Raw genomic sequence first — 66,093 nt, 5'->3', positions numbered from 1 at the left:
GATCTTCTTATGGATTTTATATAGTCATATTTAGAACTATATTTGCACGTAGTTTTCATAACAAACTCTTAATATAAGTAGTCCCTCTTTGTTGACAAATAAGACATCTCTTTGAAAAGAAATTTTAATTGTCATTCATTTTGCTTCAATTTCGTGCAGTTAATTAAACCTATCCTAGCAATGAAACCAAAAATATTTTCATGGCCCAAAGTGTTCTATGTTTCTCTAGAGGTTGGCTTTACTAAAGAATGTTGTCGCATGTTATGAAGATGATGATGACGATGACTGTGTATCAATGTTGTTGTCATCTATATATTCTTTTGATACAGATTTTTCGATCTTACATTTTCCATAATCATAAGCATCATTCTGTTCTTTAATTCTCTTTAACACTTCAACAAGTTTTTCCAGATGATTCTTCAGGCATAGCTTTCTCTTATCTCTGAAATTGAAACATATCGAAGGAAAACTTTCCATAGTCTCGTGTTTACACATTTCATTTAGCACCTGTAATATGCAGAATCCTGTATTTGCTTCACTGGAATTTGTACAAGTATAATGATGATAAATCATCATTGTCTTTATGTTGTAAGAGGAAAGCGGGTTGTCATTTGACTTTAAATGTTGTTTCAGTTCCTCCCCATCCCCATGTCCATTTATGAGGTATTTTAGTAATCGGTACACAGTAACATGCGTCGCTGACAACTTATTTCTCATAAAACTTACTTCAGTTTCAGTAAATGTTACGCTACCTTCGCTTATTAATAAAAATGAACCTGTCGACAAAATTTCTTCCCTGAATGGTTCAAGGTTGCAGAACTTATTGGCATGCTCTACAACACAACAGCTTAAATAACAAGTTGCATGCACTTATCAATGTCATGTAGAACTTAATGTGGATTAAAGTTTTTGAAATGCTTAAATACGGTAAATGATAAGCCTATTAAACTTCATTTACGCTAGGATTTACCACTTGAAATTGACAACATTGTATTTGTCATTAGATATTTATGAACACCCCACAGCGTTCTTAAGTTTCCGTTTTAGAAATAAGTGGTAAGATTTATTACACACACCTTTTATGAGAACGTCTGTGTAAACAGAAATTGTCATAAATTACCGGTATTTCACAAGTGTATCTTTTTCGATTTGCAATATGGTAAATCAGTAGGAACAAGGTTGCTTACTTACTTTGCTTCCGCCATTGTTAAGCGAAATATTTAAGGTAGCCGACCCGGAATGACAGTAGACAAATTATGTTTCCTGCGTGCGCGTTTTTGAATTTTTCCCGTTTCTGCGGAACGTCATTGCTCATTGAGCTTCATTTATGTCCAAGGTATGCCGAATCGCTTATCACATCGAAACCGCCGAATTTACCTTAAATAACAAGAGCTGTCAGAGGAGACAGCGCGCTCGACTATTTTAATGCTGTATTATGATATATGTCATATCCGAGGACGCTGAAAATGTCACCCGAGTGTCTAATCACTATGTAAATGAAGATATTGGACTAGAACTTAAGTATGTGTCAAAAGTAAAAAATAATAACAGAGATAAAGAGTCTGTGTCAAGTGTATTAAGTAATAACAGAGATAGAAGGTCCATTATGCTGGCACGCCACCAATATGCTATGAATTATGTCCACGTTATCATGGAAAATTACTATAAGAGTAATGCACAATCTGTCATATCATGTGAAAAATAATGTTGTAATGTTGAATAAGTAATTTAAGTTCAAATCTATTCATAATCATAGATATAGAAACAGTGATTTACAAATTGAACTTAAATTCTAAGTAAACAGAAGACATAACTCATAACATATTGTTATGGGCCTTTGGTCATATGGTTGAGTGATGATGTGGAAACCTCGTATAATGTATAAGTTTGAATTAAATCCTTTCAATTATAACAGAGATATCGTAAAAATGATACCTTAAATTATAAGTAAAAATTGGGCATTATTATTTAAAAGAAAAACTGGTGCAAGAGAAACGATAATATGGAAAACTATTTTAAGTTTGAATCAAATACATTCAGTAATAACGAGTGAAAGCGCACTAAAACTTCAGCCTGAAATTCTAGTTATAAAGGGGGGATGATTCATGAAAAATTGGTACTAGAGTAAGGATCCTTGTGCCATATGGTGATGGTGGTGATGGTGAATTACGATTTAAACTTTAAAACAAATCCATCAAGTAATTACAGAAATAAAGAGAAAGTGCGTCAAAACTGTAACAAATGTGTGGACGCGGAAGGACGCCGACGCCAGGTATTGTAGGAGACAGCTCTTCTTACTTTGTATAGTCGAGCTATCATTCATATTTTAGCCTTACAAGTTACTCAGTTAGTAAAGAGTAATCATAAACTAGGGTGACATAAATTTTCTCGGCATATGCATATCTAAAGTTTATAGCCGGATATAAAATTATGATAAAATTACTACAAAAAATGTATATATAATCTAGGCTAAGTCTGTTATATGAAATTTACATGCAGCCCCAGACCTGAGTCATAAGAGAAACGTTTCTGTTTATCTTTATATCAATAGGAAGGTGCCCTTTTTGAGATTCGAACAGATGACAAACATAACGAAATAAAGCAAAGTAAACAGGTTAGTTGTTAACAGTTGGAAGGTATATGCCGCAAAAACTGAGCCTTTAAAACAATACGTTTGCGATTTGACTTGGCGTGTAAAAGACTGACTCTATCCGCTTTATTTTACAGTGTCCATAAAAGTTTAAAAAAATCATTATAAATGTCTTAAGGTATTTGGATAGAAGCCTTTTAAATCTTAAAGACAGTTTATACCGGTGATTCACATTTCCTTGTGTAAGATTTTGCCCTTGGAAAAATGAAAACTTATCTTCTAAAGTTGTGCAAACAATTACCTGAATTTGTTTGTATTTATGCTAACTGAGTAATTTTTCGAAGTTTTATAACAATCAGTTAACAAATTAAGCCAGTGTCAGTGATATTTTCATATAAAATAAAGAATATTATTATTATATTATAGCGTTACTATAGCGTGTTATGTGTTGCAATATTATATCTTCTATAATTATTGTCTATCAAAAATTTATTCGATGCAACGATAATAAATGTGTGTAAAACATAAATATTCATTTTATCTGCTCAAAAAAATGTGTTCAAAAGAATTCTGGGTAAATTGCTATTTTGCGGACATCCCTATACTGAGGTCATGCGGCCAAATTTTATTACCCCGATGATAAAACAATTACATGTATTTTATGCTTATCACTGATTTTATCTGTAAACAAAACAACATTAGAGGGTATAGATCATCGATAACAGAAGTATACCAAACAAGAGCTTCGCCTAGCGGGGCAATATACGCCCGAAAGGTTTTTTAGAGAAGGAGGGAGCAGCAAAATTTGAAGAACACACTATCTAAAGAATTTTTGGCGGGGCATGTGAGGGATTGGGGGTTCGGGGGAGGATGTGTGTATGCGGTGCTGGTGACAGGAAAAGTTTACTAAAGAGCAAGAACCTAAACAAAAAAAATATGCGCAGTTTTGACCTACAGAGCCGTTACAAGTGCTCTGCACATCATCTCATCTTCCTATATGCCAAGTCTAAAGTCAATACCTTTGAAAAATAGCAATTTACACAGAATTCTTTCGGACAAATATTTTAAGCTTATGGAGTAAATATTTACGTTTTACTCAAAATAATTATTGTTGCATCGAACAAAATCTTGTAGGATTGAACAAAAAAATTAAATATTTTGTAATATACAATAAATATTTTTGTTTAATTAAACACATATTGCTATTTTGCAGTAAAGATTTTGTAGGATCGAATAAATAATTTGAAAACATTGTTTACATATTTTGTAGAATTGCAGATTTTTTTAAATTTTTTTTACAATAAACATTTCAAAAGATAGAAAAAAGCATGTGCAAACATGAAAAATGGTTCAGTTTTGCTATAAATATTTTATGACATTGAATACGTATATAAAGACAATGTTGACTTACAACTATTGAAACGTTCATTAAAATACACATTGTTAAAGAAAATATATTCGAAAATATGTGATCAAAATTGTAAGGTTAACATTTTCAAATTCATACAAAAGTAAAGCGCACATTTTTTGCTGAACGTACTGAGTATATTCTGGAGTTTCGAAAGTTTGTGGTTTTATAAGATTCTACATAGATAAAGATGACCTTATTACATGCCGACAATGATGCAGATAGCAATCCATATTATCCTGTAAGGACCGAAATATATATATCAAACAGTGACTTTGCCTTGAGTGAAATAATTCTTCGTTGTGCTGATGAATATCATTTTACAGCTTTGGTTGTTCTCTCGTGATATAATTTCCTCGCATCTAAGCTCCAAACAATGATTTTGGTCAACAGCAAACTCATCATGTTCGTAAAATCGTACTAGTAGAGTGAGTTCTTGGCAGATTTGCCTTTAATTTAGATCAACTAACTCTTTCCGAAGTCAGTTGTTTCTTCTTTCGGGTTTCTCACTACCTTAAATTAAATCTGATCTACGATATCCATCAAGAACTTCGGTAGCCCCCGGTAAGAATTTTAAATCACCGTCAATAGTCACCTGATAACGATAATTTTAAGGGCGTTGTCATATTCACAGCCTTAAACATACAGATCCCTTAAACTATATATCCATAAAAATGAAATTTTCGAACGTTTTAGATTTGTGTGATAAATATAACTTTACCGTTTGAAGGAAAAAAATACTGGATGAATTTTTAAAAAGGATATTTAGAAAAATTAGGTTGGTATGTTACACTTTTTAAAGTAAAATTACTTTTTCCCCAACTTAAAGAATTTTTAATTTAGGATGTGTTATCATACAAGCAAAAATCATTTTTCTTTTTTACTTCATTTACACTTGAAGGTCTCCATTTAAGGGTTTTTAATTTATTTTTTATGATTTATGCATTAAGATGATATTAAAAAAATCTAGAACGACTGCGACTAGGCTGACATAATATCTGAATTCTTGAAGAATTTTCAATCATTTTTTGAATACCGAATTCCAAGTGTTTAGGCGTTTGGAATAAACCTTTTGAGATATATTCCGTATCTTTGCAAAAATATTTGCTCATTCCGACATTTCTTTAATTTTTCTTTATTTATTTCAGATAGTTTATTTTCATCTCATCATATGAACAGCACAATATAGTTCTCTTATAAAAGTACTTTTACCATTCTTATATGTATGTCACAGAAGTTAATTTTTATAAAAAAGTCAAATATCCCATAACGGTGTTCCGTTTGGACAATCGTGACTTTTTATTTAATATTTAACCGCGATGCACGATGGTACGATGACGAAACGCGATGGCGCTATGGCACGATGATGAAACAACGATGGTACGATGGTGAAAACGCGATGGCACGATGATGAAATCGCGACGGTGCGATGATGAAATGTCGATGTAATTTCGCGTTTTCACCATCGTACCATAGCGTTTTCATCATAGTACCATCGCGTTTTTACTATCGTGCCATCGCGTTTTCATCATCGTACCATCGCATTTTCACCATCGTACCATCGCGTTATCACCATCGTACCATAGCATTTTCACAATCGTACCATCGCCTTCCGGTGGTCATGCGCAGTGGTACAGTATATGTGTCAGTAAAATACAGGCTTGATATAATCTCATTTTCACATTGCACTATGTACCTTTTACATCATAACAAGAATAAGCTGAGTTTGAATAATACCATGTGACTATTACACCAAGCTTTTTATTTACTTTCATGCATACATAAAATACAAAGGACGTGGCCTTGAAGATTTTACAGTTTTAATGTACTGAGCACTGAACATTTTGTAAAACATATTGCAAAACATCAGAATCTAAATGGTAAATTTCTTCTCACAGAATACATAGACATACATTCATCAAAAATACAAGTGCACAGGACTACACATTTCTAATCGGAAGGCGATGGTACTATGGTGAAAACGCGATGGTACGATAGTGAAACCATGATGGTACGATGTTGATAAGCGATGGCACGATGGTGAAAACGCGATGATACGATCGAGAAAACGCGATGGTACGATGGTGAAACCACGATGGTACGATGATGAAAACGCGATGGCACGATGCTACGATGGTGAAAACGCGATGGTACGATGATGAAAACGCGATATTACATCGACATTTCACCGTCGTACCATCGCACCACCGCGATATCATCATCGTGCCATCGCGTTTTCACCATCGTACCATCGTTGTTTCATCATCGTGCCATCGCACCATCGCGTTTTCGTCATCGTACCATCGTGCATCGCGGTTTAGTATTAAATAAAAAGTCACGATTGTCCAAACGGAACACCGTTATAAATAATACAATTTGCTGAAATATGACTTCATTGAAATGATTCAGCATGCAACAATGATCTACGAGTTCGAATTGTTTACTTGAAAAATAAATTCAATAAAAGCACCATGAAAATTTGTCCACTCACCAGGAACGATACATTATTAACTCCTGACGTTTCGAGTTCATAACAGTCTGCCATTAAAAAAAACTGCTGTTGTTCTAAAACAATTTCAACTTTGAATTGACCGTTGAGCATTGTCTCAGTTTACTGCTTTTTACTTTTTCATAGTAAATCCCAAAACAAAATAGTTTAGTAAAAGTAAAATGTTGCAAAAAATTAAGTCATTTCCTACTTCTAAGATCAATCGAACTTAAAAAAATAAGACCAAATTGGATCGGAAAACATTCTGCGGTAATATTTAATTATTCGGGGATTTCAAATAAATTCAACAGAATTCAACAGAACCGTCAAACCCTTGCCAAAAACAATTATAAACACTATAAACAACAGAGAACACCGTTTTTCAGAATACCAAACATTTTATTTCCAGTCCATGGGTCGTATATTTTACCTGTGGATAAATGGCACCTGAAAACAAAGACTTTTAGCTCTTCACACATTTTTACAGATACCATTGTAATAATGATCAGTTTTACTCAGGTGTCATTCATATGTCTTTAAACCTTATTCAAATAAACATTCATTTACGTAATGCAATAAAACTTAAATTAAATTAATTCAAGAGGTAAGCTTAAATTTAGATTAAATTCTGTACTGTACTTTAGATGGGCAGAATTATCGGTGATTTTCAGGTTTATCTTTATCTTGCGCAACGCCACATAAATCCATTGAAAAAAATGACAGTTGAATAGAGTGCTTTTTAATCATATTTTATTGCTAATCTAGAACATGCAATGCATAGTACATACATATTTATAACACATTAAAACAAACAAACATATGATGAAGACGATTTAGGTAAAAAGTAAATGGGTTGGGCCACAGGTTTTACCAACATTAATGACGGCCCTCCCCTGAGATAAGTAATGTAACAAAATGATCAGAGTTGTGTTCAAGATAACAACATACTAAGCAAGTGTTTTACAAATTTTCATATTTACTTTTGGAAAAAAAGAAGAAGAAGAAGAAACAACAAAGATAAGCTTTGAACTGAAATATCAAATTAAATTTAAAAAAGAGAGAAAAAAATGTATGTTCTGTTCGCTCTCCATGCCCTCGATGCAACAATGTATATACAACAATATATTATATAGAGTGCTTGTAAATAGATTCGAAAACCACGCCTTATTTTGTTCTCGTAATTAAACGCTTAACTTGGTCATTCCGCTTATCTTAGTTTTAAGGTCTTAGAAGTACAACAAAATATCAAAATATCCAAAAGCAAGGAGCAAAGTCATAAAATCCAAGACATCCTGAAAAAAAATGTTTAAATACAATTTTACTGCGTGTCTGACGCAGAAGGGTGTAGCAAACTCTCTGAATCCCATTTTGCTTACTTACTATATATGATTATTAAGTAAAATAGACTGAGCAATCAGCGCCTGCATGCAAATCGGTGTTACAGCATGTTGCATTTAAAGGCGTACGCAAGCGTCTATACATATGAAATGGGCGAAATTTTCCAAATAATAGAATTTCTACAGACTTTGGATATTGAAGGACAATCATCTAAGAAACAAATATATGCAATAAAAGTCATAGGTCAACAGAATTGAAGAAAAGTTATCTGCCATTGAAAATGAACTGCCGTTTTGAAGGACAGATAACTCTTTTTCAGTACTGGTTGCCTATGACTTTTATTGCTTAGATGAGTTTGATGTTGATGTTTACGCAAAGTGTAATCTGGAATTTTACAGTCTTACGTGGATTTAATAATTTAACGTGTTCAAGCAGTTTTTATTTGGCAGTTTGAGCATACGTAAACTATTTCTTCAGTTTTGCCAAAATTAATAATATGTTTCTAGTATGCATACCCTACTATCAATCCCGATGTTTCGTGAATGTGACACACATGGTATTAATACATTTGAATAGTTACGTAAATATTAATAAGCTGTCGGAAGTAAGTATGAAATAGTATATACATTGCAGCTATGGAAATTCGTATGCTAAAACTGTTGTGTGTTCTGTCGATTATGTGGTCCACTTCAAATCTTGGAACACTGACTTCTACAGTTGCAAGCAGCTCTGAAACAACAGAATCGGAAACATCAGGTCAAACTTCCGCACCTGAAACACCGGCTTCTACAGTTGCAAGCAGCTCTGAAACAACTGAATCGGCAACATCAGGTCAAACTTCAACCACTGAAACACTGACTTCTACAGGTCCAAGCAGCTCTGAAACAACTGAATCGGCAACATCAGGTCAAACTTCATCCACTGAAACACTGACTTCTACAGGTCCAAGCAGCTCTGAAACAACTGAATCGGCAACATCAGGTCAAACTTCAACCACTGAAACACTGACTTCTACAGTTGCAAGCAGCTCTGAAACAACTGAATCGGCAACATCAGGTCAAACTTCAGCCACCGAAACACCGACTTCTACAGTTGCAAGCAGCTCTGAAACAACAGAATCGGAAACATCAGGTCAAACTTCCGCACCTGAAACACTGTCTTCTACAGTTGCAAGCAGCTCTGAAACAACTGAATCGGCAACATCAGGTCAAACTTCAGACACCACTGAAACATCGACTTCTACAGTTGCAAGCAGCTCTGAAACAACAGAATTGGCAACATCAGGTCAAACTTCAGCCACTGAAACACCGACTTTTTTAGTTGCAAGCAGCTCTGAAACAACTGAATCGGCAACATCAGGTCAAACTCCAGCCACCACCGAAACACCGACTTCTACAGTTGCAAGCAGCTCTGAAACAACAGAATCGGAAACATCAGGTCAAACTTCAGCCACTGAAACACCGACTTCTACAGTTGCAAGCAGCTCTGAAACAACAGAATCGGCAACATCAGGTCAAACTTCAGCCACCGAAACACCGGCTTCTACAGTTGCAAGCAGCTCTGAAGCAACAGAATCGACAACATCAGGTCAAACTTCAACCAACGAAACTCTGACTTCTACAGTTACAAGCAGCTCTGAAACAACAGAATCGGCAACATCAGGTCAAACTTCAGCCACTGAAACACTGTCTTCTACAGTTGCAAGAAGCTTTAAAACAACAGAATCGGCAACATCAGGTCAAACTACAGCCACTGAAACATTGTCTTCTACAGTTGCAAGCAGCTTTAAAACAACAGAATCGGCAACATCAGGTCAAACTACAGCCACTGAAACACTGTCTTCTACAGTTGCAAGCAGCTTTAAAACAACAGAATTGGCAACATCAGGTCAAACTTCAGCCATTGAAACACTGACTTTTACAGTGCAAGCAGCTCTGAAGCAACAGAATCGGCAACATCAGGTCAAACTTCAACATCAAGGTCTTCAAATGTGCTACTTACATGATTGTTATCTAAATTCCACATGAAACATGCAATGTCATCGTCCGAGTGTTTTGAACGCTAGTGTTTCGAAATGCTCGAATAATTGCTCATGTGAAACTGCATTCTTGATGTTAATTTTACGAGCCTTGAACATTTTCCTTTTCCTTCGCATTGCGTTCATTTTACGGCACTACTCACGGTAATATGCATTCTTTGACCGATTCACACACGTCATGTATTCAAGTTTAAGTCTTTGCAATTCACTCAATTTATCATTACTCTGTGCATTAAAAAATTGTTCAATGCCGTCTTGTATATACGATGTTTTTCAACACAGTCTTCGTTAAACCGAACTTTTCTATCATTGTTTTTATCAGTAAATGTGTCATTTGTGCCTTTAATATTTTTCTTGCAATATCTATCGGCATTATCGGTTATAACTTTGCTAAGCGACTGCACTTTCTCATCCACGCTCATATCACTGCGATCTAACAAGATGTTCAAATTGTCTATTTCTCACGACATATCGCTTCTTGTCTCCCTTTTTTCGACGTTGCGCATTTACAACTGGAAAGATACAGGTGTATGGTTGGAGAGTTCTGTATATGCATGGACCATAAATTGTTTTATATAAGTAAAGATGGAATATTTAGTAAGCACAAGGTCAATTACGCTTTCACCGTTATGCGTCAAACATGTATAACTGCCATTGTCTTCTGGCATACCTGATCGAGCGTCCATTAACTATACATATGTTCCCGGCTTTACAAAGCTCTATTAATAAATCACCGAATCGATTGCTATTTAAATCCATTGATTGACGCCTAGGCGGTATGTCATTTAAGACATCACTCATGTCTAAATTTGTTAAGCACTAGAGTTTTCCGGTGCTATATACGTACATCCTATGTACCAGTCTGTATCTGTAAGGTGGATGATTCATGAAATATTGGTGCGAGAGTTTGGATCCGTGTGCCATATGATGTTGGTGATGATGGTGAATAACTATTTAAAGCTTAAAACAAGTCCATCAAGTAGTTACAGAGATAAAGAGAAAGTGCATCAAGGTGCGGACGCGGAAGGACGTAGACGCCGACGCCAGTTATTGTAGTACAGCTCTTCTTACTATGTATAGTCGAACTAAAAATTATCGTTCATATTGTGTCAACCTTGCAGTTATTCAGATTGTAAAGAATAATGATAAGCTAAGGTGAATTAAATTTTCTCTGCATATGCATATTTAAAGTTTATAGCCGGATATAAAATGATGATAAAAGTACTTGACATAATCTGGGCTAGCCTGTAATAAACATTATGAAATTTACATGCAGCCCTAGACCTGTGTGATAAGAAAAACGTTCCTGTTTATCTTATTATTTATAGGGAGGTGCTCTTTTTGAGATTCGAACAGATGACAAACATCAAAAAATAAAGAAAGTAAACAGGTTAGTTGCTAACAGCTGGAAGGTATATGCCGCAAAACTTGAACCTTTAAAACAATACGTTTTCGATTTTTAAGTTGTGCAAACAATTACATGCATTTGTTTGCAGTTATGCTAAACCAGTAATTGTTGGAAGCTTTATAACAATCAATTAACAAATTAAGCCAGTGTTGATTTTTTTTTATAAAAATAAACGAATGTCATTTCCTTATATTTCAAGATAAGTCAGTGCAAAAAGTTGTTACAAGAAATGTACATTAAACAGTTACAATTATTTTATTGCTTCAACAAAATAATGCAACTTTTAAAGTAATTTTGTATAAAGTATGTCTTACAATGTTTATAGGCCCTCTTTAAGACCAGGAAACGAAACAGTTTAACCGTGTTTGACAAAATGATTAACGCGACTTGCCTACAGATTTAGTACTCCAAAAATGTAAACGATATTTATCATCAAAATTATGACCAGATTTGTGTCCTGTACTTTTGATTAACCGGGTGTAATGGCGTAAAGTCATGTATTCAGATAACTTAGAATAAAAAAGGGGACCCGGCATACGGAAAGGAAAATTGTCTTATGTATGAATGTCATCCCATCTTACATTTATAAAAATGGCAATATAGATTGCCTATTATAGACTATAAAATTGTAAAAAAATGCAACATGAAAATAAATATGACAGATAATGTTGATTTACAACTGTAGAGACGTTCGTTAAAATCCACATTGTAAAAGAAAATTTATTTGAAAATATATGATCAAAATTGTAAGGTCAACATTTTTCAAATTCGTACAAAAGTAAAGCGCACATCCTTTGCTAAACTTTCTAAGTATATTCTTAAGTTTCGAAAACTCGTGGTTTTATAAAATTCTACTTACATAAAGAAAACCTTACTACATGCATGCAACACAATGATTATCTGTACGTCACACTGACTATGTCATTGCGTAAAACACAGCGAGCTTGAAACCATGACCACGCAAAACTGCCAAATATTTAGTGGATGACAATGATGCAGATAATAATTATCCTATATCTTATAAGAACCAAAATAACATATACCATACGGTGGCTTTGTCTTGAGTGAAATCATTCTTTTGTCGTTCAGATGCATACCATTTAACTACTTTGGTTGCGCTCTCGTGATATAACTCGCAACTAAGCTCCAAACAATGATTTTGGTCAGCAGTGAACTTAATACTGTTAGGAATATATCATTTCTTAAGTAAAATCGTACTAGTAGAGTGAGTTCTTGGTAGATTTGCCTCTAACTATTCTTTAGATCAAATAACTCTATTCTAAAATCATTTTATCTTCTTTCGGGTTTCTCACTATCTTAAATTAAATCTGATTTACGATATCTTCATCGAAGTACTGCGGTAGCACCCGATAATAATTTTTTATCTGACACCCTCAATAGCCACCTGATTACGGTAACGTGAAGGGCGTTGTCATATTCACAGCCTTAATCAACCGATCCCTTAAACTATATATCCATAAATGAACTGAAATTTTCGAACGTTTTAGACTTACCTGGAAAAAACTTACCGTTTGAAGGAAAACGTACTGGATAAATATGTAGATTGGATATTTTGTTAAGTTAGGTAGGTATGTTTCACATTTTTTAAAGTAAAAGAAAAAGTATATTTCCCCCCTTTTTAGAATTTTGAATTTATGATTATCATACTTGGTACTTGTGTCGTGTAATTTATATAAAAAAAAACATTATTAACGACTGCTTATATCTGTGAAAGGTTTTCAATATATTTATAATTTACGCATTAAGATAATTTAAAACATAAAACAAATATAAAGGACAGGTGACTAGGGTATTATTATGCATGAATAGCGGTTGTCTTTTCAAATTTGTGATTTTCCGAATTCTGTGTATGTAGTTGTTGGTAAATAAAGATCTGAATAAAACTCACGAGGTTTATTCCATAACTATACAATAATAATCCGCTCTTCCTACGGCATTTTTTCAAATCAAATCAAATAGTTTATTTTCGTCTTATCATATGTACAACAAAATACATATATTCTTAAATATAAAACTACATATGACATTGTAGTATCATATCTAAATAAATATGTAAAATTGTACACGTAGTACTAAGATTTTTTCATATACTCCTGGTGTCGAAGGCAAAAATAGTGTTTGAGCTGGCCGTCCATCCGCATGTGCATCGATTCATTTGTCACAATATCTTATGTATATATATTAATCTTTATTTGAGTCTCTTCTATGTACATAGATATGTTACATTCAGAATACTTAAAATCTAATGCACATAACCATTCTAATAAAAGAATTATAAGAGACTAAAATCATTATTCATTTACAGGTATCATAACACTCCTAGTAAGATACTTAAGCTCTGTAAATGTTGCTAAACTATTACTATAATTAAAATCATAAAGTGCCTTTTAAACAATTTACATGAAGAAATCAACACCCGCTTTGATAATGTCAAAGTGTACCAAAGTCTTTGCATCATCTATAGAACAAAAATAATTTTACAAAGAAGCTCAATGACATGTACATTCAGAACATTATTTACAAAGATAAAAAACAGGTTTTGGTACATAAACGTATCAATGCCGGATTAGTAAACAGTGTTATAAGTTTGTCTTAGATAGCAATTTAAAGTTATCATAAACAACAGAGGCCTTTTTTAATAAGGGAAACCTATGGTAGCTGATTTCTGCCATCTTGCTCTGGCGTGTTGGCGCGTTTGCAGGGCGCCAGGACGCCAGGACGACAATTATACGCGCCAAGACGACAAACAAGGCATTTGTCGTTCTAGCGGGGACGCCAACACGCTAAATTGGGAAGTTGTCGTTCTGGCGTTCTGGCGTCTTGGCGCGTTTGCAGGGCGCCAACGCGCCAACACGCCAAGACGACAAGTGAACGCGCCAAAACGACAAATATTGATTTTGTCGTCTTGGCACGTATAATTGTCGTCCTAGCTTGTTGGCGTCTTGGCGCCCTGCAAACGCGCCAAGACGCCAGAACGCCAGGACGACAACTTCCCAATTTAGCATGTTGGCGCCCCCGCCAGAACGACAAATGCCTTGTTTGTCGTCTTGGCGTGTATAATTGTCGTCCTGGCGTCCTGGCGTTCTGGCGCCCTGCAAACGCGCCAACACGCCAGAACGAGATGGCAGAAATCAGCCACCATAGAAACCTAATATCATCATACAAGGAACAGTCTAGAATGACATGGCTTTCATCCTAATCTACCTGTACATCACAAAATAGACAAGTGCGGTTTTCAACACCTAGATTCATATATCTTCCAGTTTCAATCATAAGCGGCGCAACACCAAATCGAAATTTACTAAAAGCTGACCTGTGATCAAAAGGCAATATCAATTTACAGTAAATTTCAGTGTCAAAATCCAGTTTAAAAAGTTGGTATGTTCGAAGCTTGTTGCGACCTCTACCAGATCTACTTTTAAGGTATTAGAACCCTTATAGTAATGTTTAAACAAGAGGGCCAAGATGGCCCTAGGTCGCTCACCTGATAAACACACCATAACAGTGTAAACATGTTTGACATAGTGATTTCATGGAAACAAATATTCTGACCAATTTTCATTAAGATTGGATCAAAAATGTGGTCTCTTAGGTGTAAACAAGCATTTTCTTCAATTTGACCTAGTGACCTAGTTTTTGAGTTAAGATGGCCTACATTCAAATTTGATCTAGATTTGATCAAGGAAATCATTTTGACTAAATTTCATCAACTTCGATTAAAAAATACAGCCTCTATCGCATATAAAACGTTTTTCTTTGATATATCCTAGCAACCTAGTTTTTGACCCCTGATGACCCATACTCAAACTTGACCTTTATTTCATCAAGGCTAGCATTCTGACCAAATTTCATGACGATCAATTGAAAAATACAGTCTCTATTGCATATACAAAGATTTTTCTTTGAATTGACCTAGTGACCTAGTTTTTGACCATAGATGACCCATATTCTAACTTGACCTAGATTTCGTCAAGGCAATCATTCTGACTAAATTTTATGAGAATCCAGTGTAAAATGCAGCCCCTATTGCATACACAAGGTTTTTCTTTAATTTGACCGAGTGATCTAGTTTTTTATCCCATATGACCCATTTTACATGACTCCATCTAGAATTCATATAGACAAACATTCTGATTAAATTTCATGAAGATCCGGTGTAAAATGCAGCCCCTATTGCATAGATAAGGTTTTTATTTGATTTGACCTAGTGACCTAGTTTTTAATCCCCGATGACCAGATTTTATCAAAGGCAATCATTCTGACCAAAATTCATGAAGATAAGTTGAAAAATACAGCCTCTATCGCATACACAAGCTAAATGTTGACGGACGACAGACGACAGACGACGGACGCCGGACATCGAGCGATCAGAAAAACTCACCTGAGCAATGCTCAGGTGAGCTAAAAATGGCATTTGCTTGGTATATTCTTACAGTTGACCGAACTTTGCACTGACTTGCAAATTTTTAAAAACTTTTACCGTGCCGTTTTTTATAAATTTTGTATTATTAATGGTATTTCCCGAAGCTCAAGTAGAGACACATTTCAAAGTGACGGCCTTTATCCAAAACGTTTGAAGAAAATTCATTATGCCATAATTTTTTATAAAAAGAAACATCAAACTATTGGTAAACAATTATAAAACTTAAAATAAAACTCAATATCATTTTTTTTCTAGGGTGCCTCAAGTAAACGGATTTAATAAGACAGAATTCTAACTCCAACATTGAAAAATTAAGGTCGAATCCTGCGGGTCTGTTTTGAATTTTGCTCACTTCATTTAAAAATAGCCTTGGGGTAGAAGTAAAACCTACCTACATTTCTTCCACAATATGTAATCTAAAGAATGAAGGTAAAATAGAGAACTTTTACCGTACGTAACTCAGTATTTTTAAAGATGTCTAACTCTACCCTTTCTGTTTCAGAGGTAAATTCACTTTGAATAGCAAGAAATCGCTTATCAAATGATTTTTTCCACTTAAAATAAATCCAATAAATCAATAATAAGTCTTGAAAGAAGTAAAAACGTACTGGAAAAAAGGAAAATAAGGGGGAAAAATGGTCCGTATGGGGCTTGAACCAAATAGCTGTTCCATAATTAATAACTGGCCAAACAATCGAGTCATACAATTTAGTAAACACATCATATGGAACCCCACCAATTAACTTATATCTTGCACTAAGAGGATCCAGTGCACGGTTGGCACTCTGAGCAACATGTTTAGCTGTAATATTATAATCAAGGTGTTCATGTATCAATATTCCTAGGTATGTATATCTATCAGCATACTGTAAATTTTAAAAGCACATTTAAATTCATATTCAAATCTAGGAGTTGAGACAGGGCGAAAATGTATAATATTACTCTTAGCTACATTGATATGCATGTCATTAAGCAAACACCAATCATTCAAAGCTGTTAACACTTTTTGGAGATCTTTTTTATTCTCAGCTAATAAGACTAAGTCATCAACGTACAAAAGAATGCAAATACACTCGTCATTAATTTGAATGCCAATGCCTAATGATTTAGGATATAACGCCAGATCATTGATATACAAATTAAATAAAATGGGAGTCAAATTACAACCCTGTCATAATCCACATTTAATATTGAACCACTCTGTTTTAAAAGAATTAACCCTTACACATGATGCATCAGATGAATAGAGCGATTTTATAGCCGAAAACATTTTTCCTGTTATACCAGTTTCAGCATTTTTTTCCAGAGTTTGTCTCTGTTAATAGAATCGTATGCCTTACGAAAGTCTTTCTTTCCTGTTTCCATTATATTTTGTAAAGCCGAAATATGATCTAAAGTACCTCGTTTTTTTCCTAAAACCGTTCTGTTCATCTGTGATTATATTGTTACTTTCAGTCCATGACTTAAGGCGATTATTTAAAATACTATAATATAGCTTGTACATGACTGGTGCAAGAGATATTTCTCTGTAAGATAAGGTATCTCGAGGATCTGCTGACGATGACTTTGGTATTGGGTTAATAATACATTTACCCCATATAGTTGGTACCGTACCTGAACAAAAACACACATTAAATAGGAAATGCAAAAATAATACTGATACATCATTTTATCATTAATACCACTTGCTTTACCATTTTTTGCACTCATCTACCACTTCCTTAATTTCAAAAATACTGGTATTTTCATTAAACGGCAGATAAGCCACATTCATATTAGCAGACAATCCAGTATTTGGGTTACTGTTACCATTACCAAACAATTAAGCAAAATCATTTTTCCACTTATTAAGAACATCAACTAAACAAGTTGATGTAGAAACATCTTCTAATATTACTTCCATCGGAATTTCCTTTTTCTTAGTGAGATCAACTCGATTCTTCTCAAAGTATTTCCAGAAATTTGTATGGTCTACATTACATTGTAGTCGTTTTTGTCGAAGAGTTTACGTTACTGTACAAATTCTATTTTTAAAATTTTACTATTTTTTATCTCTACAATTCAGCCAATTTCATAATTAAGCTGTATCAGCATCGTTTTGTGACCTCATATTTCGTTCTAACTTATTGATAATATCATTTACATCTTAAATAACGTTACCCTCAAATAAAAATGAATCTGGGATATTACTTAGTACTAATATCAAATTTGTCATAACTGTTTACATGTTCACCATTTTCAAATGTCGTGGTATTTACTGAATTACAATTAATTTTCCATGTAAGAAACGAGTGATCAGGTATACTAGTAGGTACAAGGGCACTTAGTTTTAAAGAGTTAGGAATAAGATCAGAGACAAGAACCCCAGAAAACTCTGAAACCTTGGACAAATCATCTTGACAAACTAACCAGTAATCTACAACCGATCGACCTTTCACAGAGACTGATGTAAATTCATTCTTAATACATTTTCGGCCATTGAGCATACACATATTGATGTTAATTAAAAAAAAACATAAAAAGTTCTCCATAAAATTGGTATTAAAAACTATCACTTGTCGAGGTGGAATCGATTCCACATGTAATAATCTTCAAGCTCACCATATCTACTATTAAAATCTCTGGAAATGAATACCATACCTTGATTCTGATACTTATAAATATCTACTAACAGATTATCATAAAAATTGGTGACATCAAAGTACCTAGACGAATCTTCTGGTCGTAAATAATAAACACATGGTACAAGAACATTTCATCACATTTATGTGTCATTTTTAAACCAAAAAGAAAGCTGACTACAAACATCTTTTTTTTTTACAAAAAAAAATCCGATTCCAGCCGAACCACTACTTCGGGCATTTCTATGTATGTCTTTACGATTAAAACCATACCATTGATAACCATCAAGTTGTAAAATATTATCATTTAAAAAGAATGTGTCTCACCAACAATTAAAATATCACAACCGCTACCTAAAACACAGGAGTAATGTAATCAACTCAACCTACAATAACCTAGTAGTAACGAAACTTGACAAAAACCAATAACATGGAGTTGACACGCGTGTATCGTCGGGACTTTCATCTCCGATATGCCCAATATATTTTTGTTGAAGACGGAAGGGGATGTTAGACTCATTTTTGGACTTTAAAATATTGGTAGTACATGACTACATTAGAACATGTATAATAGGGTTATTATAACAGTAGCTTGATCTGGGATGCTGTATTCCGCTCGAGTGGACTTTTGCCAGTGAGATCGGATCTCACGAGAAGCGCAAGAGCCAAGTGTGATCGGACCTTGCAAAATCTACGAGAGCCGAATACAAAATCCGCGATCTAGCTACTGTTATAATGACCCTTTTATAATATACCTTTACCTTCTTGTTTGTTGTTTTGTTAGTGAACGAAATCTTTAATGTTTATCGATATGAGAATGGAACTAAGTGAAGTTTTATGTGTGCTATTTATAGAATCGTGTCAGGTCATGCACATAAATGAAAGCAGTCCGGCAGCATACAATACGGAAGGTACAATACGGAGTTTAAAAGTTAAAATACGGATTTTTTTTCTGCCTGTTCATATTTAATTGTGAAATGCAAGCCGATTATTAGTCCCCTATTGGTTGAAAACAAGTATTGAGGACTATAGGAACGCGCTTTTCCGTCAGTCCGTCATTCCGTCCGTCTATCCGTCCGTCCGCAATTTCGTGTCCGGTCCATAACTCTGTCATCCATGAAGGGATTTTATTACTACTTGGCACAAATGTTTCCCATGATGAGACAACGTGTCATGCGCAAAACCAGGACCCCTAGCTTAAAGGTCAAGGTCGCAGTTGGAGGTCAAAGGTAAACAGGGCTTTTATCCTGTCCGGTCCATAACTCTCCCATCCATGAAGGGATTTTAATATTGTTTGGCACAAATGTACCTCTTAATAAGACAATGTGTCATGCACAACTTTCAGACCCCTAACTTAAAAGTCAAGGTCACACTTAGCAGTCAAATGTTATCATGGCATGAACAGGGTCTGTTTCGGATCCGGTCCATAACTCTGTCATTCATTAGCGGTTTTAATATCACTTGACACAAATATCCCTAATGATGAGATGACATGTCATGCACAAAAGCCGGACCCCTGGCTCGAAGGTCAAAGTCACAATTGGGGGTCAAAGGTCAACAGGGTTTTTTTCCTATCCGGTCCATAACTCTGCCATCCATGAAGGGATTTTAATATTACTTGGCACAAATGTTCCCTATGATAAGACGACGTGTCATGTGCAAAACCCGGATCCCTAGCTAAAGGGTCAAGGTCACAATTGGAGGTCAAACATTAATAGAATATTTTTTCCAGTCCGGTCCAGAACGTAGGCATAAATGTTCCCCATGATGAAATGACGTGTCATGCACAACACCCAGAACCCTAGCTTAAAGGTCAAGGTCATACTTGGAAATCAAAGGTCAGTAGGATTGTTTTCCTGTCCGGTCTATAACTTTGTCATGCAAGACAGGATTTAAATATCAGTTGGTACAAATATTCCCCTGGATGAGACAACTTGTTATGCGCAAAACCCGGGCCCTAGATCTAAGGTCAAGGTCACACTAAGAGGCCAAATGTCAGATACACAAATGACTTTGTCCGGAGCATTTCTTCTTCATGCATGGGAGGATTTTGATGTAACTTGGCACAAATGTTTATCACCATGAGACGGCTTATCATGCGCAAGAACCAGGTCTCTAGGTCTTAGGTCAAGGTCATACTTTGAGGCCAAAGGTTAAATTTAAGATTAACTTTGTCAGGAGCAATTGGTTTTCATGCTTAGAGGGATTTTGATGTAACTTGGTAGAAATGTTCACCACCATGAGGCACCTTTGATTTTAGAATTACGTCCCTTTGTTATTACTATAAATAGATTATAATGTTAATTTTTTATTACTGGCCGTAGGGAAAACCCGAAACTACTTTTTGTGGTACAACATGCATATTACATCGAAGTTTTAGGTGTATTTTGATTTATCTCTGCCTGATGAAGAGTTTTGTGTGGACTTACAATAGACTTTTTTCAGGATAAATTTTCCTTTGTTGTTACTATAATACTATGAATAACTTGTTTGATAACTTTTTTTATAATTGGCCAAAAAATTCTATATGAAAACAACTCAAGGTTTTCATACATGCAAATTTTAATCTAAGTGTTTAGTTATAACATATTGTATATATAGTACAAAGTCAATATTGTGTTACATCATTGACAGATATCAGTTCATTATGTTATACTGCAGTAGAAACAATTAGTTGCCTAATAGTAGGGGACTTTATATTGTATGGCAATACTTCATTCACTTGTTTATAGAATTTATATAGGTATATAATAAACTCAGTTTCTACAGTATCCATCCAATACATTGTCGACTTTCGTGTCCGATTATCATTTCGGGAGTTATTGCAATATTCATTATTATGTAAAGCAATTCAGGGGCATATGTTATATAAAGTCCTGTTCGTCTTGTTCTCCTTATTTTTTAAGCATTAAAACATAACGTAATTAAATTGATCAGGGAAGCATTAAGATCATGATAAATTTCATTTATAAAAAGACCATTAAAATCTTCATACTTTGTGCACATACGTGGATAAATTTTGCACTCAAATTATAAAGGTACGAATTTTCTATTTGTGGGAATAGAGAGTGATAGTATCAATTTTACAAATTAAAAGTCATTTCCTATATATCTCTATAGTAGCAAAATCAATCTGATCGAGAAATCGATAACGCCGATAGCGTATTTTCAAGGGAGACAATTTCATCGATAAGCCAGCAGTTTGGCTATGAAAGCTGACAGTGGTTCTTTTCTATTTGTTCATATTGTTCTGACATTATTACTACTACATCTAGAATCTCTTTTTGAAGTAGAAATTGTAACACAACTTGAATTGCAATTTTCACTGTTTGCCTTGTTCTCGGTGCTTCCAAGGGATCTACTTTCCAGATTTTATTTACTTCACAACAGCGGGTGTTAAGTGTTGTGTGGCGGCCGTAAAAGGTCGCCCCGACTTCACCTTAGTGTTGTTTTATTTTCTGGTCCTTCGGGATCATCGATTTCAATTCATTTAAATTCAAAGACTGAATATTGCTTAAGCCGGTGATAGGGGGCGTGGGCAGTACTGCTCATGAACAGACTCAATCAAACCGAGCCTGCAATTTTCACTGTTTGCCTTGTTATCGGTGCTTCCGAGGGATCTACTTTCCAGATTTTATTCACTTCACAACAGCGGGTGTTCAGTGCTGTGTGGCGGCCGAACAAAGTGGCCCCGACTTTATTTCAGTGTTGTTATATTTTCTGGTCCTTCGGGATCATCGATTTCAATTCATTTAGATTGAAGATTGAATACTGCTTAAGCCGGGGCTAGGGGGCGTGGGCAGTGTTGCATTTTCCATTACTGCTCATGAACAGACTCAATCAAACCAAATCTGCAATTTCCAGTTTGCACTGTTCTCGGTCAATTAGCTGATAAACTGTAGGATAGCCCAGGAGAAATCCTCACTGATTTTTAAATATAAAATTATTTTATTGACATAGTTATATAAGTATTTAAATATAATGCGTTCCATTACCTTTCCAATACAGCTAATGAGTGACACAGGTCTGTAGTTAGAAGGAGTTTATTTAAAAAAGGAGATAAATCTACTCCTTCTAACTATAGATCTGTCATTAGCTGTCTTGGAAAGGTAATGGACGATAGCTCTTTAGCAGTTAGTTCTAATGACATTAAATACATCGAGACAACGATAATACAGATTTGAATATTATATCACGTTGGGCAAAGCAATGGCTAATTATGTTTAATCCAGCAAAAACTGAAGTAATGTATCTTTCACTAGCCAAACAAAATCGCAGTTTACGGACACTTTACTTTCAAGACACACTTTTATCATTTTTTGATAGCCATAAACATTTAGGGGTTACTTTTAGCAATGATGGATCGTGGCATGATCATATTTCTAATATAACTGCATCGGCAGCAAAAATTCTAGGAACAATGAGAATGTTGAAATTCAAACTTAAGCGAAGAACATTGAGTCAAATATATATGAGCCGTGCCACGGGATAACCAACATAGTGGGTTTGCGACCAGCATGGATCCAGACCAGCCTGCGCATCCGCGCAGTCTGGTCAGGCTCCATGCTGTTCGCTAACAGTTTCTCCAATTCAAATAGGCTTTAAAAGCGAACAGCATGGAGCCTGACCAGACTGCGCGGATGCGCAGGCTGGTCTGGATCCATGCTGGTCGCAAACCCACTATGTTGGTTTTCTCATGGCACGGCTCATATTTCTTACTTAAGACCTATTATTGAATATGCTTCAATAGTCTGGGACAGCTGTACAATTTACGAAAAATATTTATTAGATAGAATTCAATACGACGCAGCGCGAATTGTAACATGTCTAACTCGATCCGTATCTATAGAAAGATTACTTCAGGAAATAGGCTGGGTTTCATTTTTCATTTCTGGAGAGAGATTTCCACAGATTCAAATCTTAATGCAGACTTATTCACAAACCACTTACGAGATAACTCAGTCTGTGAATGCGGATATATTAAGGAAGATGCTGAACATTATTTCTTTAAATGTCCAAATTTTGCGTTTCAACGTCGACAATTGTTTTTTAACACGCGACAGTATCATCCCATAAATACCAAAAATTACTTTTTGGCTGGCATAATTTACCAGATGAAGTCAATTGACTACCAGTTTCGTCAAGTACATAACTATATAAATGAGACGATTTAGCAATGACTAATATTTAAGTAATAAGTAGCTGTCGTTTACAGGTGTTAAGGGGATAACAAGGAAATATATTTATATTACATATCAAGATTGTTGCATCGGGGGCGTGGAGAGCGAACAGAACATACATTTCCTTTTTTTAATAAAATTCGATATTTCATTTCATAGCTTATCTTTGTTCATTTTTCTTCTTTTTTTCCAAAATTAAATACGAAAAATTGCATATAAAACATTTACTTAGTATGTATTTATCTTGAACACAACTCTCATCAGTTTGTTACATTACTTATTTCAGGGGTAGGCCGTCATTAATGTTGGTAAAACTTGTGGTCCAACCCATTTGCTTTTTACCTAAATCATCTTCATCATATGTGTGTTTATTTTAATGTGTTATATGTATTATGTTTTGCATGTTCTAGATTAGCAATAAAATATGATTAAAACATAATCTTGAATTAAATTCAAACTGTACTTTATACGGGCAGAATAATCAGTGATTTTAAGTTCTTGCGCAGCGCCTCTCAATCCATTGAAATATTTGACAGCTGGATAAAGTCCTTGTAAATAAATCTAAACACCACGCCTTACCATCCAAAGGCAACGTTATAAAAATGTTCGTGTTGATGTTTGATATTAAGATAAAAATGCACAGGCGGCATATAAAAGAACACTTAAATCCTGACTCTCTCTGCCATTTCATTTTAAAACAATGCAAACCCGGTTAAAGTTCAAACAAACCAAATCCACGGCTAATGCAATAATACAGTTTGGTAATGTTGTTGTTTTGGGATTTTAATCCATGCCGAGACAATTACTAGCATATGGAGACTTTCTAGATCAAAAGATGTCACTAGAAATAGCAGGGTTATGGCAACGACTATCTTATGTTCTGTTGACTGCCTTCCTAAAAAAATTCTGCATTCAATGAGAGCTCAAATGATTCAAAGCCAGCGATGTCGACCACTTTTTAAAATAATTTAGTGAACTTTGCTTGTCATTCATATTTTATATAATCTGCTTTAGTATGACACCTTACATTACATTTAATATTACATATTATGTTTCTGCGTGTACTGTACATGTTTATTGTTAAGACATTTAAGCAACTGGACAGCATCACAAACATGTCCTAAATCAAATTGATCATCTTTAACACAAGATGCTGCCAATAATACAAAAAAATATTCATAATACATTAAAAATGATTTACTATTGAAATTTTCTTTGAATGCGGGGATTCGTTACATTAAATATGGTTATAATATATATATAATATTAATATATACCTTTTAATTTTAAATTTCAGTAATGGAACTCCGTATTATAACCACACTGTATTTTCTATTGGTCGGTTGGACTATTTCATTAACTGTAACCGAAACAGCTGTAAATACATCTACGTCTACAAACCAACTCACGCCAATGAGTCCACCTGACAGCAGTGTAAGTGGTTCTCAGTCCACAAGTCAACCCACGACTGCCTCTACAGTCACGTCAACGAGACTAACTGAGAGCAGTGAAAGTGGATCTCAGTCGACTAGCCAACCCATGCCTGCCTCTAAAGTCATGTCATCGAGTCCAGCTGACAGCAGTGAAAGTGGTTCTCAGTCTTCGAGACAAACCACGGCTGTCTCTTCAGCAACGTCATCCAGTCAAACTAACAGCAGTGAAAGTGGTTCTAAGTCTACAAGCCAACCCACGACTGCCTCTACAGTCACGTCAGCAAGGTCATCTGACAGCAGTGAAAGTGGTTCTCAATCTACAAGACATCCCGCAACTGCCTCTACAGTCACGTCAGCAACTCCCACTGACAGCAGTGAAAGTGATTCTCAGTCTACGAGCCAATCCACGGCTGTCTCCTCAGCAACGTCATCCAGTCAAACTAACAGCAGTGAAAGTGGTTCTAAGTCTACAAGCCAACCCATGACTGTCTCTACAGTCACGTCAGCAAGTTCAACTGACAGCAGTGAAAGAGATTCTCAGTCTACGAGCCAATCCATGGCTGTCTCTTCAGCAACGTCATCCAGTCAAACTAACAGCAGTGAAAGTGGTTCTCAATCTACAAGACATCCCGCAACTGCCTCTACAGTCACGTCAGCAACTCCAACTGACAGCAGTGAAAGTGATTCTCAGTCTACGAGCCAATCCACGGCTGTCTCCTCAGCAACGTCATCCAGTCAAACTAACAGCAGTGAAAGTGGTTCTAAGTCTACAAGCCAACCCATGACTGTCTCTACAGTCACGTCAGCAAGTTCAACTGACAGCAGTGAAAGAGATTCTCAGTCTACGAGCCAATCCATGGCTGTCTCTTCAGCAACGTCATCCAGTCAAACTAACAGCAGTGAAATTGGTTCTAAGTATACAAGCCAACCCACGACAGCCTCTACAGTCACGTCAGCAAGTCCAACTGACAGCAGTGTAAGTGGTTCTCAGTCTACAAGCCAACCCACATCTGCCTCTACAGTGACGCCAGCAAGTCCAACAGACAGCAGTGAAAGTGGTTCACCGTCTACGAGACAATCCACGACTGTCTCTACAGTCATATCAACGAGACCAACTGACAACAGTGTAAGTGGTTCTCAGTCTACAAGCCAACCAACGTTTGTCTCTACAGTCAGGACAAAGGGGCCAACTGACAGCAGTGTAAGTGGTTCACTATCTACAAGGCAATCTATGACTGTCTCTACTGTCACGCCACCAAGTCTAACTCAGAGCAGTATAAGTGGTTCTCAGACTCCAAGCCAACCTACTGACGGCACTGTAAGTAGTTCTTCGTTTACAAGCCAACCAACCAATCTATCTACAGGAACGTCAAAAGGGCCAGCTGACAGCAGTGTAAGTGGTTCTCAATCTACAAGCCAATCCACTACTGTCTCTAGGGTCACGCCAACTGGTCCAACTGCCAACAGTGTAAGTGGTTCTCAGTCTACAAGCCAACCCACGTCTATCTCTACATTCAGGTCAAAAGGGCCAACTGACAGCAGTGTAAGTGGTTCTCAGTCTACAAGCCAACCCACGTATGCATCTACAGTAACGCCAGCAAAGTCAACTGACAACAGTTTAAGTGGTTCTCATTCAACAAGCCAACCCACGTCTGCCTCTACAGTCACGCCAGCAAGTCCAACTTACAGCAGTGTAAGTGGTACTCAATATACGAGCCAATCTACGACTGTCTCTACATTCTCGTCAATAAGACCAACTGACATCAATGTAAGTGGTTCTCATTCTACAAGCCAACTAACGTCTGCCTCTACAGTCACGCCAGCAAGTCCAACTGACAGCAATGTAAGTGGTTCTCAATCTACAAGCCAACCAACGTTTGTCTCTACAGTCAGGACAAATGGGCCCACTGACAGCAGTGTAAGTGGTTCACTATCTACAAGCCAATCCATCACTGTCTCTACTGTCACGCCAATAAGTCCAACTCAGAGCAGTATAAGTGGGTCTCAGTCTTCCAGCCAACCTACTGACAGCACTGTAAGTAGTTCTTCGTCTACAGGCCGCCAACCAACAACTGTATCTATAGGAACGTCAAAAGGGCCAGCTGACAGCAGTGTAATTGGTTCTCAATCTACAAGCCAATCCACTATTGTCTCTACAGTCACACCAACGAGTACAACTGACAGCATTGTAAGTATTTCTCAGTCTACAAGCCAAACCACGACTGCCTCTACAGTCAGCTCAAAGATGCCAACTGACAGCAGTGTAAGTGGTTCTCAGTCTACAAGCCAATCTACGACTTTCTCTACAGCCACGTCAACGAGACCCACTTACAGCAGTGAAAGTGGTTCTCAGTCTACAAGCCAACCCACGTCTGCCTCTACATTCACGCCAGCCAGTTCAACTGACAGCAGTGTAAGTGGTTCTCAGTCTACAAGCCAACCCACGTCTGCCTCTACAGTCACGCCAGCAAGTCCAACAGACAGCAGTGAAAGGGGTTCACAATATACGAGCCAGTCTACGACTGTCTCTATATTCTCGTCAACGAGACCAACTGACAGCAATGTAAGTGGTTCTCAGTCTACAAGCCAACCAACGTCTGCCTCTACATTGACGCCAGCAAGTTTAACAGACAGCAGTAAAAGTGGTTCACCGTCTACGAGACAATCCACGACTGTGTCTACAATCATATCAACGAGACCAACTGACAACAGTGTAAGTGGTTCTCAATCTACAAGTCAATCCACTACTGTCTCTGCAGTCACGCCAACGAGTCCCACTGACAACAGTGTAAGTGGTTCTCAGTCTACAAGCCAACCCACCTCTGCCTCTACAGTCACGCCAGCAAGTCCAACTGACATCAGTGCAAGTGGTTCTCAGTCTGCAAGCCAACCCACGTCTGCGTCTACAGTCACGCCAGCAAGTCCAACTGACAGCAGTGTAAGTGGTTCTCAGTCTATAAGCCAACCCACGTCCGCCTCTAGAGTGACGCCAGCAAGTCAAACTGACAGCAGTGAAAGTGGTTCACCGTCTACGAGCCAATCCACGACTGTCTCTACAGTCATATCAACGAGACCAACTTACAGCAGTATAAGTGATTCTCAGTCTACAAGCCAACCAACGTTTGTCTCTACAGTCAGGACAAAGGGGCCCACTGACAGCAGTGTAAGTGGTTCACTATCTACAAGCCAATCTATGACTGTCTCTACTGTCACGACACAAAATCCAACTCAGAGCAGTATAAGTGGTTCTCAGTCTTCAAGCCAACCTACTGACAGCACTGTAAGTAGTTCTTCGTCTACAAGCCAACCAACCACTGAATCTACAGGAACGTCAAAAGGGCCAGCTGTCAGCAGTGTAAGTGGTTCTCAATCTACAAGCCAATCCACTATTGTCTCTACAGTCACACCAACGAGTACAACTGACAGCATTGTAAGTATTTCTCAGTCTACAAGCCAAACCACGACTGCCTCTACAGTCAGCTCAAAGATGCCAACTGACAGCAGTGTAAGTGGTTCTCAGTCTACAAGCCAATCTACGACTTTCTCTACAGCCACGTCAACGAGACCCACTGACAGCAGTGAAAGTGGTTCTCAGTCTACAAGCCAACCCACGTCTGCCTCTACAGTCACGCCAGCCAGTTCAACTGACAGCAGTGTAAGTGGTTCTCAGTCTACAAGCCAACCCACGTCTGCCTCTACAGTCACGCCAGCAAGTCCAACAGACAGCAGTGAAAGGGGTTCACAATATACGAGCCAGTCTACGACTGTCTCTATATTCTCGTCAACGAGACCAACTGACAGCAATGTAAGTGGTTCTCAGTCTACAAGCCAACCAACGTCTGCCTCTACATTGACGCCAGCAAGTTTAACAGACAGCAGTAAAAGTGGTTCACCGTCTACGAGACAATCCACGACTGTGTCTACAATCATATCAACGAGACCAACTGACAACAGTGTAAGTGGTTCTCAATCTACAAGTCAATCCACTACTGTCTCTGCAGTCACGCCAACGAGTCCCACTGACAACAGTGTAAGTGGTTCTCAGTCTACAAGCCAACCCACCTCTGCCTCTACAGTCACGCCAGCAAGTCCAACTGACATCAGTGCAAGTGGTTCTCAGTCTGCAAGCCAACCCACGTCTGCGTCTACAGTCACGCCAGCAAGTCCAACTGACAGCAGTGAAAGTGGTTCACAATATACGAGCCAGTTTACGACTGTCTCTACATTCTCGTCAACGAGACCAACAGACAGCAATGTAAGTGGTTCTCAGTCTACAAGCAAACCAACCTCTGCCTCTACAGTGACGCCAGCAAGTCCAACAGACAGCAGTGAAAGTGGTTCACCGTCTATGACACAATCCACGACTGTGTCTACAGTAATATCAACCGGACCAACTGACAGCAATGTAAGTGGTTCTCAATCTACAAGCCAACCAACGTTTTTCTCTACAGTCAATACAAAGGGGCCCACTGACAGCAGTGTAAGTGGTTCACTATCTACAAGCCAATCTATGACTGTCTCTACTGTCACGCCACAAAGTCCAACTCAGAGCAGTATAAGAGGTTCTCAGTCTTCAAGCCACCCTACTGACAGCACTGCAAGCAGTTCTTCGTTTACAAGCCAACCAAGCACTGAATCTACAGGAACGTCAAAAGGGCCAGCTGTCAGCAGTGTAAGTAGTTTTCAGTCTACCAGCAAACCCACGTCTGCCTCTACAGTCACGCCAGCAAGTCCAATTGACAGCAGTGTAAGTGGTTATCAGTCTACAAGCCAACACACGTCTGCCTCTACAGTCACGCCAGCAAGTCCAACTGACAGCAGTGTAAGTGGTTCTCAGTCTACAAGCCAACCAACGTTTTTCTCTACAGTCAATACAAAGGGGCCCACTGACAGCAGTGTAAGTGGTTCCCTATCTATAAGTCAATCTATGACTGTCTCTACTGTCACGCCACAAAGTCCAACTCAGAGCAGTCTAAGTCGTTCGCAGTCTTCAAGCCACCCTACTGACAGCACTGCAAGCAGTTATTCGTTTACAAGCCAAGCAACCACTGAATCTACAGGAACGTCAAAAGGGCCAGCTGTCAGCAGTGTAAGTGGTTCTCAGTCTACAAGCCGATCCACTACTGTCTCTGTAGCCACGCCAATGAGTCCAACTGACAGCAGTGTAAGTGATTTTCAGTCTACAAGCAAACCCACGTCTGCCCCTACAGTCACGCCAGCAAGCCCAACAGACAGCAGTGTAAGTGGTTCACAATATACGAGCCAGTCTACGACTGTCTCTACATTCTCGTCAACGAGACCAACTGACAGCAATGTAAGTGGTTCTCAGTCTACAAGCCAACCAACGTCTGCCTCTACATTGACGCCAGCAAGTTCAACAGACAGCAGTAAAAGTGGTTCACCGTCTACGAGACAATCCACGACTGTGTCTACAGTCATATCAACGAGTCCCACTGACAGCAGAGTAAGTGGTTCTCAGTCTACAAGCCAACCCACCTCTGCCTCTACAGTCACGCCAGCAAGTCCAACTGACATCAGTGCAAGTGGTTCTCAGTCTACAAGTCAACCCACGTCTGCTTCAACAGTCACGCCAGCAAGTCCAACTGACAGCAGTGAAAGTGGTTCACAATATACGAGCCAGTTTACAACTGTCTCTACATTCTCGACAACGAGACCAACAGACAGCAATGTAAGTGGTTCTCAGTCTACAAGCCAACCAACCTCTGCCTCTACAGTGACGCCAGCAAGTCCAACAGACAGCAGTGAAAGTGGTTCACCGTCTATGACACAATCCACGACTGTGTCTACAGTAATATCAACGGGACCAACTGACAGCAGTGTAAGTGGTTCTCAGTCTACAAGCCAACCAACGTTTTTCTCTACAGTCAAAACAAAGGGCCCACTGACAGCAGTGTAAGTGGTTCACTATCTACAAGCCAATCTATGACTGTCTCTACTGTCACGCACAAGTCCAACTCAGAGCAGTATAGAGTTCTCAGTCTTCAAGCCACCCTACTGACAGCACTGCAAGCAGTTATTCGTTACAAGCCAACCAACCACTGAATCTACAGGAACGTCAAAAGGGCCAGCTGTCAGCAGTGTAAGTGGTTCTCAATCTACAAGCCGATCCACTACTGTCTCTGTAGCCACGCCATGAGTCCAACTGACAGCAGTGTAGTGGTTTTCAGTCTACAACAAACACGTTGCCTCTACAGTCCGCCACAGTCCAACGACAGCAGTGTAAGTGGTTATCAGTTACAAGCCAACACACGTCTGCCTCTACAACTGACAGCAGTGTAAGTGGTTATCAGTCTACTAGCAAACACACGTCTGCCTCTACAGTCACGCAGCAAGTCCAACTGACAGCAGTGTAAATAGTACTCAGTCTACAAGCCAACCACGTCTGCTCTACAGTTACGCCAGCAAGTCCAACTGACAGCAGTGAAAGTGGTTCACAATATACGAGCCATTTACGACTGTTTTACATTCTCGTCAACGAGACAACTGACAGCATGTAAGTGTCCAGTCTACAAGCCAACCAAGTCTGTCACTACGGTGACGCCAGCAAGTCCAACAGCAGCAGTGAAAGTGGTTTACCGTCTACGACACAATCCAAGATTGTCTCTACGTCATATCAACGAGACCAATGACAGCAATGTAAGTGTTCACAGTCTACAAGCCAACAACGTTTGTCTCACATCAAGACAAGGCCCACTGACAGCAGTGTAATGGTTCCCTATCTACAGCCAATCTATGACTGTCTTACTGTCACGACAGCAAGTCCAACTCAGAGCAGTATAAGTGTTCTCAGTCTTCCATTCAACCTACTGACAGCACTGTAAGTAGTTATCGTCGACAAGCCAACCAACTTGTATCTACAGGAACGTCAAAGGCCAGCTGACAGCAGTGTAAGTGGTTCTCATCTACAAGCCTATCCACTACTGTCTCTACAGTCACGCCAACTGACAACAGTGTAAGTGGTTCTCAGTCTACAAGCCAACCCACGTCTTCTCTACATCAGGTCAATGGGCCAATGACAGCAGTGTAAGTGGTTCTCATATACAAGCCAATCTACGACTGTCTCTACAGCCACGTCACTAGACCCACTGTCAGCAGCGAAGTGGTTCTCAGTCTACAAGCCAACCCACGTCTGCTCTACAGTCACGTCAGCAAGTTCAATTAACAGCATGTAAGTGCTTCTCAGTCAACAAACAACCACGTCTGCCTTACAGTCACGCCAGCAAGTCAACTGACAGCTGTAAGTGGATCTCAATTACGAGCCAATCTACGACTGTCTCTAATTTCGTCAACAAGACCAACTGACAGCAATGTAGTGTTCCATCTACAAGCCACCAACGTCTGCCTCTACAGAGCGCCAGCAAGTCTAACTGACAGCAGTGTAAGTGGTTCTCAATCTACAAGCCAATCACGTTGTATTACAGTCAGGACAAAGGGCCAACTGACGCAGCGTAGTGTTCACTATCTACAAGCAATCTATGACTGTCTCTACTGTCACGCCACAAGTCCAACTCAGATCATATAGTGGTTCTCAGTCTTCAGCCACATATGACAGCACTGTAAGTAGTTCTTGTCTACAACCAACAACCACTGTATCTACAGAACGTCAAAAGGGCCTGCTGACAGCAGTGTAAGGTCCTCAATCTACAAGCCAATCCACTACTGCTCTACAGTCACACCAACGAGTCCAACTGACAGCAGTGTAAGTGGTTCTCATCTACAGCAACCCACGTCTGCTCAAAGTTAGCTCAAATGGCCAACTGACAGCAGTGTAAGTGTTCCATCTACAAGCCAATTACACTGTCTCTACAGCGAAGTCGACAAGACCCACTGACAGCAGTGAAAGTGTTCTCAGTCCAAGCCACCCACGTCTGCCTCTACAGTCACGCCAGCAAGTTCAACTGACAGCAGGGTAAGTGGTTCTCTGTCTACAAGCCAACCAACGTCTGCCTCTACAGTCACACCAGCAAGTTCAACTGACAGCAGTGTAAGTGGTTCACAGTCTACAAGCAACCCCGTCTGCCTCACAGTCACGCCAGCAAGTCCAACTGACAGCAGTGAAAGTGGTTCACAATATACGAGCCAGTCTACACTGTCTCTACATTCTCGTCAACGAGACCAACAGACAGCAATGTAAGTGGTTCTCAGTCTACAAGCCAACCAACCGTCTGCCTCTACAGTGACGCCAGCAAGTCAACAGACAGCAGTGAAAGTGGTTCACCGTCTACTGACCACATCCACGACTGTTCTACAGTAATATCAACGGACCAACTGACAGCAGTGTAAGTGGTTCTCATCTACAAGCCAACCAACGTTTGTCTCTACAGTCAAGACAAAGGGGCCCCTGACAGCAGTGTAAGTGGTTCACTATCTACAAGCCAATCTATGACTGTCTCTACTGTCACGCCACCAAGTCCAACTCAGAGCAGTATAAGTGGTTCTCAGTCTTCAAGCCACCTACTGACAGCACTGAAGTAGTTATTCGTTTACAAGCCAACCAACCACTGATCTACAGGAACGTCAAAAGGGCCAGCTGTCAGCAGTGTAAGTGGTTCTCAATCTACAAGCCGATCCACTACTTCTCAGCCACGCCAACTGAGTCCAACTGCAGCAGTGTAAGTGGTTTTCAGTCTACAAGCCAACCACGTCTGCATCTACATTCACGTCAAAGAGCCAACTGACAGCAGTGTAAGTGGTTTCAGTCTACAAGCCAACACACGTCTGCCTCTACAACTGACAGCAGTGTAAGTGGTTATCAGTCTACTAGCAAACACACGTCTGCCTCTACAGTCACGCCAGCAAGTCCAACTGACAGCAGTGTAAATAGTACTCAGTCTACAAGCCAACCCACGTCTGCCTCTACAGTTACGCCAGCAAGTCCAACTGACAGCAGTGAAAGTGGTTCACAATATACGAGCCAGTTTACGACTGTTTCTACATTCTCGTCAACGAGACCAACTGACAGCAATGTAAGTGGTTCTCAGTCTACAAGCCAACCAACGTCTGTCACTACGGTGACGCCAGCAAGTCCAACAGACAGCAGTGAAAGTGGTTTACCGTCTACGACACAATCCAAGATTGTCTCTACAGTCATATCAACGAGACCAACTGACAGCAATGTAAGTGGTTCACAGTCTACAAGCCAACCAACGTTTGTCTCTACAGTCAAGACAAAGGGGCCCACTGACAGCAGTGTAAGTGGTTCCCTATCTACAAGCCAATCTATGACTGTCTCTACTGTCACGACAGCAAGTCCAACTCAGAGCAGTATAAGTGGTTCTCAGTCTTCCATTCAACCTACTGACAGCACTGTAAGTAGTTATTCGTCGACAAGCCAACCAACCATTGTATCTACAGGAACGTCAAAAGGGCCAGCTGACAGCAGTGTAAGTGGTTCTCAATCTACAAGCCTATCCACTACTGTCTCTACAGTCACGCCAACTGACAACAGTGTAAGTGGTTCTCAGTCTACAAGCCAACCCACGTCTATCTCTACATTCAGGTCAAATGGGCCAACTGACAGCAGTGTAAGTGGTTCTCAATATACAAGCCAATCTACGACTGTCTCTACAGCCACGTCAACTAGACCCACTGTCAGCAGCGAAAGTGGTTCTCAGTCTACAAGCCAACCCACGTCTGCATCTACAGTCACGTCAGCAAGTTCAATTAACAGCAGTGTAAGTGCTTCTCAGTCAACAAGACAACCCACGTCTGCCTCTACAGTCACGCCAGCAAGTCCAACTGACAGCAGTGTAAGTGGATCTCAATATACGAGCCAATCTACGACTGTCTCTACATTCTCGTCAACAAGACCAACTGACAGCAATGTAAGTGGTTCTCAGTCTACAAGCCAACCAACGTCTGCCTCTACAGAGACGCCAGCAAGTCTAACTGACAGCAGTGTAAGTGGTTCTCAATCTACAAGCCAATCAACGTTTGTATCTACAGTCAGGACAAAGGGGCCAACTGACAGCAGCGTAAGTGGTTCACTATCTACAAGCCAATCTATGACTGTCTCTACTGTCACGCCACCAAGTCCAACTCAGATCAGTATAAGTGGTTCTCAGTCTTCCAGCCAACATACTGACAGCACTGTAAGTAGTTCTTCGTCTACAAGCCAACCAACCACTGTATCTACAGGAACGTCAAAAGGGCCTGCTGACAGCAGTGTAAGTGGTCCTCAATCTACAAGCCAATCCACTACTGCCTCTACAGTCACACCAACGAGTCCAACTGACAGCAGTGTAAGTGGTTCTCAGTCTACAAGCCAACCCACGTCTGCCTCTAAAGTTAGCTCAAATTGGCCAACTGACAGCAGTGTAAGTGGTTCTCAGTCTACAAGCCAATCTACGACTGTCTCTACAGCGAAGTCGACAAGACCCACTGACAGCAGTGAAAGTGGTTCTCAGTCCACAAGCCAACCCACGTCTGCCTCTACAGTCACGCCAGCAAGTTCAACTGACAGCAGGGTAAGTGGTTCTCTGTCTACAAGCCAACCAACGTCTGCCTCTACAGTCACACCAGCAAGTTCAACTGACAGCAGTGTAAGTGGTTCACAGTCTACAAGCGAACCCGCGTCTGCCTCTACAGTCACGCCAGCAAGTCCAACTGACAGCAGTGAAAGTGGTTCACAATATACGAGCCGATCTACGACTGTCTCTATATTCTCGTCAATGAGACCAACTGACAGCAATGTAAGTGGTTCTCAGTCTACAAGCCAACCAACGTCTGCCTCTACAGTGACGCCAGCAAGTCAAACAGACAGCAGTGAAAGTGGTTCACCGTCTACGAGCCAATCCACGACTGTCTCTACAGTAAAATCAACGAGACAAACTGACAGCAGTATAAGTGATTCTCAATCTACAAGCCAACCAACGTTGGTCTCTACAGTCAGGACAAAGTGGCCCGCTGACAGCAGTGTAAGTGGTTCACTATCTACAAGCCAATCTATGACTGTCTCTACTGTCACGCCACCAAGTCCAACTCAGAGCAGTATAAGTGGTTCTCAGTCTTCAAGCCAACCTACTGACAGCACTGTAAGTAGTTCATCGTCTACAAGCCAACCAACCACTGTATCTACAGGAACGTCAAAAGGGCCAGCTGTCAGCAGTGTAAGTGGTTCTCAATCTACAAGCCAATCCAGTACTGTCTCTACAGTCACGCCAACGAGTCCAACTGCCAGCAGTGTAAGTGGGTCTCAGTCTACAAGCCAATCCTCGTCTATATCTACATTTAGGTCAAAGGAGACAACTGGCAGCAGTGTAAGTGTTTCTCAGTCTACAGTCCAATCTACGACTGTCTCTACAGCCACGTCAACAAGACCCACTGACAGCAGTGTAAGTGGTTCTCAGTCTACAAGCCAACCCACGTCTGCCTCTACAGTCACGCCAGCAAGTCCAACTGACAGCAGTGAAAGTGGTTCACAATATACGAGCCAGTCTACGACTGTCTCTACATTCTCGTCAACGAGACCAACTGACAGCAATGTAAGTGGTTCTCAGTCTACAAGCCAACCAACGTCTGTCGCTACAGTGACGCCTGCAAGTCCAACAGACAGCAGTGAAATTGGTTCACCGTCTACGACACAATCCAAGATTGTCTCTACAGTCATATCAACGAGACCAACTGACAGCAATGTAAGTGGTTCTCAGTCTACAAGCCAACCAACGTTTGTCTCTACAGTCAAGACAAAGGGGCCAACTGACAGCAGTGTAAGTGGTTCACTATCTACAAGCCAACCTATGACTGTCTCTACTGTCACGACAGCAAGTCCAACTCAGAGCAGAATAAGTGGTTCTCAGTCTTCCATTCAACCTACTGACAGATCTGTAAGTAGTTTTTCGTCGACAAGCCAACCAACCATTGTATCTACAGGAACGTCAAAAGGGCCAGCTGACAGCAGTGTAAGTGGTTCTCAATCTACAGGCCGATCCACTACTGTCTCTACAGTCACGCCAACTGACAGCAGTGTAAGTGGTTCTCAGTCTACAAGCCAACCCACGTCTATCTCTACATTCAGGTCAAATGGGCCAACTGACAGCAGTGTAAGTGGTTCTCAGTCTACAAGCCAATCTACGACTGTCTCTACAGCCACGTCAACTAGACCCACTTTCAGCAGCGAAAGTGGTTCTCAGTCTACAAGCCAAGCCACGTATGTGTCGACAGTCACGTCAGCAAGTTCAATTAACAGCAGTGTAGGTGGTTCTCAGTCAACAGGCCAACCCACGTCTGCCTCTACAGTCACGCCAGCAAGTCCAACTGACAGCAGTGAAAGTGGATCTCAATATACGAGCCATTCTACGACTGTCTCTACATTCTCGTCAAGAAGACCAACTGACAGCAGCGTAAGTGGTTCACTATCTACAAGCCAATCTATGACTGTCTCTACTGTCACGCCACCAAGTCCAACTCAGATCAGTATAAGTGGTTCTCAGTCTTCCAGCCAACCTACTGACAGCACTGTAAGTAGTTCTTCATCTACAAGCCAACCAACCACTGTATCTACAAGAACGTCAAAAGGGCCTGCTGACAGCAGTGTAAGTGGTCCTCAATCTACAAGCCAATCCACTACTGCCTCTACAGTCACACCAACGAGTCCAACTGACAGCAGTGTAAGTGGTTCTCAGTCTACAAGCCAACCCACGTCTGCCTCTACAGCCACGTCATCAAGACCCACTGACAGCAGTGAAAGTGGTTCTCAGTCCACAAGCCAACCAACGTCTGCCTCTACAGTGACGCCAGCAAGTTCAACTGACAGCAGTGTAAGTGGTTCTCTGTCTACAAGCCAACCCACGTCTGCCTCTACAATCACACCAGCAAGTTCAACTGACAGCAGTGTAAGTGGTTCACACTCTACAAGCGAACCCGTGTCTGCCTCTACAGTCACGCCAGCAAGTCCAACTGACAGCAGTGAAAGTGGTTCACAATATACGAGCCGATCTACGACTGTCTCTACATTCTCGTCAATGAGACCAACTGACAGCAATGTAAGTGGTTCTCAGTCTACAAGCCAACCAACGTCTGCCTCTACAGTAACGCCAGCAAGTCAAACAGACAGCAGTGAAAGTGGTTCACCCTCTACGAGCCAATCCACGACTGTCTCTACAGTCAAATCAACGAGACAAACTGACAGCAGTATAAGTGGTTCTCAGTCTACAAGCCAACCAACGTCTGCCTCTACAGTGACGCCAGCAAGTCTAACTGACAGCAGTGTAAGTGGTTCTCAATCTACAAGCCAATCAACGTTTGTATCTACAGTCAGGACAAAGGGGCCAACTGACAGCAGCGTAAGTGGTTCACTATCTACAAGCCAATCTATGACTGTCTCTACTGTCACGCCACCAAGTCCAACTCAGATCAGTATAAGTGGTTCTCAGTCTTCCAGCCAACTTACTGACAGCACTGTAAGTAGTTCTTCGTCTACATGCCAACCAACCACTGTATCTACAGGAATGTCAAAAGGGCCTGCTGACAGCAGTGTAAGTGGTCCTCAATCTACAAGCCAATCCACTACTGCCTCTACAGTCACACCAACGAGTCCAACTGACAGCAGTGTAAGTAGTTCTCAGTCTACAAGCCAACCCATGTCTGCCTCTACAGTCAGCTCAAATCGGCCAACTGACAGCAGTGTAAGTGGTTCTCAGTCTACAAGCCAATCTACGACAGTCTCTACAGCCACGTCAACAAGACCCACTGACAGCAGTGAAAGTGGTTCTCAGTCCACAAGCCAACCCACGACTGCCTCTACAGTCACGCCAGCAAGTTCAACTGACAGCAGTGTAAGTGGTTCTCTATCTACAAGCCAACCCACGTCTGCCTCTACAGTCAAACCAGCAAGTTCAACTGACAGCAGTGTAAGTGGTTCACAGTCTACAAGCGATCCCGCGTCTGCCTCTACAGTCACGCCAGCAAGTCCAACTGACAGCAGTGAAAGTGGTTCACAATATACGAGCCGATCTACGACTGTCTCTACATTCTCGTCTATGAGACCAACTGACAGCAATGTAAGTGGTTCTCAGTCTACAAGCCAACCAACGTCTGCCTCTACAGTGACGCCAGCAAGTCAAACAGACAGCAGTGAAAGTGGTTCACCGTCTACGAGCCAATCCACGACTGTCTCTACAGTCATATCAACGAGACAAACTGACAGCAGTATAAGTGATTCTCAATCTTCAAGCCAACCAACGTTGGTCTCTACAGTCAGGACAAAGTGGCCCACTGACAGCAGTGTAAGTGGTTCACTATCTACAAGCCAATCTATGACTGTCTCTACTGTCACGCCACCAAGTCCAACTCAGAGCAGTATAAGTGGTTCTCAGTCTTCAAGCCAACCTACTGACAGCACTGTAAGTAGTTCATCGTCTACAAGCCAACCAACCACTGTATCTACAGGAACGTCAAAAGGGCCAGCTGTCAGCAGTGTAAGTGGTTCTCAATCTACAAGCCAATCCAGTACTGTCTCTACAGTCACGCCAACGAGTCCAACTGTCAGCAGTGTAAGTGGGTTTCAGTCTACAAGCCAATCCTCGTCTATCTCTACATTTAGGTCAAAGGAGCCAACTGGCAACAGTGTAAGTGTTTCTCAGTCTACACGCCAATCTACGACTGTCTCTACAGCCACGTCAACAAGACCCACTGACAGCAGTGAAAGTGGTTCTCAGTCCACAAGCCAACCCACGTCTGCCTCTACAGTCACGCCAGCAAGTTCAACTGACAGCAGTGTAAGTGGTTCTCTGTCTACAAGCCAACCCACGTCTGCCTCTACAGTCACACCAGCAAGTTCAACTGACAGCAGTGTAAATGGTTCACAGTCTACAAGCGAACCCGCGTCTGCCTCTACAGTCACGCCAGCAAGTCCAACTGACAGCAGTGAAAGTGGTTCACAATATACGAGCCAATCTACGACTGCCTCTACATTCTCGTCAACGAGACCAACTAACAGCAATGTAAGTGGTTCTCAGTCTACAAGCCAACCAACGTCTGCCTCTACAGTGACGCCAGCAAGTCCAACAGATAGCAGTGAAAGTGGTTCACCGTCTACGAGCCAATCCACGACTGTCTCTACAGTCATATCAACGAGACCAACTGGCAGCAGTATAAGTGATTCTCAATCTACAAGCCAACCAACATTTGTCTCTACAGTCAGGACAAAGTGGCCCACTGACAGCAGTGTAAGTGGTTCACTATCTACAAGCCAATCTATGACTGTCTCTACTGTCACGCCACCAAGTCCAACTAAGAGCAGTATAAGTGGTTCTCAGTCTTCAAGCCAACCTACTGACAGCACTGTAAGTAGTTCTTCGTCTACCAGTCAACCAACCACTGTATCTACAGGAACGTCAAAAGGGCCAGCTGTCAGCAGTGTAAGTGGTTTCCAGTCCACAAGCCAACCCACGACTGTCTCTACAGTCAGGTCAACGAGTCTAACTAGCACCGGTTTGAGCGGACCTACATCATCAAACCAGCCCACGACTGTCTCTACAGTGACTTCAACTGGTTCAGCTGACGGCAGTGCAGACGTGTCTACGTCTTCAAACCGACCAAGGACTACAGTCACATTAACAAGTTCAACTGACCCTAGTACAAAATTCTCGTCTTCAAAGCAATCAACAACTGTCAATGGCGTTTCAGTGACTCCTGAACCAAGCAGAACAACCATATTCCCGACAGCGTATCCAACTGTTCAACCAGATACAGGTAACATTTAAGCTCTTCCTCTTTCACGTTCGATCCCATTATTGTTGAAATCAAGCATAGATATGTTTGTGATACCTTTCATAGATAGAAAGGATTTGTTACAATGAATGGATCAATTAAATAGTGTCAAAAAGCCATTAGGGCCGATGTTGTATTACCGATAAATAACGGCCATAAGCGTATACTAGTCACATAATGGTCATCACTATGGCTAAAGGACACACGCTGCCATGTATTAATCTCTTACTGATATACAACGGACTGCATTTTAATATATCTATGCTTTCCCGTCTAGCTCGGTTAGGAGTGCTAAAGTCTGTTCCATTCCAAAGGTTTACCCCAACTTTGGTGTCACATGACAAAACTACGACACTTACCGGCAAAGTAAACATGGTTTGATAACCTAAAAAAAAGTCACCCTCGAGAAATTTAACGATTTTTTTCTGCTTTGCCAAATATCCAAATAAATGACAAATTTATATTTTCAACGGCAGTCTCCCATTGTAATTTCTTGTCGCCATTGGAGTTTGCTCTCTAAATTTGGAGTATTACGGGAAAATTCACGTGAATTTTATCGGGAGCGATTCAAGACTAATTTCGTTTATGAATGCACGAGGGAAATGAAATGTTGTATTTAAAAAAAAGCTATAACAATGAACACATTATTTAGATCTAACAAAAATGTAAATTGACTCACTTTTAACAAAGTTATAAACAGTCCAAAATTCTTCCAAGTCTTCGGTAGCTCTATCCAATCCTCGATAAGTAAATTGTAAACAAACAAGCTCTTTTAAACATCGGTGAAACTCAGGCATCAATCGCACCATGCCCTTGAAACGATGACTTGTTCAAAATAACATCATTTCCAAACGCATGGTTCAAAGATAACCTGTATTTTAGCATCCTTACTGAAGTATTTACAGTCCGCCACATATCCAATTTCTTTCACAATGGTCAGTTTTGAACTTCAATAAACAATATTCACCGGTTGTGTATGCAAGAGAATTATTTTTTCTCCGAAAGAAACTTGTGACGTATTAGACAAATGACGTAATCTTGCTGTGGCCATATGCAGATATATACGAGGCGCACAAGGGAAATATTACCTCTAGGTTTAAAAACACAATCAGCTGATAGAAGATAGAAATCTTGTCGTATCTATGTAACGCTAGAATTATACTTTACTTCTTGAAATATATATTTAAACACTGCTTAGTTGTTTATCGTTTTATCAACCTATCTATTTTATTTCATTTCTTTTTTAAATTTTGCTGTTTATATGGAAGCATCTCCGTTTTCTTTTAAGATCGTGACTTACTCTTGATTCGAGGGCTGCTAATTTAGATGTCTTTTAAAGCGAAATCGGACCGCGAACCCATTCTCTCTATTTATTGTTATCAAATCTATTATTATTATTATAACAGATTTATATTTGACTAAAATAACTTGTATGAACGATCCAGAGAGCAGTCATAGAGCCTACTCGGAATTTGAAGTTATTTATAATGGCGATTCCAGAATTAAATTTATTGGGGAAAGGGCGGTGTCGGACGGCAACCGAATCTTTTAATGACGGGTGGTGGGTTCCATCGGAAAATCATAATTATGGGTGGTGGGGTCCATCCAAAAATCATAATTATGGGTGGTGGTCCTCACAAAAACCGTCTTTATGGGTGATGGGTTAATTGTAAAAATGTATAAAATATGGGTGGGTGGGTGTTTGATCACCTCTTTTAATTAATTACGGACGTTTTCCTTTCTTTTTTAACAATAAGTTGCTACTTTAATGAACGCAATTTTGACATTACCGATCTAAGAAATATTATCCTTTTTGATAAATTTCTGTTCATTAAGCATTTCTTTTCTTTTTTTCTGTCTCGTTCCCTTTGAATTTGAAGTCTTGGTCATGCTTTTAGCGTCCATAATCAATCGCTGAAAATATGTCAGTCAACATTTCCTGACGTAATAGAATCATGTCACTGATTATGTACTGTATCTCGCATGTGCAGAAGTCAATAAAATCCGTGGAGACTGATTGATACCTCACTTTTCCCACCTTTCATTCACACTCGTGTATTCTGTCTGGCACGTGACGCGTATAAATATTTTTTCTTGTTATGCCACGGACACAGTTTCAGAAATGAAATCGAGGCAGGCCGAAAGGAAAACATGCGTGAATTGAGTAAAAATCTTAGCATGAAGATCACTGTTCCCAAAATTAGTCGATTTTTCCATTCTCGCATAGATACTTAAAACTGGCGTACAGAATCCACGCACAATTCCACACAAAATCGTATGTTAGTAAATACATGTAGTACCGATTTCATTATCCGCTGCCGACGTAAATATCATATCGTCATCATCTATATTAAGGACATACCTGACATAGGTATTTCAATATATTTGTGAAGCATTAGCCGATTCGGATTTGTTTACAGGAAAATGCTAAGTCGCTAAGAAAACCCACATCAATATTCATTCACGTCTATAAATAATCATGGGAAGTCACTAATGTCGCACACAATCATATTTGAAATGTTTTCTTTACTAATACGTGGCCTAACATGTTAGTTCAACTATTTAAACTGTTGCACACGCTTCTTTCGAATTGTTCGGTTAAATCGCTTATGCAAATCGCGAACAGCAATTTCTTCTTTCTCAAAGCCAGCATCGTAAAAAGAAAACCTTTTTAAAACTTATTTTACGTTGAAGTAAAAAAAAATGACGTGCGAAATAGTTCATATCTTTTCCGAAACATTACCTGTCTTTACTATTTCTTTCATACGTTAAACAGTATGTGGCCAAAAAAATCACAAGTTGTTACTTTAGCGTTTAGCCATTTAAAGGCAAAGACATCCAGATTTTTGCTTAAAGTTTGGTCAGATTTTGAATATTAGAACACGAGGTTTTATTGCTAATCTGTTTCAGAATGCCAAATTAAGAGATAAAAACATGCTCGAGTCGGGAATCGAACCCGGGCCGCCGCCGCGATAAAAATTTCCCTGGGGTCGTGACCAATACACCACGGAGGAATATTTAAATAAATATAAAGCTTTATGATTAAGGCAGTTTACCTCCAGTATCCCGTTATTTTGAATGAATCGCCAAAAAATAAATAAATAAATAATTCTTATGTGTTTCTGTAACATAATCTGTCATTAACTATTAAAACTTTCATGAGAAATTTAGCAATAATTTTCTGATATCTATTTTTATGCCCCCGAAGGGAGGCATATAGTTTTTGAACCGTCTGTCGGTCTGTCAGTCTGTCCGCAATTTTCGTGTCCGGTCCATATCTTTGTCATCGCTGGATGGATTTTCAAATAACTTGGCATGAATGTGTACCACAGTAAGACGACATGTCGCGCGCAAGACCCAGGTAGTAGCTCAAAGGTCAAGGTCACACTTAGACATTAAAGGTCATATTTCATGATAGTGCATTGATGGGCGTGTCCGGTCCATATCTTTGTCATTCATGCATGGATTTTAAAATTATTGGGCATGAATGTGTACCACAGTAAGACGACGTGTCGCGCGCAAGACCCAGGTCCGTAGGTCAAAGGTCCTAAACTCTAACATCGGCCATAACTATTCATTCAAAGTGCCATCGGGGGCATGTGTCATCCTATGGAGACAGCTCTTGTTTTGTTGTTGTCATACTTTCTGGGGATCAGTGCTTTTAAAACAAATTTAGTAAAACATATACTGCGTGCAATTATTTTGAAAACGGACCCGCCGGCTTAGCTCAGTAGGAAGAGCGTTGGTATACGGATCGCGGGATCCTCGGACGGGGTGTATGTTCTCCGTGACGATTTGATAAAAAACATTGTGTCTGAAATCACTCGTCCTCCACCTCTGATAATTAATGTGGGGAAGTTGGCAGTTACTTGCGGAGAACAGGTACTGGTACAGAATTCAGGAACACTGGTTAGGCTAACTGCCCGCCGTTACATGACTGAAATACTGTTGAAAAACGACGTTAAACCCAAAGCCAAACAAACAAAAACAAATTTCCATAAATCATGTCCAAAGAAATTACAAGCCTTGTCGACGTCAGGGAGTGATACTAGTTTTAATGACTCAATGCAACACGATTCTTCCGAAACCATATTTCTGTAAAACCTGTGCTAGATCGATATATACATTTTCGTACATTGTTCGGCAGATGTTGAACACAACTTTAAGATGGAAACGGGAATAGTAACATAATGAAAATCCGGCTTAAATATATGTAAATATCGGGCCATCGTATACAACATAATGAATTTCTCCACAGAACCGGAAGCAGACGTTTCTTCTTCGTATTTTGGCGGGAAAACTGCACGTGCCTTCCATGATGCTCCTTCGGAAATGACCGTGTGCTTATGGAAAATTACGTGTTGGCGTTATATTTTCGCGTCACCAGAAACGTTAAGTACTATGTTGAAACTTTCATGTAATTGGAAACAAAATGCACTACAACAAAATGAAAATGCATGCTTTAGAGCTCGAATTTTTATATTGTGCCTGTACGTCCGTGACAGACTCTGAAATGTCTGTATTTATAATATTTTTCATTCGAGTTTCAGTGACAGAAAAATTATTCATATAAGAATAATGCCCATGTGTTTTCAAAATAACGAGACGTTCGCACGCACATTTGTTTGTTTTTTAGAAATCACCTTGTTTTTTGTGTTTGTTTCTTTCTATTTTCTTATTTATTTATTTTATTTATTTATTTATTTTTTATTTTGAGGTGGCATGTCACGAATTCCTCCAAGAATTAACATAATACAATAACAAACACAGTCTTTTCAAATATTAACTCGGGCATTTTAATTTTGAGTTAACCCCTAGTTTATTGCGCTACTTGTTTTTAGAAGAAAAAAGATCATCAAATATATGGTTTAATCAAGAATTTTAAGAAATTTATTATATTGTTTTATTGAAATTCGGCATGTGTTGGCATAAAATAAATGCTTTGAATTATTTATAAATCTCCAAGTATAAAAAGTACGACCTTCTTTTAAGAACGCGTGATTTTTGTTCTTGCCACTCTCACTGAAAGTGATTTTAAATGTTGCGGCGCGTGAATTCTTCTCGGAAGATGTTCTTGGCTTTTTGATATCGCCTCTTACCACAGGAACAGCTCGTCAAGAAAAGGGTTGTCAAGACCGGTCACAAGTGAACACCAGTCTGACCGCGAATGAGCCAGCTTAAGTCAACTAGTCAGCTCATAATGCACTACTACTGCTACAATTATCGACCAGCTTAACAATTCAGTACGCCCTATTCCACTCCTAGCAAATGAAAGTACTTCATGAGTTTCGAAAAGTTTGACATTAATCCCCTTTAATAACAAACTTCGACTTTTCGTTAATCAATAAACATTATGTATTTTAATTCTGTTTTAGAAAAAGCTGTATATGTTTTTCGTTTCGAAGTGACAATTGATGGTAACTTTTCTGAAGGCTTGGACAAGGATGAGGATTTCATATGCTCTTTAAATAAAACGGTAATGTAAAATTAACTTCTGTCAAAAAAGAAAAAATGCATGAGTCTTGCATTAACTTTTATGTAAGATCACAAATATATTATTTTTATAAAGAAGAGGTAAACGACAGCAATGTAAAAACACCCAGATTTTGTAATCTTTGGTATGATCGTCAACGAAATCATAGCTGTCGTAAATAAATGTTCATACCATTGCAATTTGCATAATAACATCAGTATATATTGCGAATGATATATGACAATATGGACTTATTTGAAGCTTACCGGTCAAAACTGTTTGCCACCTAGGTAATTAGGTAATTGTTTGTACGTTTTCCTGCAAGCCATTCAACATATTATGGTTTTATAACGTACATGACATGAGGTAGATATTCACAATTGTTTTTAATATTTCAAGCATGTATTGAATATTATGGTAGCTTCTTAATGTCATTTTTTATGGCGGCATATGTAGCATATTTCGTTTCGTCGTCCTGGTGTGTGCGTCAAAAAGCCATGGCGGAACATTTGATGTATTGTTTACTTGTATTGACGCACGAAATATCAAAAACGTATATAAAACATTTAACGCAACAGAAAGAAACATTTTAGGTCGAATAAACTTAGTATTAATATCATTTCAGCAACATGCGATTGTCAAATAGTTGTCTATCATTTTTGTTTTTCATGCCCTGTTTCCCGGTACATTTAGGTCATTCTGTTGGCAAATATACCTTCTGTTTTACATTTTAAGCTATAGATAGGTTATGGATCATGGATCAAATATCGACCTTATAAATAATTAAGTGGCTAAGATATAAAGTATATGGGGGGTGGGGGGGGGCTATATTGGAGTCACGAATGTCTGTTCATCTATCCTTAAGTCTTGTCCTTCTAATTTATGTGCCGGATTTTAATCACTCTGGAACAATTATAGTCATATGGCCGCCTTAGAGCTTTTCATGGTGGAGGGAGACATCAGGTATTATTCAATTACGGACAGGTAACTGAGTAGAACCTATGATCTTATGCAGGCCAGCTAGATGACTTCTTACATGATGAATTATACGCCACAAGCGAGGCTAATACCTACATCGATGAGGAGCAAGTGATTTTAAGGTAGCTCGGTTGTCGAGGTTCCCGTGTGTCTGGTCCATATCTTCTAAATTGTGGGAAAGATTTATCAATATAATGTACAAATCACAAAACATGTCACAAGCTCAATTTCGCTGAACCGTTGGAAAGGTTTTCAAACTGGCACCAAGTGTTTGCCTCATCAAGACTATGTGCTGAGAGTACAATCCAGAATACCTATTGGGTTCATGGTCAAGGTAACACTTGGAGATCAAAGGTCAAATAGCTTAACTTCGTATATGCTGCATATCTTTTAAACCGCTCAAAGGATTTCATAAAACTAGCATCGGTTTTTAACCTTTATCAACACGATGAGCAGATCGTAAGACGGTGGTGACTAAGTCAAAAGTCATTGTCACCTTAGAGGTCAAAGATCAAATTCCTTCAATTTGTTTCCGCTCCATACCTTCTAAACGGATAGGAAGATTTACTATAAAACTAGCATCAGTTATTTACCTCATTAAGACTATGCACAGAAAGTCAAATGCAAAGGTCACACTTTGAGTTAAAGGTCAAATGTCGGTTCCATATCTTCTGATTCCCCGATTGAACTATTTACCATATTAAGACAACATGCATTGTATAAGCCTGGGTCACTAAAGCGAATGTCACAGTTAGATACCAAATATAAAAATATAAGTTGTGTGTGTTCATAAAACTAGCACCAACTGCAAACCTAATCCAGAGCACATGCAGAGTGCTCAACCTATGTAACTAGGTCCAAAGTCATAGTCACCCTTCGTGGTCAAAGATCAAATAGCTAAAACCTGTTTCCACTCCATATCTTCTTTACAACGAACTCCATAAAATAGCGTCAGTTGCTAACATTTTCAGGAAAACACGCAGGGTGCAAACATAAAAACGCTGATATATATGTCTAATTTCAAGGTCATTTTTTGAAAGTCAAAGGGTATGGTCATATCATTTAATTTTCTAACAATTTTAGTGATAAACATGATATTAAAGGGCTCTAGTTGCTTTCAATTTGCCCTACTCCGCTACAGCAAATTTCATTAAGCCCATCACCCCCCCCCCCCACCTCCCCCCCCCAAAAAAAAAATGTTGGCGCGATGGCGAGATAAAATGTTGTTTTGTTTTTTTTGTGGGGGAGTGGTGGCGAGTGGGGGGGTTGGGGGGAGGGGAGGTTGTCACGTTAGCGCATGCGCCACAACGACACACTTAAATTTCGTTCTGTTGTTTGTTGCTTTCCGATTCACATACACAGGTAATACATGTGCTTCTTTAGATGACGTGTGTCATTTATCAAAAATTTAAAATGTTCAATTTTACAAAATATTTTACATGTAGTTTAACCTGCAGCCCTCAGTTACAGTCTATCCATTTAGCTCAATAAGGAGAGCGCATACCTTTGGATCACGGAGTCGTTTGTTCGATACCCGGTCAGAGCATGGTTCTCCGTGACGATTTGATAAGATACTCTATGTCTGAAATCATTCTTCCTTTACCTCTCCACCCTGTGGTGAAGTTGGTGATGATTTGCGGAGAACAAGTTTGCGCTGGTCAAGAATCAAGGTACGCTGGTTAAGTAAACTGCCCGCTGTTACACAACTGAAATACTATTGAATAACGGCGTTATACCAAAATCAATACTCAAATATTTTAAAATACCAGTCTAGGCGGATTCATTTTTGACAACCTTGATGTACTGTTTTGGTATTTATGTCTAAATCTATAACACCGCCTTTATGAATTTCAAGACCATGCCCTAAACCTTGTGATTCTCGCGTCTCGGTGTAATTTTCACATGCGTGGAAATATTAGTATTACACGTTTCGTAATCACACGACACCGGTCGTCACCACAGGCTACACACCGATTATAACTAGGTGTCACACTTTAAGTACTATTTTTCACTATGGTTGGTTATAAATGTACTGAATGACTGCAGTTTTGAATGCTTATTTTAATTATAAGTAACTCAAACAAAAACATTTACCTTCAAGAAAATGCATATTTTTCTATTTTCAGTTATTTGACAACATTTTCGATGGTATACCTGCAGGTGTCAGTCTAAGTTTCACATTTAGGCGAGTTGCATATACATGCTTATTTTATTTTCAGTCTAAATCAAAATAGTTTTCCCAGAAACGTTCATTTCTGCTTAATATATCTCTTTAAAATTCTTCTTTGTATATCTAACTTATTAGTGCGTAATGATAAAAATACCCTTAACATACGCTCACTGTTTGCGCTTTCTGCTAGACCCACCACTTCTATTACAGAATATTCCGAATAAAAATCTTCATAAATTTTAACATACCCGCCTTACTACATGTCTCCAGTGGAAGATGGGACTAGGATGGGATATTTCATTTATCTGAATTCTTCACCTATTATGCAATGATAAACATTTCTTATAATTTTGTAGATTAAGTAGAAAACATGTTTAATTTAGATATGCTTGGTTAAGAACGGTGACTTAATTTACTGCAAAGAAATGATAAATTCCGTAGTATACCTGTTGTCATTTTCCATGTTTGCCTTAAGGTCAATTTTAATTGTTTATTGACAAGTGGTTTAAATATAATCTAGAATTTAAAATCTGAAATTGACAATGTGGCTGAGAAAAACAGCTGACGCATATGTCCATAGTCAAGTCAAGTCAAGTCAAGTCAACAATTTTATTTTGTAATTAAAGGCCACCGGTCCACAATACATAAACATACAAGTAATAAGACATGTGGTTTTGCACCCAGCATTTAAGAGATAGACAACTCTTTTTAATAATGCATGTTTGAATCAAGTGAGTATTCTCCCTTTAACATTCACATCAATAATCTATATATTCAGTAAATGTTAGACTATCACTGCTATTCTAGAAAAAGATACTGTAGAACCAATGTATACCAGGTGTATAAGTACTGATTACTAATTACATCAGATCTTGGCTTTAGAAAAAAGAAGAAAAAAATAGCATGAAATTCACATTTAACAGCATCAATATAAAGTTCAATGTTTCAATGTTTTCTATAAAGTGCTGACAGATATTTGTATAAGGAGGTATATTAATGCCTCACTGTTTCATTTCTGATTTCAATTTTGTAATTAATAATGCTTATGTATACAAGTATAGACATGTAGTTTGTGTACCTGGTCGTATATATTTTAGTAGCCAAACATATCCGCCCTACTTCATCTAGTGATTTTAGCATCTTGTAACAATTTTTAGGCTATCTGTTTTCTGCCATATGTAATAATATAGTACTTTGCTATCAACGCAGACATTGAGCATTGCAGTTTATTTAATAGTTGTTTACAACAAAACACTCCTCTCGCTCCATGTTTCTTGACTTCAAGATGTTTATAATAGAAGAAATCTTTTTTATAACCTCTACCCTATTGAGTTTCTAAAATTGACAGGTCTGTCATTCAATTTAGGCAGTACCATTTATTAGTTGAAGGGATGTTAACTGAAAATGTACTGTCTGAAAAGCGAACTGGGAAGACCAAGATCAGCCTGCACATCCGCGCAGGCTGATTTTCGTCTGCTCTGGTCGCAAGTCGCCAGCAGGCTAACGGTTGACTAGAAGTCGAAAATTTGTTTATATATGTCACGTCTAGTATACAAAAATAAGGGCATCAATTCGTTGTATAATTATCAGAAAATATAAATCGTATGGTAACGTATTCATCTGAGACCTTGTTGCTTTTAGTATTATATATCTACTTCTAGCGGATGTCCCATGATACTTTTATGCATGTGATATTTCGCATTACCATGATATCTTTCAAAAGTTTTATATATAACATGGCGTCGGACAAAACTGTTCTGCAAATTCTGAAAATTTATTTGATATATATAATGGTAAATTATTCCTATTTACGTTTCAATATCATTCTTGTTTAATGGTACTAACAACTGTTGGAGTTCTTGATCATGGCCGAATAAAGTAAAGCTCATTAAATAAAATTATCTTTTTAATAGATAATATATTCTATTATTTATAGATCTAATTAGTAATACCATTAAATGTACCATATCTTACTAAATAAATAGTATTAATATAATGAAACTAACATAAAATCATCATGCCAAAAAAGATTTATATGTTAGAAAATGGCGAATAAGTAAAATAACTTAATTAACTAGCCGATAATATAATGATGAATGACAGATGAAATAAGCAATATACGACAACGAAAGATTCATATATATGACCAATCTGCTTCAGAAAGCTTTACCTATTAGTGATGCATAATGTTTGCGAATTTTCCGACATTAACAGTTTGACAAGGTTTTTGGCTACAAGGGACGTAACTTACGTATTATATGATTAGTGTTCAATTTTACCTCATTAGCATAAGTAATTCTTTAAAGTAATTAACTAAATAAGTATTTTGTGGATGAAACACATGTAATAGAATAGCACATTTGTAAAAACGGATGATTCTAACTTACCTAAAAACGTTAATTATGTTACAGAAAAGGGAGTATCATAGCAGCTGTTACAGCAGAACTGGAAAAGAATAAAATTGAAAACAACAGCACAAATATTTCTACTGTCCTAGATACAATAAAAAATAACGCTCAAGATAATGCAGAAAATATAAACACAACAAAAGGTCTCATTGAGGATGCCAGTGCTTTTTATACTAGTTTCGAAAATGAAATCAGTAAGTGATAATTATTTTATATGAGAATCGGTAAACTGTTACACTACATTAAAGCAAACAGTTCGTAGTGAAATACTATGAAAGGGGATATCCGCCACTTCACACATTATACTGTAGTTGATATTTCAACATGCCAATTCATTCCCCATGTTGCTGTTATCCCTATTTATATGTAAATTGTGATATTTTAACACTACTTTTAATGTTGTAACCAATGAAAATTAAAATGATTCTTATAATTCAGTCATAAGAATTCATATGCAGATATTCTAATAATGATTAAGTATTCAATTTGATAACTATGCCATCAATATGAAAACCGTTGAGTCAAAATTAATTCAAAGGACTTATATGCAATTATTCTAATTATTATTAAGAATTTATTTTGCTAACTTTTCATTTTAAGTATGCTTAAAATGGCATTGATAAACTTCTTATTCCTATTTTCAATTTTATTTTGATTTGGTCATATGAATGACATTTGAGTCATTTCAAGTGTATGTTGTCAAGCAAAATTCGTTTCTCTGCGCTAAAATGGGCCCTTTTAATTAAAGGAAAATAACTGGTAAAACAGTAAAAAATAATAAACGCTCCCCGTACCGGTGTCGACTATATTTTATACTGTGAAAATGAGTCTGCCTGCAACCGTTCCATTCTGAACATTTAAATGATGACTCCGGTATCAAAATACATAATAGTAACCAAAGAACCAGTCAAAGCTCACACGGGTCAAAGTTGATGTCGATGTCTTTTTTTTTCTTTTGTGTTCGACTTAGAAAGTGAACCCGGCGGTCGGGATTTTCCGACGGACTTTGGTTGGTTCCCAAGTAGATCTACCAACGCTTGGCATTGACCCGACCCCTAAAACCTGACCTTAAAATATAAAATTATGAGGGAGTCGAAAATTTCAAGTTCCCTGAATAATGTACTTTTTTAGATTTTCACTTTTCACCATTTCATTTTTCAGGTCTTAGACTACCTAATAAAATCATGGATTTTTTCTAAAGGGCTTAAAATGATGGACACTCCCAGGCAAAATCCCGCAGGGGTTACGCAGTCGATATGCAAAAGATAAAGATTTTTTGAAATCGAATTAAAGTGTCAAAACCTGTATTTTTCTCGTAGGGTTTGACATTTTTAGCTAGACATTATTGAATACTACACAATAAAAGACATTCAGAACCCCCCTGGATGGGTCAGACCGGTCTCTAAAGGGGTTCGGGCCCCGGGCCGGAAATCAATTTTTAAAAAATGGTCATTTTCAATCAAATATTCCGACAAAAGTACTAAAGATATCTTAATAAAAGTTACGTGTATTTGTAGAACTTTCCAATAACTATTTCATAAAGGTGTAGCAATATGTTTAAACCCGATCCCAAGGTTCACTAGGCGCCACTAGGCTGCTAGGTCCAAACGTAAAAAGAAACACGTAAATATACCTTATTTATCTAAAAATATTTTTTCAACAACTAAAGTAACACAGTGTGGTGTGTATCTATTATTTATATGGAAATAAATAGATTTAGGTAAGTTTTGTCAGTCTGTACGATCTGTAGAGTTGCTATAGGGACCGTATAACGGTAAGTTTTGTCGCATTTTTTCGAAAATTTCATCAATTTCATATTCTTATAAAAAGCGTTAGAAACAAGATATCAAATTAAAATTTCTTTTAATAAGTAGTTTGAACTATCATTTAAATTAATATGAAAATCATTTTTCTCCGACGGACACGCCGTCGGGAGCATTTGCTGAGCTTTGGCATTTTTTGGCTTGTAAAATGTTAGCCGTAAAATAAGGAAAACGTGCTTATATAATCTATTTATTTTGCGTTAATAACTGCAAATAAAAACTTATTTTTATAAAAACATAATATTTGAAAGGTTGTAACAAAATAAATTCTGTTCGTACGTCTGTACGTAATTTAGGATAAAAGCTGTCTTTCCGTACTTTTCCGTACGGAAAAATTCCGTGTTTTTTCATTAACTTCAAATTATTGTCAAATGTTCCAAACACAAGATTTTTTAATGAAATAACTTTTATGAATTAAATCTAAACATTGTCTAGAAAGATATATAATTTGTATAATATTTACCATCGAACCGTCTTAAAATGTACAATTTTTCGTGAAAATATGCATACTTCATATGTTAAATTTAGGGATGGACCTTGTCGGAAGAGTCATATCTTCATAACCTTATGTCCGATTTTAATAAATGATACATTGTTGCAAAGGACAAGCTAGTAGCTACAGGATGCAGGTTCGAACCCGGTCGACTAGGGTCAAGGTCAAAGGTCAAAGTCTGGTAATATTTTCAAATCTGAACTTTTCAAAGCAGTTAAGGCAGTCCAGTGACACCATTTGAGCAATTCTCACGGCTCTCCTGTTCGGGCCAGATTAGTCTTGGCCAGCACCCTATCGCATAAAAAACAAGTTTGGTCACATTCTGAGACCTGTACTGAGCCCCGATTACATCTAGTGGAGTTGTAAATAGGTTGAATGTAAAGCTTAGACATCTACCAACATATCCATATATGGTATAGGTAGGTACCCGGGATATAGAGACTCGAACAAAAGTCAAAATCTAATATAGCGTCAATATCAACTAAAATATCTGTACTTCCATGTATCACCTCTCCTGAAACCCATGGTAAACTCAGGTGCACGAACATTGTGTTACTTTGTAGCTAGGACCCATACCTAGTCGACGATGCATAAAACTGGTACATGTTTTGGCCAAACGGAACTCAACTGGGTCCAAAACCTTCCAGACATTGTAAAAGCCGTATTTTCTATGTTAGATGCATATCTTGTAGCCATATATGACATGCCCTGACCTCAAGGGCTATCCTAGGTACTAAAACATGGTCTCAATCGATAGCCAGGACTTACACCTATACAACAGTGTAGGATATATGTATATTTCTTTGGCATAAAGGCTCGAATCCGGTCGAAAATCTCTTAGTTATGGTCAAAATACGAAGCTAGAAGACAAAACGGTGTCCTATTTTCGACCCTACATACCTACACGACCATGTATGATACATATACATATATCATGGTCATAGGGGTTCGAACTGTGTTTAAAGTCTTTCAGACATGGTTATGCCCTGACCTCAAGGTCTATCCTAGGTACTAAAACATGGTCTCAATCGATAGCCAGGACTTACACCTATACAACAGTGTAGGATATATGTATATTTCTTTGGCATAAAGGCTCGAATCCGGTCGAAAATCTCTTAGTTATGGTCAAAATACGAAGCTAGAAGACAAAACGGTGTCCTATTTTCGACCCTACATACCTACACGACCATGTATGATACATATACATATATCATGGTCATAGGGGTTCGAACCGTGTTTAAAGCCTTTCAGACATGGTCATGCCCTGACCTCAAGGGCTATCCTAGGTACTAAAACTTGGTTTCAATCGATAGCCAGGACTTACACCTATACACCAGTGTAGGATATATGTATATTTCTTTGGCATAAAGGCTCGAATCCGGTCGAAAATCTCTTAGTTATGGTCAAAATACGAAGCTAGAAGACAAACCGGTGTCCTATTTTCGACCCTACATACCTACACGACCATGTATGATACATATACATATATCATGGTCATAGGGGTTCGAACTGTGTTTAAAGCCTTTCAGACATGGTCAAAATTGACATATTTCCTAAATTTGAACACTTCCCGGTGATCTTAAATGGCCTGCCTTGACCCTTATGGGTACGTCTGATACTCAAACTTCGTCTCATTCGATACCTATATGACCATGTATATAATATACGTATATTTCTTTGGCATAGGCATAACCTTCCTTTTAGACATGGTCAAATACGAAGTTAGAAGACCAAATAGTGTTCTTATACGACCCGCCCCGACCCCTAGGGCTGTCCAGTGTACTCGAACATGGAGTCAGTCGATAGCCAGGATCCATAACTACACATCAATGTATGATACGGGTATATGTTAATGTGATACAGGGTCGAACTTTATTAAAATTCTTTCCGACGTGCTCAAAAGAGGCAGACTTTCTAAGTTCGAACACTACCTTGCGACCTTGTACGACCTGCCCTGACCCCTCAGGCTATTCTAGGTCTCAATCTTTAGCTAGGACCTATGCCTACAAGACTATGATACCTGTATATATCATGGTCATAGGAGTTTGAACACTTCGTCGCTGTGTTTTTCACGAGGTGAAAATGGACGTTGCACCGGAGAGGGAGCAGTTAATTATTATACGGCGACCTCTATAGTATTAATCAGGACTGGTTGTCGGCTTCGTTTCATAACGGCAAAATTATTATGAGAAAAATCTTATTTGTTGCAGTCATTATTATGAGGACGATTATTTGTTTGATAATCAACATTTCATTGTGCGAATGATGTTCGTTTTTATCAGACACATAGGTAAGATAGTATCTATGCCTCTGTTTTTTTTAAAGTGCTGTTGATGTATCTAAATATAAACAATGTTTTGAAAATAACAAAAATGTAACAAGAAATAGAATTTTGCAATTGTAAAACAATCATCTCAATTCAAATTAAAATATTTGCATTTAAAATTCTTTGATTAATTTATAACTGAAACATTTTAATATTTTATTAAAAACACTGACTCGTGTCATTATTAAAATGATATAATGTTAATGTTCATACAAATAGGGACAATGCACTTATAAAAACCAACATGGGAAATGAATTGGCATATTGAAATATCAACTAATAAAATTTGTGAAATGGTGGATATCCCCTTCCATAAAATTCTTGGTCTATATACATGTCTTTTATGTCTTATCGTTTTAACGAGGGTCTTTGCGCCCGTGTCTCTGTGAGTATTGACTGACTTCAGAGGAGGCTTTGGCCGGCTTCACGGGAGTCTGTGTATGGCTTCGTTTAGACAAAAATATTCTTTGGACCTCTTTAAAATTAAGACACCCTGTTTAAGGTTAAATTTTATATAAAGTATTATACATTTCTCTTACCTTAATTTGGATTTGAAAGTCAATATTTGACCGATTTTAGGCACTTTTACGGCTATGCTGAAGGATGACCCATGTTCTGTACAATCTAAAGTATGTGATTTGTCATACTTTTATACGTGCCAAAACAATAAAGATGATGAAAAGGGCAAGTGCAGGCACGAATGCGAAAGAGAACCTGGTTTCTGTGGAGAAAATGGACAGTGTTTCTACGACATTACAAGCAACGTTAAGGCATGCAGGTACAGTCACAATTTAATGGTCTTAAGTAAGGTTCACTCAGGTCATATAGCGACTTTCTATTTCTAACCTCGGAGAATGGCACCTTGTGCTGAACATCACTTCAGGCACGAGAGAACCGCCTGCCTGTTGCAAGCCAGCTGCAAGGCTTCATCGTATATGCCAAATGCCTTTTATTTTCGCGGATCAGCTTACGTCAATATCGGGTCCACTTATTGTAGATATTTACGACAGGTGACTTAGCCCACCAACAATTCAGCTCATCTGGTTTCTTGACTGTAGATGACTGTACAATTGAATCTTTTGATAAAATAATATTGCATACTCTATTACAGATGCAAACGTACCTCGTTCCATGTGTATCACGGGGACCGTTGTGAGGAATTCACGGCGACCAAGGAGTTTGTGTTGGCGGTATCCCTCGGTGCTGGCGGTGGTATTATTCTCATATTGTTCATTGTTATCATCTGCATGTGTGCTAGAAGACGAGCAAGCTCAAAAAATAATCTCAGGTGGGAATTCAAACTTTTGTTCCTTTACATGCAAATAGAGAGATAAATATTCTTTATTTCATTTTGCACTAGAAGGATAACAACGCAACCTGGATAGAATGAATTTATGTCAATTCTTTACATGATTCTACATGATACGAAAAGAACAGTTCAAGTTTTATACGTGATATGACAAGCGTTTTTCATAACTCATTTTGCATGTTATTTAGGACTTTGATTTTTGAAAACCAGTTAATCATGAAACAAATGACACCTATGGTTCAGAATCTATCATGCCTCTAAAATGGCAAAAACAATTTTATCTGTCTTTTATGTCTTCCTATCGCCACAACGTGAGTTTAAGTATGTCAAATGCAACTTTGAAGCGGGCCCCTACAAGGAGCATTTCATTTTTAGCATGGTTTCTGTAACAGAAAAAGACACTGATTGTCTTTATCTTTTTGTTTTCGGTTTAAGTGGGTATGAAGAATCAGAGTGGGAGGTAGTGCTAAAAGACACCGGCTTTAGATCTGGTGTTGATAAAACTGGACCTCTGTACTGGAGATATCACCGCCAGCCGGGGCATATCAACCAGGTGCGTATAGAATATGTCAGCAGAGTTTGATAGTAATATTCGGCCTCTGCTCCTTTAACTAAAATTAGCATTAGGATGAGAGTCCTCTGTCTTGGTTTTTAACACCTGGAATGCTAAATAAACAGGACCGCTTCTAGAACTAGAGCGTCTTCTGTATCTTGAACTTACCTCCACCTAAAAATTACTAACATTATTCTTGTGGAGTTGCCCATGTGAGTTTTCAATGGCGGCTATAAATAATCTTACAAACAAACAGACGAATATTTTTAAACCTCCTACTTAGAAGAGGGTGACATGTTAAGAGACGTATATAGGATGTATGCGGCAACCAGTAGAAACATAATATATCAAATTTGTTGTAACCTTGAATTTTATAAACGTTAACTCTGCCTCTTTAACCTTAACTTAAAGCTTCCTCACCGGTCAGATTAAATTGATGGTTTATTCCCTCAGTTCTTAAACGCTGGACATGAATTAGTTTGCATGGTTTTATAAAGTGCAAATAGTATACTGGAATCTACAATGAAAATAAATATCTCATGTAGATAAACAAGGGTAACCAATAACATAAAATTTGAAATATTAAAAAATATATATAAGAAATTTTCAATCTTGTCACGCCGTATTTCAGGCATATGAGCCGTTTTTCACCGGAAGTGGTCGTGGCGGACCATCAGTGTATCTTCCGATAGACAATGACCAGGGTTCGAGTTTCAATATCGCACAGTATTATTCTGCAATAGATCCTGCAGCAGACGTAAGTAAAAACGACGTTTGGCCCATTGCGACTCTATTTGTCTAATCCCTATCTCAGTTTCAAGAGGACTTCGGGCAAACAAAAGTACGGTGCCCCTAAAGTGACATGTTACACACATTTTTTCCAATTAGGTAATGTGAGACTTTTTTTATTTCGTTTAAACGAAATGATTTCGTTTAAACGAAATAAAAAAAAGTCTCACATTACCTAATTGGAAAAAATGTGTGTAACATGTCACTTTAGGGGCACCGTACAAAAGCTTTTTTCTCTGTGAAATATTTCTAAATTCAACTGCTTTTGCATGATGTTAGGTCAAATAGCTTTGTTTGCATTTGCTGAATCTGACATAAAGAAAATTTTTCATAAACATTCTTGATTTATTTGATAAAACTTTGCAATAAAATACATTTTGCTACTCTAACTTGCCCCTAAAGATTAGTCATATCACACAAGAAACAGTATTGAATCATAAGCTTTTTATACCTAATTTTGACATATAAAATCATTGCGCATTTTAAAGGTTTATACAAATTTCGAATCTCCATCTCTGTATCTATTTCAAAACAGCTAATAGTCGTATTAATGCTCCAATGTTGAGGAATTTAAATGCCATTTATGTAATGAAATCCACTTTTCTTTTGCCAGGCTGTTGAAAAACAGGACTTTATGGTCATGATGGAGGTAAAAGAAAAACACTCCTCCAAAAATAGTGATATTTACAGAAATGACAAAGCAGAGACAGCCTAAACGAGATTGTACTGCCACTATGTGCAGCTTTTTTTCTGCTAAATTGGCTGTCTCTGCTTTGTAATTTCTGGTAAATATCACTAATTTTAGAGCAGTCTTTTACCTCCAACAAGCCCTAAAAGCCCTGTTCTTCAACAGCCTGACAAACGAAAAATGGTTTTCAAAAAAAAAATCCTCAACATTGGAGCATTAATAAGACTATTTGCTGTTTTAAAATAGATACAGAGATGTAGATTTGAAAGTTGTATAAACCTTTTAAATGCGCAATGATTTTATACGTAAAAATTTGGTATAAAAAGCTTATAATTCAATACTGTTTCCTGTGTGATATGTCTGGAAGTGACAATACACTTTCCTCGCCAATATCTCGTTTCTAATGAAAAATATCATACACCTTATTAATGAAAAGCAGTAATTCAACTTAACATCCAAATGTCAGGCTTTTTGTTTTATTAGAGCAGATTCAAGTCCCAGCTAAGGATTCAGAAAATCATACTTACACTTGATGACAGTATTGTTCAATGATTCTAGCGTAGTATGTTGAACAGAACGAAAATATCATCTATCTTTAACAAACAAACGTAGGTGATTGCTTTAGGAGCTTGGAAATGACATATGCGCTTCTTATTCCGATCAAACTTTATTTCAGGTTTTATCTACCTGTTCATTATACGCTTTATGTAGAGCTATCAGACAGCTTCACTGTTTGAATAAGCAGTCAAAGGCACCTACTCAAGATGTGACCTAAAATAAAAGTTCAAGTAATTCATGTGTTTTTAGTTCTTTAGTTCAACAACAAAAGCACAAGTACTGCCTATTTGATTTACATAGGATATCCATCTTGTAAACAACAGAGCGATGGAACTTAAATATAAATAATGAACAAAGTATTCAAGCTACGAAGGTATGCAAATATCAGAAAAAAATACTTCATAAATTATTCCGAATTAGCCTTGGAACCAGTTTCCTTTTTCAGCCAATTTGAGACGCTTGTTGCTGACGTACTCACAGTACTGGTAGACGCTTTCTTGAAAAAATCTATTTTTAGACATATCACCGGCGTCCTCGATAAAAACACGCAATAAATGTCCCTGTCATTGGTTTTATATAGTTAATTAATTTTAATACATTCACTTAAACTTCAATTGACCGTGAATATATCGGTAAAATAACTTACCCCTAGTTCCGTAAAACTCAAAACAGTAAAATATATCTAGACTTACTATTATCAAGCTTTCCAATCGTACACAGAACACTTGTACTAAACATCTGTGTTCAGTGTATAAACACGTAGTGTTCCAAAATTGAATATAGATGAACGCGTCCAGTGTTCTCTCCACTTACAATGTATAAATGTTGAGAGTGAGAAAACGAAGGAAGAAGTTTAATATGAAACAAGATTGATGAATACTGCTATGCGAATAGATCTACTGCTTGTCTGACCCTTCGCTTTTCACTGTCACCGTGTTAACACTTCTAATGTTAAGATGGTTCTGCTAGTTCGGGATCTGAAGTTGTAAAACAATGACTCTTGCACGCAATAATCCTCGATTGGTTGAACATATACTATGTTTCACATGGTGTGGCATTACGTTAAATTGGTAACATAACGTTGAATGAATACATATCACTAATAATCAACATTACTCTACCAGATGTAGAAATAGATTGATATGTAATGACATTGTAGTGCTACATTGCTTTAATTTGTATTTATCTTCCAAATCAATCGTGTAGTTTATATTTTGACTGATACAATTAAATGTATGAATTACTGAAAAGACAAATATCATTTTGTCTATGAATTATATACTATTTAGGCGGCTATTCTCAGTAGGCTTAGTGTATAACCTCTGATAAGCCAGACTGAATAAAGCTTCCTATTTAATCGAAAAATATACATTATTGTTACGATCGCATATATACATGTAACATATAATGACATGCACAAAATAATTAAGATATTGCAGAAAAGTTTTTTTTTTCAGTATTCAATAAAAAGACCTCGTGTATCAACCCAGCCCAGTGAAATGTACAACAGTATCTATTTAGATGTAAGTACTGGCTAATTTATGCAGTTTTCAAAGTGTAGTCATATATTTTTTTCCATTTTACTTTTTACAACTCTAAAACTATCCGGATTTTCTTATCTAAATTATGCAGTGTTTCGTTTTCTTTGGAGAAAAACATGTTGTCAGTTGCACATGTTTTCAACAGAAAGAAAAACCATTTCTTACCAAATTTAAATTCTGTAAATCAAAGCTTTGAAGAAAAAGATGAAAGTGCTGAAATATTTTAGACATGCAGAGAAACTGATGATATATCTTGTATTAATACTTTTATCTCGCGCAACTGGATAAGTACAACTGGATTCTAATTGAAAATATTTTGTCCTTACCTAATAAAGGACTTCCGTATATGAAAAATATATTTTTCTATTCTTCTGGTCTTCATCTCGGTGCCATTTGAATGATCACAGATCTTTCATTCTGAAATAAGATATATATTTCTTTTCTAACATTATACAATGTGTTCATTTTATATACATAATCAATTTAACAGAATACATATTTTACTTCTAAAAAATTATATATTTCAATTCAAACAGAATATATCTTTGTATTTAATACAATATATCTATATTTTTAACAGAACTTTACAAATTCACCTGGTGATACGCCAAGACCTCTTATAACTGACATGAAGACAACATTGTGAATATAAAATGTTAAAACAAAACATGAGTCAGAAAATACCAGCTGTAATCAAGACGGAAAAAATACGACATCGTTCATCTGTGTGTAAATAATCTCTCCTCGTGTTTTCATTTTTACAAATAATGAATTCAAAATGTTGACGATAACAGACAACGGTTTCATATGAGCAATAGTCTTTGCTCTAGCCCTCGATGGAATACATTGAGAATGTTGTAGATGGAACTTCAATCCATTATATAGAAAACTTTTCAGACAGTTTCTCTGGACACCCTGATTGGTCGGTTTAAAAGACGAAAATAAACAATGATTATACTTATGCAAATATGTGGGATTTCAAAAGAAAATGCTAACTACGCTACAAGTGAATAAATGTTTTAGGTGGTGTAAAATGCTCGAAGATTCTATATAATCTTCTTATTAATATCTTTAAATCTCTTTACAGATTAATCAAAGCTGAGCATTTGATTTTATGATCACAAAAAGATATGGTTTAAATTTTGGTAGCCCATATACCTTTTAAGATGATAAGCATTATATATTTTAGTCCCTGCTCTTGAGAACAATAAAGCAGGGTGTTGAAAAAGAGATTTGTAATGACTTTATAACGTTTCCGTAATGTTTTAATGGATAACCCTCTCTCACTGCACATGTAAGAGCAGAAAATGAATTTTAAAACGGATATCAAAACTCTGCGGAACGGTTCCCCCAGACAGGGCATACCGTATGCAATTTAGTGACTATTTGCAATTTAGTGAATACTTTATGTACAACAGGACTCAGCTTTAACTATGCTCAAATATTGAAGATAATACGTAGTATTCTTTTAATTGACCTATTTCATTTTTGTATCATAGCCATTTATAACTTTCTTCTACCTGTTTACAGATTTACTATCTTTACTATCCAGAAACGTATTGTTGTACATATGTATATATTCTTGAAATACAAACCTTTCAAGATATTTATAGTGGGTAAAATTTCATAAAGCATCAGACACACAAGAAATTGTTATCGATTTAAAGCAACTTTCGTCTTTTGCCATTGTGTTGTTATTCAGTCCATTTTTATAACATTTTCATCTCAAGAATTATGTATACATCATATACGGTATATACAGAAAAGAAATATATTATCATGTAAAAAGAAATCATGTATATTTTGTTGTTGTTTTTTTCCAAATATAAATTTGGGATGTTTTACATGAGCATTATACATATATTGCGATCAGTTAAACAGCTATAGAAAGTGATATCAAATCACAGGTGTTTGAAGCTCAATCGATATGAATATAGAGCTATGATGAGATCGTAGATTTCTAGAAGAGATCGTAGGTCTTTGAAAGAGATTCAGGTTGGCAACTTCACGCCTCAGTTCGAGTTTTTGAAAGGCGATTTTGAAGACAAATGATTACAGATGGTTATCAGTTAACACCATTTCAAAGACGGAAATTTTCCTTTTAAAGGAACTTACGTAACGAGTCATAATTTCAGTTAAAATATAGATATTTTAGACAAAATATACATGAGCAGTTTTAATATTCGGCCATTCCGTATTCAGCTTCCGATTATACTCCAGTCACACATACGGCGCGGATAGCTACGTCTGGTCACGGATAGAAACGCAATAGTCCGTATCGATCCGTACCTGAACCGTAACTTAAAGTAGGAATCCGTATCAATCCGTACCAATCCGTACGATTCAGGTACGGATCGATACGGATTACTACGTTTCTATCCGTAGCTAGACGTAGCTATCTGCGCCATATGTGTGACTAGGGTATAAGTCAGGAGTGTATGGTCAATAGGAATTGTTTAGCAAAATTAAATAATGATTGCATTTATAAGTAGTAGACGAACGTTGTAATTGTTCAGCTAATCTAAAATTGCAAAATGGGAAGTGTCATTTATGGTACAAATGGGGAAAACAGGAACTAGGGTTTTTCTACGATAAATCACACTTGGGAACTTGCTGTTTCGATTCTAACACGAATTACTAGTATCAACAGTGTTAGAAAAAAATGGTAACGACCTTTTATGACCGTGCTATGCACCTTGATCGGATGATGTCATTGCACACGAGTGGTTTATTGCAGATCACCCGAGATAGATTTTGCTCTATATGTATGTAGGTTTTTCGCTAGTCGTGTTAGAATAATACTTAACATAACCATCGCAACTTTGGATCCTATTTATAAAACGGACATTATTTCACTGACGAAAGAGTGCAGAATATAGCACATCCAAGTACAATGCTAGTTGTAATATTAAGCTGTCTCCAATAGAATTAGCATTTAGTTTCAGCGTCTTCAGGATCATGAAAATGGGGCGTGCCCAGAAATTCAAAAATTATTCAAACGATCAGCCACTGTGTAGCTATTAGACACCGCATAGCAGAACCTTGTAATCTTCAAATTGTAATGACGTCACGAACAAAACGTCTCAATTCTTGAAACCTTAGGGGTTTTCCAAAGTAAACAAAAATTGCTTTGACTGTAATCGGTTTAATATGCTTGCATGTAGTCTTTATGTAATTGTTCAAATATTTTTGTGATTTGGTAAGAATTGTTAATAATGGAATTATGTTGTTTTTTCTTTTATTGTTATTGTTGTTTTTTAAGTGATTTACTTCGGATTTTACAACCGGAAGCTGGATAAAGTATGGCGGACTACCAGTGCGGTGGCTTTGGTAGTATAAGTAAGCGTTAAAGGAACGTTTTCATATGCATCAAAATAAATGCATTTTTATTGAGAACTCACCGTCTTCTGCGTATTTTACGTGCATCTGTTCACAATGAAGCACTGACCCTGAGGACTATGTTTGGGAAAATATAAGAAAGATGTGACAATGTATATTGTAAATATTGGTGTTTAGATGAGGTACGATGTACAAGTCTCAATAAAAGTTTGTTCTGTTCTGTGTAAAAATATATATTTGTTAAGGTATTGTTTGGCAAAATAAATATTGCCCTTTTTCAGTCAACACTTAGTTCACTCTTATACTTTCCCATACACAGTCCTCAGGGTCAGTGCTTCGTTGTGAACAGATACACATAAATGTATTTTATAGGTAGATAAAATTATTTATGTCATTGTTATACATTTGGGCAAATTGGTCCCATTCTGAATTATGTTAATTTATGTACTACGGTAAAAGCCAATCAGGGAGTTCCTTTTATCACGTGGTACCGTTGAATCAATCGGGAAATGCATCTTCCTTCTTCGTAAACATTCCAGAGTGAAAAGCATGCTTCTTTCTTTTAAGATTATTTTGGCTAATTTCTGGTTTTATCTCAACACCACCTCCCATTCCACCTCTTCTCTCAAGTGACAATTTTCGTTAATATTAACCTATATTTAACACAAAATAGATAGAAAAAAAGTATTATCTTGGCTAGTTTCGTCATACGGTAACAGCAAAATATATAACACATAATATATATTTTAAATAATTCGTGTAAAACTAATGGATTTACACAAGTCTAGATTAAAATCTGGGTAATTGTAACTTGTTAGATATATTTGTGTAAAAATTAGACTGCACATAAGTTTGCATGATCGTTTTCAATATACATTTTGAAATAACAACATATGTCTTACGGCACGCGAGATCAATGAGCCGCGCCATGAGAAAACCAACATAGTGTGTTTGCGACCAGCATG

General features: G+C 37.9%; 1 protein-coding gene across 1 annotated transcript; it reads left to right on the top strand.

The window, feature by feature from the left end:
- The first annotated feature begins 8,301 nt into the window (after nucleotides 1–8,301).
- LOC128553670 (serine-rich adhesin for platelets-like) lies at nucleotides 8,302–63,590 on the top strand. Its single transcript, XM_053534843.1, has 16 exons — nucleotides 8,302–9,849; nucleotides 24,813–30,861; nucleotides 31,095–31,188; nucleotides 31,363–31,605; nucleotides 32,135–32,347; nucleotides 32,828–33,099; nucleotides 33,707–40,662; nucleotides 46,056–46,156; nucleotides 49,258–49,316; nucleotides 51,713–51,903; nucleotides 56,931–57,129; nucleotides 57,463–57,639; nucleotides 58,096–58,213; nucleotides 58,845–58,970; nucleotides 61,706–61,771; nucleotides 62,370–63,590. Exons 1-16 carry the CDS (start codon nucleotides 8,460–8,462, stop codon nucleotides 62,433–62,435), a joined length of 16,320 nt encoding a protein of 5,439 aa, XP_053390818.1. The 5' UTR covers nucleotides 8,302–8,459; the 3' UTR covers nucleotides 62,436–63,590.
- Nucleotides 63,591–66,093: the final 2,503 nt, after the last annotated feature.

The sequence above is a fragment of the Mercenaria mercenaria genome, unplaced genomic scaffold, assembly GCF_021730395.1.
Source record: "Mercenaria mercenaria strain notata unplaced genomic scaffold, MADL_Memer_1 contig_4163, whole genome shotgun sequence".
NCBI lineage: Eukaryota > Metazoa > Mollusca > Bivalvia > Venerida > Veneridae > Mercenaria > Mercenaria mercenaria.
The sequence above is the reverse complement of the archived record's forward strand: the minus strand, read 5'-3'. Positions and strand labels throughout refer to the sequence as shown.

Coding starts and splice junctions, on each gene's coding strand:
- LOC128553670 (XM_053534843.1), top strand. CDS start 8,460: ATGGAAATTCGTATGCTAAAACTGTTGTGTGTTCTGTCGATTATGTGG. Junction 9,850..24,812: donor TTGTTATCTAAATTCCACAT/GAAACATGCAAT, acceptor TTTAAATTTCAG/TAATGGAACTCCGTATTATA. Junction 33,100..33,706: donor CGAGACCAACAGACAGCAAT/GTAAGTGGTTCT, acceptor TACAACTGACAG/CAGTGTAAGTGGTTATCAGT.